This window comes from Oncorhynchus mykiss, chromosome 2 (genome assembly GCF_057628025.1).
Source record: "Oncorhynchus mykiss isolate SJ-2025 chromosome 2, ASM5762802v1, whole genome shotgun sequence".
In the NCBI taxonomy this organism is placed as follows: domain Eukaryota; kingdom Metazoa; phylum Chordata; class Actinopteri; order Salmoniformes; family Salmonidae; genus Oncorhynchus; species Oncorhynchus mykiss.
Window position 1 is genome coordinate 5,041,341 of NC_143023.1, and position 72,089 is coordinate 5,113,429.

The window sequence follows — 72,089 nt, forward strand, 5'->3', positions numbered from 1 at the left end:
TTTACATTACCTGCTATAGGAATAAAGGGGTAAGTGGAAGTGGAGTGGAGGGTTGGCCTAGAGATGATGATGATGATGAGGAAGAGGAGGAGGAGGAATTTGATGATTGTGAAGATGATGGAGATGAATGTGATGAAGTTGATGGGGAGGAAAAAATAATGATGATGTTGATGGGGAAAGTAATGTTGATGACGAAGGTAATGAAGAGGAGGATATTGAGGAAGAAACGGAGGAGGAGGATCATGAAGAGAATGATTATGAAGCTGATTGGGATGAAGAGGAGGAGGAAGATGATTGTGGTGGTGGAGGAGGGGGGAGAAAGAGGAGGAGGAAGATGATTGTGGTGGTGGAGGAGGGGGGAGAAAGAGGAGGAGGAAGATGATTGTGGTGGTGGAGGAGGAGGGGAAGAAGAGGAAGAGGATGGTGGTGGTGGATGAGGAGGGAGGAAGAGGAGGAGGAAGAGGATTGTGATGGAGAGGGGGAGGAAGAGGATGGTGGTGGTGGAGGAGGGGGGAGGAAGAGGAGGAGGAAGAAGATTGTGATGGAGGAGGAGAGGGGGAGGAAGAGGATGGTGGTGGTGGAGGAGGGGGGAGGAAGAGGAGGAGGAAGAAGATGGTGGTGGTTGATGAGGAAGAGGATGGGGTGGTGGAGGAGGAAGAGGATGGTGGTGGTGGATGAGGAGGAGGAAGAGGATGGGTGGTGGTGGAGGAGGAGGAAGACGATGTTGGTGGTGGATGAGGAAGAGGATGGTGGTGGTGGAGATGGGGGGAGGAAGATGAGGAGGAAGAGGATGGTGGTGGTTGATGTGGAAGAGGAGGAGGAAGAGGATGGTGGTGGTGGATGAGGAGGAGGAATATGATGGTGGTGGTGGAGGAGGAGGAAGACGATGTTGGTGGTGGAGGAGGAAGAGGATAGTGGTGGTGGATGAGGAAGAGAGGGAGGAGGATGATGGTGATGGTGGAGGAGGAGGAAGAGGAGGAGGAAGACGATGTTGGTGGTGGAGGAGGAAGAGGAGGAGGAAGAGGAGGAAGAGGATGGTGGTGGTGGAGGAGGGGGGAGGAAGAGGAGGAGGAAGAAGATGGTGGTGGTTGATGAGGAAGAGGATGGGGTGGTGGAGGAGGAAGAGGATGGTGGTGGTGGATGAGGAGGAGGAAGAGGATGGGTGGTGGTGGAGGAGGAGGAAGACGATGTTGGTGGTGGATGAGGAAGAGGATGGTGGTGGTGGAGATGGGGGGAGGAAGATGAGGAGGAAGAGGATGGTGGTGGTTGATGTGGAAGAGGAGGAGGAAGAGGATGGTGGTGGTGGATGAGGAGGAGGAATATGATGGTGGTGGTGGAGGAGGAGGAAGACGATGTTGGTGGTGGAGGAGGAAGAGGATAGTGGTGGTGGATGAGGAAGAGAGGGAGGAGGATGATGGTGATGGTGGAGGAGGAGGAAGAGGAGGAGGAAGACGATGTTGGTGGTGGAGGAGGAAGAGGAGGAAGACGATGTTGGTGGTGGAGGAGGAGGAAGAGGATAGTGGTGGTGGAGATGGGGGGAGGAGGGGATGAGGAGGCAGAGGTGATATTGAGGATCAATGTTTCTATGTGTCACCTCAGTTGAATCGGTCCTGAGCCATTGAAACCTCACATAAAGGGGCGAGGCAGTTTGCACAGAGACCATGAACACATGCTTTCACCACTGACAGTCTGGGCTGCATTTCTCCATGAGGACTTTGTGATGCAATGAGCAGGATGGAGCATAAAGTTCATCACAACCCATCACCTTGACTTCAATCTTAAATCGCTGAGTCATTACCACAGGACGGGAGTCCAGTCAGCACGTCCTGTTTACGTTGTTTTTAATATGGATTCACCCTGATCTCGTTTACCAGACACTTCTTCCTCCTATTGCTATCCGCAATTAGTCTTGGGATGAGGTTAGATTTACCCTAAAGTGTTGACCCTGTCTGGTCAAGAAAATAAATGGGAAATTATAACAAATGATGACTTAATCCTGCCAATAGATGGCGGTAAAGGGACAGGTTTTGATCAGGAGTCCAACATCAGAATCTTTGTACTGAGCAGATTTTTTACAATAGGCAAGTCAGTTAAAGAACAAATTCATATTTACAATGACGGCCTACCCCCCGGGCCAAACCCCGGACGACGCTGGGCCAATTGTGCCCAGCATCATCCGGGATGAGGAACGGTTCCTTATTCTTGAGCGGTGAGATTCTCTTGTTCATTTGAAATTAGTGAGAAGGGAGCTATATTTGGTGTCTTTCTCCAAGACGTTCCATTTCGGTTACAGTACATTAGTTGTGTTGACAGCAGGGTTCAACTTACAGGTGGGTTGGGGGGAGAGGGGGGGGGGGGGGTACTGGGAACACCCATAACAAATCAGGGCACCCCAACAAGTGTCAAAGATATCTATGTTGGGCACCCAACACAGATAACAACCTCACTCGGAACATAAGGTTGAGAATCATTGTTTTGGCTTTGTTGACATCAACACGGACCCCTTAGGAGCAGAAGATGGTAACACTATCTGCCTTGCTGTGTGCTCACAGGGTTCCCTGTCTTTCTCAGAACACCACAGGCTGTAATCATGCAGGTGCTATTTATCTACTACTCTGTCATTGGATCTGCTCACAGCAGAAGACATGACGTGTATTATCCCTTAAAGCTAAAGGGCTGGAACTGAGCTTATTGTGTCTAGTTTAACCAAGTGTGCTGTGTTTGTGTATCCCAAATCACACCCTATTTCCTATATAGTGCACTACTTTTAATGAGAGTCTTTATGGGGCTTGGTCAACATATGTGCACTTATATAGGAAATAGAGTGTCATTTAGGATGTAATCTGTGTGTTTATTCCAGAAGGAAAAATATTTGTTTTTCAGGCATTGTGGTCAGGCAGAAACACAGTCACACTTTCACAAAACTAAAATGCAGGGGGAAAAAAAAACGTGGAAATTTTGGGTGACTGTGTTTGGGACCGATCTGGAACATTCAGAGTGTTCCAGCCTCCAGCTTCTGAGAAAGACAGAAAGAAAGAAAGAGAGAGAGAGAGCACAAAAGAGAGAGCACAAGAGAGAGAGCAAGAGAGAGCACAAGAGAGAGAGCACAAGTGAGAGAGAGAGAGCACAAGTGAGAGAGAGAGAGCACAAGAGAGAGATGGGGGGGGTGAGAAAGAGAGAGAGAGGGGGGGGTGAGAAAGAGAGAGAGAGAGGGGGGTGAGAAAGAGAGAGAGAGAGAGAGAGAGAGAGAGCGAGGGGGGAGAAAGAGAGAGAGAGAGGGGGGGTGAGAAAGAGAGAGAGAGGGGGGGAGAAAGAGAGAGAGAGGGGGGGTGAGAAAGAGAGAGAGAGGGGGGGTGAGAAAGAGAGAGAGAGAGAGAGAGAGAGAGAGAGAGAGCGAGGCGGGAGAAAGAGAGAGAGAGAGAGAGCGAGGGGGGAGAAAGAGAGAGAGAGCGAGGGGGGAGAAAGAGAGAGAGAGAGAGAGAGAGAGAGAGAGAGAGAGAGAGAGAGAAAGAGAGGGAAAGGATACCTATTGTGTGTCATGGTGGAATGAGGCAGAAATAGCCAGAGAAAGAACAAATGTGGGCTGTTCAAAACAACCATGTCAGAATGCTCCTTAACATGTAGAGGTTTGGCCTACATCTCCAATGGAACCCTATTCCCTATATAGTGCACTACTTTGCCTCAGGGCCCTATAGGACTCTGGTCAAAAGTAGTGCACTATATATGGAATGGGGTTCCATTTGGGAGACATCCCTGGACAACATCACCCGGGGGGTTTTCTGATCGGTTCGTTTCCTGGGGAAAGTCCTGAAGTTAAAATAATTGTTTCAGTTCTGTTCTCGTTCTCTCTCCCTGAAATTGTAATCGTACAGACAGTGGTCAATGACAGCCAGGGGTTGTTTGGACCATTTCAGAGAAGACTATTTCAGAGAAGTCTATTTCAGACACTCATCAATAGATTTAAAAAGCAATTTGTGACAATTTAAGTTGTTTTTATTTTTACATTGATTACTGACTATATATTTTTTTCCATTGATTACTGACTATAAATGGTGACGTGTCGGGCTAAAGATGTATGACAAACAGGATGGAAATCACTTAAGACTGCGGGTCTGGGACACAGACAAACACAATTATCTAAAAGACCTAAATCTAGATTTTTAAAGAGACAGATGACTGGACCTTCATTTTTCTGTCTCTCCACCATTTCCAGTTAAAGCACTTAACTTTTTTTACATTGTGGTTTGTCCCCTTCTGTCCCTAACGTGTTCTGCTGCTTGGTGAAGAAGGAAAGCACCGTTTAGTGGCTTCTCTGTGTCAGGTTTGAGGTTTCAAACGTTTGGTTGAGTGGTCACCTCACCTCCATCAGCGGACCCTATTAGTTAATTAACGCACGCACGCACGCATGCACACAGACACACACGCACGCACACGCACGCACGCACGCACACACACACACACGCACGCACACACACACGCACGCACACACACTATTGGTTCAAAGGATCTAATTTGAGGAACATTTGAGACCCAGGAACCAGACGTGACGGTGGCCTGACCTGGTTGCCTTCAGCAGTCAGACACGGGGACCTCACCATCTCCCCTCTATAGAAATAAATAGTCTGCCATATTGAGTGACCCCATGAGGTAAAATACACGTCTATGTCACCTTTACCCTGGTTATAGTATGTTGGACATAAACGCACACCAACACACTAACTTTACCACGGTGTGTCACCACAATTGTAGAGGAGCCTTGTGAAGACATGAATCACGCTAGCTAGCCTGTTGTTGACATATTGCATGGTGAAGGTTTGGGTGTTGGATGGAGTGAAATGTTTAGGGTGGGGGGGGGGGTCACCTCTTTATGAGTGTGGGGGGGGTCACTTCTTTATGAGTGTGGGGGGGGGTCACCTCTTTATGAGTGTGGGGGGGGTCACCTCTTTATGAGTGTGGGGGGGTCACCTCTTTATGAGTGTGGGGGGGTCACCTCTTTATGGGTGTGGGGGGGGTCACCTCTTTATGAGTGTGGGGGGGTCACCTCTTTATGAGTGTGGGGGGGTCACCTCTTTATGAGTGTGGGGGGGGGTCACCTCTTTATGTGTGTGTGGGGGGCACCTCTTTATGAGTGTGGGGGGGTAACCTCTTTATGAGTGTGGGGGGGGTCACCTCTTTATGAGTGTGGGGGGGGGGGGGGTCACCTCTTTATGAGTGTGGAAAGACTTGACTACATGTTGACAAATCATATTTTACAATATATCTGTTGACAGGAGGCTTGAGGAGGTTTGGGGGAACAGAGAGATAAGAGGTGATTCCTTGTTGATTTACATCTGTTTCCTAAAGTGTGTGGTATTAGATAAGAAGACAACGACAGTATGAAGGTAGAACCACTGTGTGAGGTATTAGATAAGAAGACAATGACAGTATGAAGGTAGAACCACTGTGTGTGGTATTAGATAAGAAGACAACGACAGTATGAAGGTAGAACCACTGTGTGAGGTATTAGATAAGAAGACAACGACAGTATGAAGGTAGAACCACTGTGTGAGGTATTAGATAAGAAGACAACGACAGTATGAAGGTAGAACCACTGTGTGAGGTATTAGATAAGAAGACAACGACAGTATGAAGGTAGAACCACTGTGTGTGGTATTAGATAAGAAGACAATGACAGTATGAAGGTAGAACCACTGTGTGAGGTATTAGATAAGAAGACAACGACAGTATGAAGGTAGAACCACTGCGTGTGGTATTAGATGACAGTGTGAAGGTGGTGTCATGGCTTTAGTAGGAAAAAGGACCATCTCGTTCCCTGAGGACTGACATTAATGTTTCATTATTTGACCAGGACAAAGCAGACACATTGTACAACCATAACGGATCAGTATTTTGGAAGTCAGCTGATAACCAGTGAACACACAAGCATACAGCATACAGCACAGTGGTTTACAGTAGTATATTCATGATCACTGTAGGCTATATGGTACTGTATCCAATCAGTGAGTTATTCAGATTGTGAAACCTCTTCTACATCACAGTGAGGTGATGAGGTCACCCCGTTTCTAACCGAGTTACAATCAGAGGCTTCCTGTAACTCCCTCATCTTCCCCTCTAGTCTCTCTGCCATCACACTCTGATGGGTCTTCCTCAGTATTTCAGGGAGTCTCCTCAGGTCTTCCTCTGAGGCATGCCTGATCCAGTCCTTCACCTGGCCCTGCAAGAGGCCTCTCTGGCCGGACTGGGAGAGGCTGCTGGCCGGGTGCTGCTGCTGCTCCTGCTCAAATCAAATCAAATTCAACTTTATTTAAATTGCATTTAAAATTGAGGCACATTTTCAAATAATAAAATGAAGGAGAAATAGAACAAGAGAAGGCAAATACAAGAGAATAATGAAGTGAAATCATTGATTAAAGGCCAGGTTAAATGTAAACCTCTAACTGTGTGTGTTGGTCATTTGGTATTTAATTAGGATCCCCGTTAGTTGTTGCCAGAGCAGCAACTACTCTTCCTGGGTCCCACACGCAACATAACCCAGGACATAATACACAACATGAATAGACAACAACAGCTTAACGACACAACTACATCACTGTACAGTGGGGCAAAAAAAGTATTTAGTCAGCCACCAATTGTGCAAGTTCTCCCACTTAAAAAGATGAGAGAGGCCTGTAATTTGCATCATAGGTACACTTCAACTATGACAGACAAAATGAGGAAAAAAAATGAATTTTAATGAATTTATTTGCAAATTATGGTGGAAAATAAGTATTTGGTCACCTACAAAAAAGCAAGATTTTTGGCTCTCACAGACCTGTAACTTCTTCTTTAAGAGGCTCCTCTGTCCTCCACTCGTTACCTGTATTAATGGCACCTGTTTGAACTTGTTATCAGTATAAAAGACACCTGTCCACAAGTATTGAGATAAACTTTTGTTATTGACCAAATACTTATTTTCCACCATCATTTGCAAATAAATTCATTAAAAATCCTACAATGTGGTTTTCTGCAATTTTTTTTCTCATTTTGTCTGTCATAGTTGAAGTGTACCTATGATGAAAATTACAGGCCTCTCTCATCTTTTTAAGTGGAAGAACTTGCACAATTGGTGGCTGACTAAATACTTTTTTGCCCCACTGTAAAACAAGAGAAATATAACTACGGTTCTGTACTGACTCAAAACGGAGGAAGACAGAGACCTGCTATTCTAGGTCTCCATTTATCATTTATGTGTTCATATATGACATTACATTCAGTAGCATCGATCAGTACATACACACACAATTACTTAGGGTCTGTCTCTCTAACCTGGTGCTCCTGCTCCTCTTCAGTGGCCATCAACCTCCAGACCAGCTTCCTCAGCTTCACCACTCTCATCTTGTGATGAGCGAAGAAGTCAGGAAGGAAGGTTCTGAGTAGTTTAAACTCACCTGCCAACGAGGAAAACATTTGGATTTGTCTGTATAATACCAAAGTAATGCCAAAATACACGAATATTACTTTCATTACATTTCATAAAAGTCTGCAATAAATAAAATATAGACCACCAATTCTGTTTCAGTATTTTGGGTTTGAAATACACCACAACTAAAAACACAAGTCCATATCAAGATCGTGTCGATAATGTGATACCCACCTCCATCTTTCAGTTCTTCACAGGAAAGGGCGCAGAGGTTATCGTGCCAACACGTACCCCTGAGGACCGTCTTCCGCCCCAGTGACGCGCAATCGGTGTGATTTACGCACAGCGCGCGCGAAGAAGTGCTGTAGGAGAAGGAACCGTGAGGGCATTTTTCACACTCTGTGTCCGTCTCCGTCGTACCTGTGGGGGCATTTGAAATTTTTAAACAAATGTATATTACTATTTGTCCGTTATAAACCGTTATATACCGTTATTCGATCTATCTGCAAAATAACGCTATTGCGCAAAGACGGAAATGGTGATATATCTGTCCATTCTGTTTCTTACCTCTCCGTTTCACCCCGTAGCCAGAAGGACACTCCGTGTGTCTGATACAGAAATCGGCGTCCCAGAAATATCCTCCTTTGCACTCACACACCCTGTCATTGAGAACCGAGCACTCCTCCTTGACCACCTGGTGCTCCCCACAGAACGTGCCGCAGTACAGACACTTGTGCAGGTAGTTCCAGTACTGAGTGTAGTGGCCTGATGGACATGGTGTACACACGGTCTGCGTGGTGGCGGTGCAGTGCGCAGACATGTGATGGCCAGGTGGACAGCGATGACAGGTGAGTAACTGGCCGGTGGAGGAGTCCAGGTGGTGATACGTGGCGGGGGTCTGACTTTGAAGAACCTCTTTCATTGCGCTACAGCTGAGATCAACCGACGCCAGCACTACGAGGATTGTGAACAACTGTAAATATAAGAAAATAATGCACTTTGTTTAGAGCACGTAGAGCAATGTAAAAATGGCTTTATTAAATACATTTGATTGATATAAAGCTTTCAACTGTAGGCTAAGGGGCTACCAATTTATTACACAACATTATTGTAAAATTGACTAATAATTACAAACAGCTTTTTGTCATGGCAACACATTCACATTGTACAATATACCGAAATATGTAACTTTAAAATGTTGCAATATATAAATAATGTGTTAAAAAGGAACATCCTTGTATGTGTCATTATCCCATCATCAGAAGAGTGACTCACCATGTTGATGTTGTCGCTTGTCCAGCTGTAAAAGGACTTGATCGTGGATCCTTCTCTCTGCCCTTTATCGTCAACCTGACTAGAAAGAGGAAGGGGAGGAGTCCTATCCTCTATTGTGGGCTGATTCAGACCTTATCGCCCTTTATCGTCAACCGGACTAGAAAGAGGAAGGGGAGGAGTCCTATCCTCTATTGTGGGCTGATTCAGACCTTATCGCCCTTTATCGTCAACCGGACTAGAAAGAGGAAGGGGAGGAGTCCTATCCTCTATTGTGGGCTGATTCAGACCTTATCGCCCTTTATTGTCAACCGGACTAGAAAGAGGAAGGGGAGGAGTCCTATCCTCTATTGTGGGCTGATTCAGACCTTATCGCCCTTTATCGTCAACCGGACTAGAAAAAGGAAGGGGAGGAGTCCTATCCTCTATTGTGGGCTGATTCAGACCTTATCGCCCTTTATCGTCAACCGTGGACTAGAAAGAGGAAGGGGAGGAGTCAGTCAGGGATGGAGACATGCCCTCTATTAGATCATATTATAACACCTTCACAACATGCCTGGTGTCCCCAGTTAGTCACAACACGCATGGTGTCCCCAGTTAGTCACAACACGCCTGGTGTCCCCAGTTAGTCATAACACACCTGGTGTCCCCAGTTAGTCACAACACACCTGGTGTCCCAGTCAGTCACAACACGCCTGGTGTCCCCAGTTAGTCATAACACACCTGGTGTCCCAGTCAGTCACAACACGCCTGGTGTCCCCAGTTAGTCACAACACACCTGGTGTCCCCAGTTAGTCATAACACACCTGGTGTCCCCAATTAGTCATAACACACCTGGTGTCCCCAATTAGTTATAACACGCGTGGTGTCCCCAATTAGTCATAACACACCTGGTGTCCCCAGTTAGTCACAACACACCTGGTGTCCTCAGTTAGTCATAACACGCCTGGTGTCCCCAGTTAGTCATAACAGGTGAAGAGGGCAAGACAGCGCCTATTCCCCCTCAGGAGACTGAAAAGAGTTGGCATGGGTCCCCAGATCCTCAAAAAGTTATACAGCTGCACCATTGAGAGCATCCTGACTGGCTGCATCACCGCCTGGCATGGCAACTGCTCGGCCTCCTACCTCAAGGCAATACAGAGGGTAATGCGTATGGCCCAAGCTTGCTGCCATCCAGGACCTCTATACCAGGCGGTGTCAGAGGAAGGCCCTAAAAATTGTCAAAGACTCCCCTAGTCATAGACTGTTCTCTCTGCTAACGCACAGCAAGAGATACCGGAGCGCCAAGTACAGGTCCAAAAAGCTTCTTAACAGCTTCTATCCCCAATCCATAAGACTCCTGAACAGCTAATCAAATGGCTAACCAGACTATTTGCATTGCCCCCCCCCCCCTCCCTCTTTTACACTGCTACTACTCTCTATTTATGGTTTATGCATAGTCACTTTAACTCTACCTACATGTACATATTACCTCGACTAACCTGTGCCCCTCCACATTGACTCTGTACCGGTACCCCCTGTATATAACCTCCACATTGACTCTGTACAGGTACCCACTGTACATAGCCTCCACATTGACTCTGTACCGTAATACTGTATATAATGTATATAGCCTCCACATTGACTCTGTACCGGTACCCCCTGTATATAGCCTCCACATTGACTCTGTACTGGTACCCCCTGTATATAGCCTCCACATTGACTCTGTACCGGTACCCCCTGTATATAGCCTCCACATTGACTCTGTACTGGTACCCCCTGTATATAGCCTCCACATTGACTCTGTACCGGTACCCCCTGTATATAGCCTCCACATTGACTCTGTACCGGTACCCCCTGTATATAGCCTCCACATTGACTCTGTACCGGTACCCCCTGTATATAGCCTCCACATTGACTCTGTACCGTGTATATAATGTATATAGCCTCCACATTGACTCTGTACCGTGTATATAATGTATATAGCCTCCACATTGACTCTGTACCGTAATACTGTATATAATGTATATAGCCTCCACATTGACTCTGTACCGTAATACTGTATATAATGTATATAGCCTCCACATTGACTCTGTACTGGTACCCTCTGTATATAGCCTCCACATTGACTCTGTACCGGTACCCCCTGTATATAGCCTCCACATTGACTCTGTACCGTAATACTGTATATAATGTATATAGCCTCCACATTGACTCTGTACTGGTACCCTCTGTATATAGCCTCCACATTGACTCTGTACCGGTACCCCCTGTATATAGCCTCCACATTGACTCTGTACCGTAATACTGTATATAATGTATATAGCCTCCACATTGACTCTGTACTGGTACCCTCTGTATATAGCCTCCACATTGACTCTGTACCGGTACCCCCTGTATATAGCCTCCACATTGACTCTGTACTGGTACCCTCTGTATATAGCCTCCACATTGACTCTGTACTGGTACCCCCTGTATATAGCCTCCACATTGACTCTGTACAGGTACCCCCTGTATATAGTCTCCACATTGACTCTGTACCGTAATACTGTATATAATGTATATAGCCTCCCCATTGACTCTGTACCGGTACCCTCTGTATATAGCCTCCACATTGACTCTGTACCGGTACCCCCTGTATATAGCCTCCACATTGACTCTGTACTGGTACCCTCTGTATATAGCCTCCACATTGACTCTGTACTGGTACCCCCTGTATATAGCCTCCACATTGACTCTGTACTGGTACCCTCTGTATATAGCCTCCACATTGACTCTGTACTGGTACCCTCTGTATATAGCCTCCACATTGACTCTGTACCGGTACCCCCTGTATATAGCCTCCACATTGACTCTGTACCGGTACCCCCTGTATATAGCCTCCACATTGACTCTGTACCGGTACCCCCTGTATATAGCCTCCACATTGACTCTGTACTGGTACCCTCTGTATATAGCCTCCACATTGACTCTGTACCGGTACCCCCTGTATATAGCCTCCCCATTGACTCTGTACCGGTACCCCGTGTATATAGCCTCCACATTGACTCTGTACCGGTACCCCCTGAATATAGCCTCCACATTGACTCTGTACAGGTACCCCCTGTATATAGCCTCCACATTGACTCTGTACCGTAATACTGTATATAATGTATATAGCCTCCACATTGACTCTGTACCGTAATACTGTATATAATGTATATAGCCTCCACATTGACTCTGTACCGTAATACTGTATATAATGTATATAGCCTCCACATTGACTCTGTACCGTAATACTGTATATAATGTATATAGCCTCCACATTGACTCTGTACCGTAATACTGTATATAATGTATATAGCCTCCACATTGACTCTGTACCGTAATACTGTATATAATGTATATAGCCTCCACATTGACTCTGTACCGTAATACTGTATATAATGTATATAGCCTCCACATTGACTCTGTACCGTAATACTGTATATAATGTATATAGCCTCCACATTGACTCTGTACCGTAATACTGTATATAATGTATATAGCCTCCACATTGACTCTGTACCGTAATACTGTATATAATGTATATAGCCTCCACATTGACTCTGTACCGTAATACTGTATATAATGTATATAGCCTCCACATTGACTCTGTACCGTAATACTGTATATAATGTATATAGCCTCCACATTGACTCTGTACCGTAATACTGTATATAATGTATATAGCCTCCACATTGACTCTGTACCGTAATACTGTATATAATTTATATAGCCTCCACATTGACTCTGTACCGTAATACTGTATATAATGTATATAGCCTCCACATTGACTCTGTACCGTAATACTGTATATAATGTATATAGCCTCCACATTGACTCTGTACCATAATACTGTAGATAATGTATATAGCCTCCACATTGACTCTGTACCGTAATACTGTATATAATGTATATAGCCTCCACATTGACTCTGTACCGTAATACTGTATATAATGTATATAGCCTCCACATTGACTCTGTACCGTAATACTGTATATAATGTATATAGCCTCCACATTGACTCTGTACCGTAATACTGTATATAATGTATATAGCCTCCACATTGACTCTGTACCGTAATACTGTATATAATGTATATAGCCTCCACATTGACTCTGTACCGTAATACTGTATATAATGTATATAGCCTCCACATTGACTCTGTACCGTAATACTGTATATAATGTATATAGCCTCCACATTGACTCTGTACCGTAATACTGTATATAATGTATATAGCCTCCACATTGACTCTGTACCGTAATACTGTATATAATGTATATAGCCTCCACATTGACTCTGTACCGTAATACTGTATATAATGTATATAGCCTCCACATTGACTCTGTACCGTAATACTGTATATAATGTATATAGCCTCCACATTGACTCTGTACCGTAATACTGTATATAATGTATATAGCCTCCACATTGACTCTGTACCGTAATACTGTATATAATGTATATAGCCTCCACATTGACTCTGTACCGTGTATATAATGTATATAGCCTCCACATTGACTCTGTACCGTAATACTGTATATAATGTATATAGCCTCCACATTGACTCTGTACCGTGTATATAATGTATATAGCCTCCACATTGACTCTGTACCGTAATACTGTATATAATGTATATAGCCTCCACATTGACTCTGTACCGTAATACCCTGTATATAGCCTCCATATTGACTCTGTACCGTAATACTGTATATAATGTATATAGCCTCGCTACTGTTATTTTACTTCTGACTTTTAATTCATTTTAGTTAATATAATTTTTGTAAGTCCTTACAGCTGCTGTATTCAGTGCATGTGACTAATACAATTTGATTTGAGATGTGTTAACCTTGGCAGTCATGCATTTGTTCCTTTGGCAATAGAAGAAGAGGTGGTGATTCACATTAATGCTGATATCATTTGTATCCCACTAGGCCATTATTAAAGATATTTAATTAACAAGAAATTGGGATACTTTAGATCCATCTGCCTGGCTCTCAGTCATACACACACACACACACATTCTCACTCTTACTTCCCATGACAACCAAACACGTCTATAAAAAGGTCTGTAAAGGTCACCACTACTTCCTAAAGGTAAAATGAGGAAGGTCTGCTGGGTCCTCATGTAGACCACAGCAGAACAGTCTGTAAAGGTCAGCTGACCAGAGTCTAGCCTGATCCCAGATCTAGTTTGTACTGTCTTACCAACTCCTATGGTCGTTGTTGCTGCCAACGACAATAGGACTTGGCAAGACAGCACTAACATGTCTGGGAATCAGGCTAGACTCTGGTCAGCTGACCTTTAAAGATATCACAATAACATGTATGACAACATTATGATCCTCCGTAGGAAGTTACCCTGACTACACACTCCTGACAACCAAACAATGAGCTCTGGTTCCTTTCTGAGGAGCAAGGTGAGATGGCGTGACAACGGCAGTAGGTACAAAGCAACGTCAAACCAACAGGGATCAGACTAGTTGTAACCAGATCAGACTAGTTGTAACCAGATGAGACTAGTATAGTCGTAACTAGTTTGATCTGGTTACAACTAGTCTCATCTGGTACAGAGGAGACAATGACCCTAGAAGACATCACAAACAGATCTGGGACCACACTAGTGGAGGTGAGACAGTGAACCACCTTCCAGGAGACAGAATGACACAGTGAATAACCTTCCAGGAGACAGAATGACACAGTGAATAACCTTCCAGGAGACAGAATGACACAGTGAAGAACCTTCCAGGAGACAGAATGACACAGTGAATAACCTTCCAGGAGACAGAATGACACAGTGAAGAACCTTCCAGGAGACAGAATGACACAGTGAATAACCTTCCAGGAGACAGAATGACACAGTGAATAACCTTCCAGGAGACAGAATGACACAGTGAATAACCTTCCAGGAGACAGAATGACACAGTGAATAACCTTCCAGGAGACAGAATGACACAGTGAATAACCTTCCAGGAGACAGAATGACACAGTGAATAACCTTCCAGGAGACAGAATGACACAGTGAATAACCTTCCAGGAGACAGAATGACACAGTGAGGAACCTTCCAGGAGACAGAATGACACAGTGAATAACCTTCCAGGAGACAGAATGACACAGTGAACCACCTTCCAGGAGACAGAATGACACAGTGAATAACCTTCCAGGAGACAGAATGACACAGTGAAGAACCTTCCAGGAGACAGAATGACACAGTGAACCACCTTCCAGGAGACAGAATGACACAGTGAGGAACCTTCCAGGAGACAGAATGACACAGTGAAGAACCTTCCAGGAGACAGAATGACACAGTGAATAACCTTCCAGGAGACAGAATGACACAGTGAATAACCTTCCAGGAGACAGAATGACACAGTGAACCACCTTCCAGGAGACAGAATGACACAGTGAGGAACCTTCCAGGAGACAGAATGACACAGTGAAGAACCTTCCAGGAGACAGAATGACACAGTGAACCACCTTCCAGGAGACAGAATGACACAGTGAATAACCTTCCAGGAGACAGAATGACACAGTGAATAACCTTCCAGGAGACAGAATGACACCGTGAATAACCTTCCAGGAGACAGAATGACACAGTGAATAACCTTCCAGGAGACAGAATGACACAGTGAAGAACCTTCCAGGAGACAGAATGACACAGTGAATAACCTTCCAGGAGACAGAATGACACAGTGAAGAACCTTCCAGGAGACAGAATGACACAGTGAATAACCTTCCAGGAGACAGAATGACACAGTGAATAACCTTCCAGGAGACCGAATGACACAGTGAATAACCTTCCAGGAGACAGAATGACACAGTGAATAACATTCCAGGAGACAGAATGACACAGTGAATAACCTTCCAGGAGACAGAATGACACAGTGAATAACCTTCCAGGAGACAGAATGACACAGTGAATAACATTCCAGGAGACAGAATGACACAGTGAATAACATTCCAGGAGACAGAATGACACAGTGAATAACATTCCAGGAGACAGAATGACACAGTGAATAACCTTCCAGGAGACAGAATGACACAGTGAATAACCTTCCAGGAGACAGAATGACACAGTGAATAACATTCCAGGAGACAGAATGACACAGTGAATAACATTCCAGGAGACAGAATGACACAGTGAATAACATTCCAGGAGACAGAATGACACAGTGAATAACCTTCCAGGAGACAGAATGACACAGTGAATAACCTTCCAGGAGACAGAATGACACAGTGAATAACCTTCCAGGAGACAGAATGACACAGTGAATAACCTTCCAGGAGACAGAATGACACAGTGAAGAACCTTCCAGGAGACAGAATGACACAGTGAATAACCTTCCAGGAGACAGAATGACACAGTGAATAACCTTCCAGGAGACAGAATGACACAGTGAAGAACCTTCCAGGAGACAGAATGACACAGTGAATAACCTTCCAGGAGACAGAATGACACAGTGAATAACCTTCCAGGAGACAGAATGACACAGTGAAGAACCTTCCAGGAGACAGAATGACACAGTGAATAACCTTCCAGGAGACAGAATGACACAGTGAATAACCTTCCAGGAGACAGAATGACACAGTGAATAACCTTCCAGGAGACAGAATGACACAGTGAAGAACCTTCCAGGAGACAGAATGACACAGTGAAGAACCTTCCAGGAGACAGAATGACACAGTGAATAACCTTCACATACTAATTTTGCAGGAGAGTAAAGATGAGTCAAGTCATTTCATAGAACAGGACAGTGTGGACATGTCAGCCGTACACTGAAGTTTCACATAAACACTATATTACCAAGGAAGGAATACCACGTCCTTATTGAGTAAGTGTAATGAGGAAGCTATTTCCTGTTTCTTAATAAGCAAATTGTTAGGAGATTGAAACGCCCGTAACAAGACTGAGTCAATAGGAGGAGTGGTGTGTATCAGAAACCATTCCGTCAGGCACAGGTTACTGCCAAGGAGAGTAACGACACCAGGGTTCAACATTCACACTAATGTGAGGGGAAATCAAAACAATACATAACACTTGTCATTTAAAAAAATAAAAAAACATACAACAATTTTATCAAATGGATTTTAATCAGATAATTCGACATAATGTTTACAAATGTGAAGGACTTGAAAAGGGCTGGTCCAAACCAAAAACATCCCAAATAAAGTATTATTTAAATACTTAAAATATTTTATACAAAAATGATTTCCAAAACAAATCCCTTCAGCTACAAACAAACAACATTCAAACCTGCAGCATTCAGAATACAATTTTATTTTAATAGAGAAATAAAAATAAGCTTTTACAAACAAATTCGGTAAGAAAAATGACATTTTAATAAAACAAATTGCACTCCTTTGTACATTCATAAAAGCTGACCATGTTTGAAATGTTTTGACAGTGTCAATAGAGCTTTGGATGTCAGCAGTCCACACAGAACAGCGCGGGGGGGGGGAATGGCACCCTATTCCCTATATAGTGCACTACTTTTGACCAGGGCCCATTGGGTAGTAGTGCACTATATAGGGAATAGGGTTCCATTTGGAACGCACACAGGAGGAAACATTTCATTATGAAATAAATCTCCTCCTTTTAAAACAGTGAAAAAGCAAGACGACCCCCCCTTCCCTATCACCCCCCCCTTCCCTATCACCACCCCCTTCCCTATCACCACCCCCTTCCCTATCACCACCCTCTTCCCTATCACCACCCCCTTCCCTATCACCCCTCTACCTCACCTTAAAAACACCAGACTATATACACATTTTAAATAGTTTTCTCTTTTCGCTAAGGTTGGAATCAATTCCATTTTTAATTCAGTCAATTCAGCAAGTGAATTCAAATTCAAATTCACAAACAGAAATAAAAAATCCTCATGAATTGAATTTCCACTAAATTGACCCCAACCCTGGTTTTCACACAGTTAATGACTAATCCTAATTTACATTTAAATTGAATTTTTTGACTTAGTCATGCATTGATATCAATGGGAGACCAAGTGAAAATTTGACGTAAGTGGACGTTAGGATCCACCCCCATCAGACCTGGGTGGCAAATACTTTAAACATGAATTTACAACCTTTATCTGACCCTGATTGAGCTTGTCTGGAGCAATAAACCAATAGAAACACCACAAAACGCCAAACCCCATCCATCTGACACTCTAGGCAGACTAACAAATTCTAAATGTTTAAAGTATTTGAAACCCAGTTCTGCCCCTCCCCCTCCCCCCACCTTAGACCCGCCCCATTTCTCCTATTGGTTGTAGGGTTTGGTGTTGAAGCAGGTCCCGTCCTCGATCATGTTGAGGAACATCTTCTCGTACATCTTGTGTATGGAGGAGGTGGAGATGATCCGGTTGATCTTCTTGATGCTCCTGAGGAGCGGGCGTGGTGCCCCCTGCTGCCGGAGCCGGCTCAGGCTGTGAGTCAGACCCTTTCATTGATGGATTCATAGATTAGTTTTTATTTTGACCATTTAAACAAATAAATACACATACTTTATTGTTTTAACGATCAAGGAGAACACAAAGTGATCAAGACAGTTACTCCGTCTTCTCCGTTGCGGTGCTCTCATCAAAGGAAACCCAACACACTTCTAATGGGATAATCTCATCTTGTTGTTGTTGGTACGTAGAAAAGGAACAAAGAGGAATGTCCACACAGTGATAATTGGTCTAGATTAAGGCAGGCGTGTTAATGTGCACGGTGGTGGCGGACCACTACCTTATTGATGTCCAGGTCCTTGTTCTGGTTCTTCCAAAGGTGAAGGAGCTGCAGGAGGTACTGCTGGGAGCGGCATGAGGAGACCACGGCCCTGATGTCTTCCTCGTGGGCCCGGACCCCTGGGAGACTCTTCATCACCATCATCAGGTCACCCAGGGTCAGGTTCTTCAAACCCGCACACCTGGACACCTTACGCTCACAGTGGTTCACACCTGAGACAACAGGGTAGAGGGAGGAACTCAGGTTAAACTGATACTACTGTAAGACACCTGGACACCTTACGCTCACAGTGGTTCACACCTGAGATAACAGGGTAGAGGAGGGAACTCAGGTTAAACTGATACTACTGTAAGACACCTGGACACCTTACGCTCACAGTGGTTCACACCTGAGATAACAGGGTAGAGGAGGGAACTCAGGTTAAACTGATACTACTGTAAGACACCTGGACACCTTACGCTCACAGTGGTTCACACCTGAGATAACAGGGTAGAGGAGGAACTCAGGTTAAACTGATACTACTGTAAGACACCTGTACACCTTCTGCTCACAGTGGTTCACACCTGAGATAACAGGGTAGAGGAGGAACTCAGGTTAAACTGATACTACTGTAAGACACCTGGACTCCTTACGCTCACAGTGGTTCACACCTGAGATAACAGGGTAGAGGAGGAACTCAGGTTAAACTGATACTACTGTAAGACACCTGGACACCTTACGCTCACAGTGGTTCACACCTGAGATAACAGGGTAGAGGAGGAACTCAGGTTAAACTGATACTACTGTAAGACACCTGGACTCCTTACGCTCACAGTGGTTCACACCTGAGATAACAGGGTAGAGGAGGAACTCAGGTTAAACTGATACTACTGTAAGACACCTGGACACCTTCTGCTCACAGTGGTTCACACCTGAGATAACAGGGTAGAGGAGGGAACTCAGGTTAAACTGATACTACTGTAAGACACCTGGACACCTTACGCGCACAGTGGTTCACACCTGAGACAACAGGGTAGAGGGAGGAACTCAGGTTAAACTGATACTACTGTAAGACACCTGGACACCTTACGCTCACAGTGGTTCACACCTGAGACAACAGGGTAGAGGAGGGAACTCAGGTTAAACTGATACTACTGTAAGACACCTGGACACCTTCTGCTCACAGTGGTTCACACCTGAGATAACAGGGTAGAGGAGGAACTCAGGTTAAACTGATACTACTGTAAGACACCTGGACACCTTCTGCTCACAGTGGTTCACACCTGAGATAACAGGGTAGAGGAGGAACTCAGGTTAAACTGATACTACTGTAAGACACCTGGACACCTTCTGCTCACAGTGGTTCACACCTGAGATAACAGGGTAGAGGAGGAACTCAGGTTAAACTGATACTACTGTAAGACACCTGGACACCTTCTGCTCACAGTGGTTCACACCTGAGATAACAGGGTAGAGGAGGAACTCAGGTTAAATTGATACTACTGTAAGACACCTGGACACCTTCTGCTCACAGTGGTTCACACCTGAGATAACAGGGTAGAGGAGGAACTCAGGTTAAACTGATACTACTGTAAGACACCTGGACACCTTACGCTCACAGTGGAGGGAAAGGATAATGGAGAAAGGTTAGTCATGATACTACTCTTAGACACCTGGACACCTTCCACTCACAGTGGAGGGAAAGGATAATGGAGAAAGGTTAGTCATGATACTACTCTTAAGACAGCTGGATTAGGGCTGCCACAATTATCGTATAACCACGTAACCAACGGTTATGGATGAAGAACATCAGGGAAATTTAAAAACTAATTTGTAGAACAAACAGCTGACTGAAGACGGGATGGCTGGGAACTCGTGTGGTTGAGTCAGTCTCTGCTATAACCCCTAACCTGTACACCAGCTGACTGAAGACGGGATGGCTGGGAACTCGTGTGGTTGAGTCAGTCTCTGCTATAACCTGGACTCTACAGTGTGATGAAACGTTGTTGCTCCAGGCTGAAAGAAGCAAGGTGCTGTAGCAGACAAGTCGTTGGTTGCCTAGGCAACGCCCCCCCCCCCCCCATTTGTATTGTCTTTGTTGTTGTTGCTATTCCAACGGTTATTACGGTGACTGCGGTCATTTGGCTGACCAATAACCATCATCTAAAATACCAGCCTTAACCTGGACAGCCCTAACCTGGACACCCCTAACCTGGACAGCCCTAACCTGGACACCCTTAACCTGGACACCCTTAACCTGGACACCCCTAACCTGTACACCCCTAACCTGGACACCCCTAACCTGGACACCCTTAACCTGGACAGCCCTAACCTGGACACCCCTAACCTGGACACCCCTAACCTGGACAGCCCTAACCTGGACACCCCTAACCTGGACAGCCCTAACCTGGACACCCCTAACCTGGACACCCCTAACCTGGACACCCCTAACCTGGACACCCTTAACCTGGACACCCCTAACCTGGACACCCTTAACCTGGACACCCCTAACCTGGACACCCCTAACCTGGACACCCCTAACCTGGACACCCTTAACCTGGACAGCCCTAACCTGGACACCCCTAACCTGGACACCCCTAACCTGGACAGCCCTAACCTGGACACCCCTAACCTGGACAGCCCTAACCTGGACACCCCTAACCTGGACACCCCTAACCTGGACACCCCTAACCTGGACACCCTTAACCTGGACACCCCTAACCTGGACACCCTTAACCTGGACACCCCTAACCTGGACACCCCTAACCTGGACACCCCTAACCTGGACACCCCTAACCTGGACACCCTTAACCTGGACACCCCTAACCTGGACACCCCTAACCTGGACAGCCCTAACCTGGACACCCCTAACCTGGACACCCCTAACCTGGACACCCCTAACCTGGACACCCCTAACCTGGACACCTTCCACTCACAGTGGTTCACTGGATAATAGATATGATGAGCCCAGGACATAACAGGACCCTCTCATTGGATAATAGATATGATGAGCCCAGGACATAACAGGACCCTCTCACTAGATAATAGATATGATGAGCCCAGGACATAACAGGACATAACAGGACCCTCTCATTGGATAATAGATATGATGAGCCCAGGACATAACAGGACCCTCTCATTGGATAATAGATATGATGAGCCCAGGACATAACAGGACCCTCTCATTGGATAATAGATATGATGAGTCCAGGACATAACAGGACCCTCTCATTGGATAATAGATATGATGAGCCCAGGACATAACAGGACCCTCTCACTAGATAATAGATATGATGAGCCCAGGACATAACACGGCCCTCTCACTAGATAATAGATATGATGAGCCCAGGACATAACAGGACCCTGTCATTGGATAATAGATATGATGAGCCCAGGACATAACAGGACCCTCTCATTGGATAACAGTCTTTAGAACTCATATGCAGCAGCCAATAGCAGCGCTCTACTAAACGGATCCTACTGACCTTGAATGATTCCGTAGAGTTTAACCTGGTCTTTGTTCTGTTCTCTCCAGAGTCTCAACAGGAGTAGTATCTGCTGCTGGGGGGAGCAGGCCTTCTTAAGCTTCTCCAGACTCTTCCTGTCCACCCTCTTCCCAGGCAGGCTCTCCAGGAGACTCTCCAGGGGGACGGAGGACAGACGGAGAGACGCCAGAGACTGGAAGATGGCCTCCTCACACAGCGACACGTCTGAGACAGAGAGGGAGAGAGAGAGAGGACACTGACGTTACATCATGTTTTCTTTCCGATACATTGAGATGTTGATTGATTCTGTGTGAAGAGACAGATGTGTTAGATTTACTCTATTGGGACCATAACTGTTTCCTATTCCAGAAACAGCCTTTCTGTTTCAGGTTCTATCAAATAAACATTCATTTATTCTATTGAACAGATATCAAATCACTAGATGATGAGCACCAGTTCACATGAAGACCTCAACCTCCCCCCTAATACGGCTCACTGTGATACGTCACACAGCAGACCTGCTGTGATGGAACAAAGGTGTTCTGTGTGTGTGTGTGCATCGTTCTGGTTCTAGAACTCAATACTGTGTTTGGGTCTCCTGGGAGACTCATCAGGCTCACTCTGATGTGGTGTGTGTGTGTGTGTGTGTGTGTGTGTGTGTGTGTGTGTGTAATGGAGGGTATCCAGTCATTACCAGACCAGATAATGAAAACATCACTTCCTCTCACTTCTTTGTTCCATCCCAGCGGCGACACACTCATTTCCCTCACAGCCTCTCCTCCTTCCTCCTTATGTACTTCTGGCTTCGTTCCTAAGTCTGTAGTTGACTTCTAAAGTGCATCGCATTTCCTTTATAGTGCACTACTTTTGACCAGGGCCACTAGGGCTCTGTTAGGGGTGTCCAGGGCCAATAGGGCTCTGGTCAAAAGTAGTGCACTATATAGGTAATAGGGTGCCATTTTGGGATGCAGGTCTGACCTACAGCAGGGCTGACTTGGTTGGGGGTTACCCTGGTGGTCGGGTGTGGGGCTACACTGACGCCATGATTACTGTATTTATGTCATAACCTTTGTATACCTGCAATGTGCAATGATGGAAAAGTACTGGGTAAATGGAGATGTACTGCTTCAAGTTCTCAGGATGAGAATCGTCTGCACCTGCTGATAGTCACACAGCCTCAAGGACGAGATAGTAGAGAGAAACCACAGTCTAGACCGGTTTTTCTCATCTTAGATACTTTGTTTCTAATCCAATGCAACAATGTTATGATATGATACGACGGTAGATTGTATAAAGAGCGTTGTCTCCTGTTTCTCCACACAGATCGTTACGATGGACTACTGAGGTACTCTGTATGTGAATCTCTGTCTGCAATTACATTTTATTACTAAAGAGTTTAATACCAAGGTTCCTGTGTCATCTATCTGGAAGACTGATTGTTGAAGGAAACTTACATCACCCCATGCAAAGGACCACCCAACTTACAGCAGGTCTGATTTACAGCAGGTCTGACTTACAGCAGGTCTGACTTACAGCAGGTCTGACTTACAGCAGGTCTGACTTACAGCAGGTGTGATTTACAGGTCTGACTTACAGCAGGTGTGATTTACAGCAGATCTGACTTACAGCAGGTCTGATTTACAGCAGGTCTGACTTACAGCAGGTCTGATTTACAGTAGGTCTGATTTACAGCAGGTCTGACTTAGAGCAGGTCTGATTTACAGCAGGTCTGATTTACAGTAGGTCTGATTTACAGCAGGTCTGACTTACAGCAGGTCTGACTTACAGCAGGTCTGACTTACAGCAGGTCTGATTTACAGCAGGTCTGATTTACAGCAGGTCTGACTTACAGCAGGTCTGACTTACAGCAGGTCTGACTTACAGCAGGTCTGACTTACAGCAGGTCTGACTTAGAGCAGGTCTGATTTACAGCAGGTCTGATTTACAGCAGGTCTGACTTAGAGCAGGTCTGACTTACAGCAGGTCTGACTTACAGCAGGTCTGACGTATTTCCTCTCAATTTGACATTTTTACTTTTTACTATTTTCTAATTCTTTGCAAACGATCTGTGGTGTCACCATAGAAATATAAGGAATGAATCATTGTAATTGTATGTGTGTCGTATCCTACGAAAACAAATCCTGAATGAATTGTTAAGGAGAGCGTCAGTCCCCAGGGAAAGTAACAGTTCTGGGTGTTCTACTCTGAGAGTTGTTAGTCATCCTATAGGAACTCAGTTTCATGTGAAGAGTTGATTCTCATGGAAGTCAACCTCCCCCTGACACGGCTCATTGTGTTACATCACACAGCAGAGATGGTGTGATGGAAGACAGGTGTTCTGTGTGCATCGTTCAGGTTCTAGAATGAGAACTCAGTACTGTGTTCGGTCTCCTGGGAGACTCATCAGGCTCAGTCTAATGTGTTGTGGTTCTGTGGTGTGTGTGTGTGTGTGTGTGTGTGTGTGTGTGTGTGTGTGTGTGTGTGTGTGTGTGTGTGTGTGTGTTCTCAGCAGCATTCTTCATGGTTTCAGCCTGAGCAAGACCCAAACTGGCGGCCTGTGAGCAAAAAAACAAACATGTTTTTCATGGTTGGGCATAAAAGACTGTAAAACACCACAAATCAGCTCCAATTGATTTTAATTTAGGAAATCTGTTCCCAAGTATTCCCACGTATACTAGAAAGACAAGTGATCGTAAACTTCTTATTTTATTTAACCTTTATTTAACTTGGCAAGTCAGAAAATAACAAATTCCTATTTACAATGACGGCCTACACCGGGCAAACCCTAACCGGGACGACGATGGGCCATTTGTGAGCCGCCCTATGGGATGTGAAGTGCCCTATGGGATGTGAGCCGCCCTATGGGATGTGAGGCGCCCTATGGGATGTGAGGCGCCCTATGGGATGTGAGCCGCCCTATGGGTTGTGAGCCGCCCTATGGGTTGTGAGGCGCCCTATGGGTTGTAGGCCGCCCTTTGTGTTGTGAGCCGCCCTATGGGATGTGAGCCGCCCTATGGGATGTGAGCCGCCCTATGGGATGTGAGCCGCCCTATGGGATGTGAGCCGCCCTATGGGTTGTGAGCCACCCTATACAAATGTATGCAAGGTTTGAAATTATTATGTATTAGTCAAATATTATATATGTTTGGGCTTCTTGCGGTCAATTTGCAGTCTACAAATTATCTGTAATTGTGTTCCGGCCCCCAGACCATCTGATCAAGAAGAAACTGTCTGGAATTACTGGAGTTAGTGGGATGACGTCTGGAGTTACTGGAGTTAGTGGGATGACGTCTGGAGTTAGTGGGATGACGTCTGGAGTTACTGGAGTTAGTGGGATGACGTCTGGAGTTACTGGAGTTAGTGGGATGACGTCTGGAGTTAGTGGGATGACGTCTGGAGTTACTGCAGTTAGTGGGATGACGTCTGGAGTTACTGGAGTTAGTGGGATGATGTCTGGAGTTACTGGAGTTAGTGGGATGACGTCTGGAGTTACTGCAGTTAGTGGGATGACGTCTGGAGTTACTGCAGTTAGTGGGATGACGTCTGGAGTTACTGGAGTTAGTGGGATGACGTCTGGAGTTACTGGAGTTAGTGGGATGACGTCTGGAGTTACTGCAGTTAGTGGGATGACGTCTGGAGTTACTGGAGTTAGTGGGATGACGTCTGGAGTTACTGGAGTTAGTGGGATGACGTCTGGAGTTACTGGAGTTAGTGGGATGCTGTGATATCTGGAGTTAGTGGGATGACGTCTGGAGTTACGGAAGTTAGTGGGATGACGTCTGGAGTTAGTGGGATGACGTCTGGAGTTACTGGAGTTAGTGGGATGATGTCTGGAGTTAGTGGGATGACGTCTGGAGTTCCTGGAGTTAGTGGGATGATGTCTGGAGTTACTGGAGTTAGTGGGATGATGTCTGGAGTTAGTGGGATGATGTCTGGAGTTAGTGGGATGACGTCTGGAGTTAGTGGGATGACGTCTGGAGTTACTGGAGTTAGTGGGATGACGTCTGGAGTTACTGGAGTTAGTGGGATGACGTCTGGAGTTACTGGAGTTAGAGGGATGACGTCTGGAGTTACTGGAGTTAGTGGGATGACGTCTGGAGTTACTGGAGTTAGTGGGATGACGTCTGGAGTTACTAGAGTTAGTGGGATGACGTCTGGAGTTACTGGAGTTAGTGGGATGACGTCTGGAGTTACTGGAGTTAGTGGGATGACGTCTGGAGTTAGTGGGATGACGTCTGGAGTTAGTGGGATGACGTCTGGAGTTAGTGGGATGACGTCTGGAGTTAGTGGGATGACGTCTGGAGTTAGTGGGATGACGTCTGGAGTTAGTGGGATGACGTCTGGAGTTAGTGGGATGACGTCTGGAGTTAGTGGGATGACGTCTGGAGTTACTGCAGTTAGTGGGATGACGTCTGGAGTTAGTGGGATGACGTCTGGAGTTACTGCAGTTAGTGGGATGACGTCTGGAGTTACTGGAGTTAGTGGGATGACGTCTGGAGTTACTGGAGTTAGTGGGATGACGTCTGGAGTTACTGCAGTTAGTGGGATGACGTCTGGAGTTACTGCAGTTAGTGGGATGACGTCTGGAGTTACTGGAGTTAGTGGGATGACGTCTGGAGTTACTGCAGTTAGTGGGATGACGTCTGGAGTTACTGGAGTTAGTGGGATGACGTCTGGAGTTACTGCAGTTAGTGGGATGACGTCTGGAGTTACTGGAGTTAGTGGGATGACGTCTGGAGTTACTGGAGTTAGTGGGATGACGTCTGGAGTTACTGGAGTTAGTGGGATGCTGTGATATCTGGAGTTAGTGGGATGACGTCTGGAGTTACGGAAGTTAGTGGGATGACGTCTGGAGTTAGTGGGATGACGTCTGGAGTTACTGGAGTTAGTGGGATGATGTCTGGAGTTAGTGGGATGACGTCTGGAGTTACTGGAGTTAGTGGGATGATGTCTGGAGTTACTGGAGTTAGTGGGATGATGTCTGGAGTTAGTGGGATGACGTCTGGAGTTAGTGGGATGACGTCTGGAGTTAGTGGGATGACGTCTGGAGTTACTGGAGTTAGTGGGATGACGTCTGGAGTTACTGGAGTTGGTGGGATGACGTCTGGAGTTACTGGAGTTAGTGGGATGACGTCTGGAGTTACTGGAGTTAGTGGGATGACGTCTGGAGTTACTGGAGTTAGTGGGATGACGTCTGGAGTTACTGGAGTTAGTGGGATGACGTCTGGAGTTAGTGGGATGACGTCTGGAGTTAGTGGGATGACGTCTGGAGTTACGGAAGTTAGTGGGATGACGTCTGGAGTTAGTGGGATGACGTCTGGAGTTACTGGAGTTAGTGGGATGATGTCTGGAGTTACTGGAGTTAGTGGGATGACGTCTGGAGTTAGTGGGATGACATCTGGAGTTAGTGGGATGACATCTGGAGTTACTGGAGTTAGTGGGATGACGTCTGGAGTTAGTGGGATGACGTCTGGAGTTACTGGAGTTAGTGGGATGACGTCTGGAGTTACTGGAGTTAGTGGGATGACGTCTGAAGTTACTGGAGTTGGTGGGATGATGTTGACCTGCTGTTCAAGTGAAACGCTGTAGGCAGCTGTGATTAACTGGGTTTCAACCAGTGTTTACCTGCTGAGATCAAGCCTAGGTATTTTCTTGGGGAGTGAAAACAAGTCTTTCAGTTTCAGGTAGAGTTAACCTCATTAACCTCTGTTGCACATCTGTCCCATTCATACTCACATACTTAGTAGAAGTACATGACTCAGACACTGTGGTCATTTAGTCAGTGTGAAGCTGAGCGGGTCGTCGTGCAGAGCTGTGGATTAGGGATGCTCATTCCTTTTTTAATAGACATTACGTGGTGCGTGTGCTGTGGTCATGTGTGGCTCAGGAGGTAGAGCATGGCGTTGGCAGCGCCAAAGGCAGTGGGTTTGATTCCCGCTGGGGCCACCCATACAAAAAAACAAACAACGTATGACTTTAAATCACTTTGGATAAGAGAGTCTGGCATATATCACCATTATCCTGTATATTCTCACCAGTGGGACACTGTGTGTGGTGATGGGAGCACTCCAGGACAGATCCTTCAGCCTCGTTCTCACACAGTGTGTTCTGGGTCGGGGTCCCCGGTCGGAGGGTCTTCAAGCCCAGCTCAGAGCAGTTCCTGTGAGGCACACACGGCTCGCTGGCAGACAACCGGCTGGAGAACAGGCCCTGTGGACACGCCTCACACGCTGTGTCTATCTCTGGTGTACCTAGGAGAGAAGAACACAAAACAAACTTCCAATATATGACACCTGACCAAGATCATTTTTACAGGTGGGGATCATGTTTTTATCACAATCTGAGAGAAATGGCTCTTTTCACATCAAGCCTCTTCAGGTTATACATTTCCAATATGTCAAGTTACAAGTTGTGGTACGTCGTTGTCATCATAAAGCAGCAGTGGAAGTGTGGAGTTTCTGTGGCATTGTTTAGAGAGGAGTAAACTACTAACGGTGCTATAACGCTATCTACCACATCCTGTTTTAGATCAGAGAAGAAGTGAGAATCGGAGACTGTATAAGGTCCTTCATGCATCCAGTATGAGGATATTTGACAGAGATGACGAGGCTTATTTGCGTGAAAACAGATGACATGATGACAAAGCGTGTGACAAAGTATATTTGTGTGAAAACAGATGACAGGATGACAAAGCATGTGACAAGGCATATTTGTGTAAGTACATTACCTCATAGGTCTATATGAAATGACTAGTTATTACTACAAGTGACCAGCAGAGCATCTTCACTAGGTCATAGATCCTCAGGTTGACAAGCCATACAGTGAGTGGTCATAGATCCTCAGGTTGACAAGCCATACAGTGAGTGGTCATAGATCCTCAGGTTGACAAGCCATACTGTGGTCATAGATCCTCAGGTTGACAAGCCATACAGTGGTCATAGATCCTCAGGTTGACAAGCCATACAGTGGTCATAGATCCTCAGGTTGACAAGCCATACAGTGGTCATAGATCCTCAGCTTGACAATCCATACAGTGGTCATAGATCCTCAGGTTGACAAGCCATACAGTGGTCATAGATCCTCAGGTTGACAAGCCATACAGTGGTCATAGATCCTCAGGTTGACAAGCCATACAGTGGTCATAGATCCTCAGGTTGACAAGCCATACAGTGGTCATAGATCCTCAGGTTGACAAGCCATACAGTGGTCATAGATCATCAGGTTGACAAGCCATACAGTGGTCATAGATCCTCAGGTTGACAAGCCATACAGAGGTCATGGATCCTCAGGTTGACAAGCCATACAGTGGTCATAGATCCTCAGGTTGACAAGCCATACAGAGGTCATGGATCCTCAGGTTGACAAGCCATACAGTGGTCATAGATCCTCAGGTTGACAAGCCATACAGTGGTCATAGATCCTCAGGTTGACAAGCCATACAGAGGTCATGGATCCTCAGGTTGACAAGCCATACAGTGGTCATAGATCCTCAGGTTGACAAGCCATACAGTGGTCATAGATCCTCAGGTTGACAAGCCATACAGTGGTCATAGATCCTCAGGTTGACAAGCCATACAGTGGTCATAGATCCTCAGGTTGATAAGCCATACAGTGGTCATAGATCCTCAGGTTGACAAGCCATACAGTGGTCATAGATCCTCAGGTTGATAAGCCATACAGTGGTCATAGATCCTCAGGTTGACAAGCCATACAGTGGTCATAGATCCTCAGGTTGACAAGCCATACAGTGGTCATAGATCCCCAGGTTGACAAGCCATATAGTGGTCATGGATCCTCAGGTTGACAAGCCATACAGTGGTCATAGATCCTCAGGTTGACAAGCCATACAGTGGTCATAGATCCTCAGCTTGACAATCCATACAGTGGTCATAGATCCTCAGGTTGACAAGCCATACAGTGGTCATAGATCCTCAGGTTGACAAGCCATACAGTGGTCATAGATCCTCAGGTTGACAAGCCATACAGTGGTCATAGATCCTCAGGTTGATAAGCCATACAGTGGTCATAGATCCTCAAGTTGACAAGCCATACAGTGGTCATAGATCCTCAGGTTGACAAGCCATACAGTGGTCATGGATCCTCAGGTTGACAAGCCATACAGTGGTCATAGATCCTCAGGTTGACAAGCCATACAGTGGTCATAGATCCTCAGGTTGACAAGCCATACAGTGGTCATGGATCCTCAGGTTGACAAGCCATACAGTGGTCATAGATCCTCAGGTTGACAAGCCATACAGTGGTCATAGATCCTCAGGTTGACAAGCCATACAGTGGTCATAGATCCTCAGGTTGACAAGCCATACAGTGGTCATAGATCCTCAGGTTGATAAGCCATACAGTGGTCATAGATCCTCAAGTTGACAAGCCATACAGTGGTCATAGATCCTCAGGTTGACAAGCCATACAGTGGTCATAGATCCTCAGGTTGATAAGCCATACAGTGGTCATAGATCCTCAAGTTGACAAGCCATACAGTGGTCATAGATCCTCAGGTTGACAAGCCATACAGTGGTCATGGATCCTCAGGTTGACAAGCCATACAGTGGTCATAGATCCTCAAGTTGACAAGCCATACAGTGGTCATAGATCCTCAGGTTGACAAGCCATACAGTGGTCATAGATCCTCAGGTTGATAAGCCATACAGTGGTCATAGATCCTCAAGTTGACAAGCCATACAGTGGTCATAGATCCTCAGGTTGACAAGCCATACAGTGGTCATGGATCCTCAGGTTGACAAGCCATACAGTGGTCATAGATCCTCAGGTTGACAAGCCATACAGTGGTCATAGATCCTCAGGTTGACAAGCCATACAGTGGTCATGGATCCTCAGGTTGACAAGCCATACAGTGGTCATAGATCCTCAGGTTGACAAGCCATACAGTGGTCATAGATCCTCAGGTTGACAAGCCATACAGTGGTCATAGATCCTCAGGTTGACAAGCCATACAGTGGTCATAGATCCTCAGGTTGATAAGCCATACAGTGGTCATAGATCCTCAAGTTGACAAGCCATACAGTGGTCATAGATCCTCAGGTTGACAAGCCATACAGTGGTCATAGATCCTCAGGTTGATAAGCCATACAGTGGTCATAGATCCTCAGGTTGACAAGCCATACAGTGGTCATAGATCCTCAGGTTGACAAGCCATACAGTGGTCATAGATCCCCAGGTTGACAAGCCATATAGTGGTCATGGATCCTCAGGTTGACAAGCCATACAGTGGTCATAGATCCTCAGGTTGACAAGCCATACAGTGGTCATAGATCCTCAGCTTGACAATCCATACAGTGGTCATAGATCCTCAGGTTGACAAGCCATACAGTGGTCATAGATCCTCAGGTTGACAAGCCATACAGTGGTCATAGATCCTCAGGTTGACAAGCCATACAGTGGTCATAGATCCTCAGGTTGATAAGCCATACAGTGGTCATAGATCCTCAAGTTGACAAGCCATACAGTGGTCATAGATCCTCAGGTTGACAAGCCATACAGTGGTCATGGATCCTCAGGTTGACAAGCCATACAGTGGTCATAGATCCTCAGGTTGACAAGCCATACAGTGGTCATAGATCCTCAGGTTGACAAGCCATACAGTGGTCATGGATCCTCAGGTTGACAAGCCATACAGTGGTCATAGATCCTCAGGTTGACAAGCCATACAGTGGTCATAGATCCTCAGGTTGACAAGCCATACAGTGGTCATAGATCCTCAGGTTGACAAGCCATACAGTGGTCATAGATCCTCAGGTTGATAAGCCATACAGTGGTCATAGATCCTCAAGTTGACAAGCCATACAGTGGTCATAGATCCTCAGGTTGACAAGCCATACAGTGGTCATAGATCCTCAGGTTGATAAGCCATACAGTGGTCATAGATCCTCAAGTTGACAAGCCATACAGTGGTCATAGATCCTCAGGTTGACAAGCCATACAGTGGTCATGGATCCTCAGGTTGACAAGCCATACAGTGGTCATAGATCCTCAAGTTGACAAGCCATACAGTGGTCATAGATCCTCAGGTTGACAAGCCATACAGTGGTCATAGATCCTCAGGTTGATAAGCCATACAGTGGTCATAGATCCTCAAGTTGACAAGCCATACAGTGGTCATAGATCCTCAGGTTGACAAGCCATACAGTGGTCATGGATCCTCAGGTTGACAAGCCATACAGTGGTCATAGATCCTCAGGTTGATAAGCCATACAGTGGTCATAGATCCTCAAGTTGACAAGCCATACAGTGGTCATAGATCCTCAGGTTGACAAGCCATACAGTGGTCATGGATCCTCAGGTTGACAAGCCATACAGTGGTCATAGATCCTCAGGTTGATAAGCCATACAGTGGTCATAGATCCTCAAGTTGACAAGCCATACAGTGGTCATAGATCCTCAGGTTGACAAGCCATACAGTGGTCATGGATCCTCAGGTTGACAAGCCATACAGTGGTCATAGATCCTCAGGTTGACAAGCCATACAGTGGTCATAGATCCTCAGGTTGACAAGCCATACAGTGGTCATGGATCCTCAGGTTGACAAGCCATACAGTGGTCATAGATCCTCAGGTTGACAAGCCATACAGTGGTCATAGATCCTCAGGTTGACAAGCCATACAGTGGTCATAGATCCTCAGGTTGACAAGCCATACAGTGGTCATAGATCCTCAGGTTGACAAGCCATACAGTGGTCATAGATCCTCAGGTTGATAAGCCATACAGTGGTCATAGATCCTCAAGTTGACAAGCCATACAGTGGTCATAGATCCTCAGGTTGACAAGCCATACAGTGGTCATGGATCCTCAGGTTGACAAGCCATACAGTGGTCATAGATCCTCAAGTTGACAAGCCATACAGTGGTCATAGATCCTCAGGTTGACAAGCCATACAGTGGTCATAGATCCTCAGGTTGATAAGCCATACAGTGGTCATAGATCCTCAAGTTGACAAGCCATACAGTGGTCATAGATCCTCAGGTTGACAAGCCATACAGTGGTCATGGATCCTCAGGTTGACAAGCCATACAGTGGTCATAGATCCTCAGGTTGACAAGCCATACAGTGGTCATAGATCCTCAGCTTGACAATCCATACAGTGGTCATAGATCCTCAGGTTGACAAGCCATACAGTGGTCATAGATCCTCAGGTTGACAAGCCATACAGTGGTCATAGATCCTCAGGTTGACAAGCCATACAGTGGTCATAGATCCTCAGGTTGATAAGCCATACAGTGGTCATAGATCCTCAAGTTGACAAGCCATACAGTGGTCATAGATCCTCAGGTTGACAAGCCATACAGTGGTCATGGATCCTCAGGTTGACAAGCCATACAGTGGTCATAGATCCTCAGGTTGACAAGCCATACAGTGGTCATAGATCCTCAGGTTGACAAGCCATACAGTGGTCATGGATCCTCAGGTTGACAAGCCATACAGTGGTCATAGATCCTCAGGTTGACAAGCCATACAGTGGTCATAGATCCTCAGGTTGACAAGCCATACAGTGGTCATAGATCCTCAGGTTGACAAGCCATACAGTGGTCATAGATCCTCAGGTTGATAAGCCATACAGTGGTCATAGATCCTCAAGTTGACAAGCCATACAGTGGTCATAGATCCTCAGGTTGACAAGCCATACAGTGGTCATAGATCCTCAGGTTGACAAGCCATACTGTGGTCATAGATCCTCAGGTTGACAAGCCATACAGTGGTCATAGATCCTCAGGTTGATAAGCCATACAGTGGTCATAGATCCTCAAGTTGACAAGCCATACAGTGGTCATAGATCCTCAGGTTGACAAGCCATACAGTGGTCATAGATCCTCAGGTTGACAAGCCATACAGGCTATTTGGAAAGTATTCAGACCACTTAACTTCTTCTACATTTTGTTACGTTACAGACGTATTATTTTCTCATCAATCTACACACAATACCCCATAATGACAAATGTTTTTTAGAAATGTTTGCAAATGTATAAAACTACAAAAAAACTGAAATATGACATTTACATAAGTACTCAGACCCTTTACTCTGTACTTTGTTGAAGCACCTTGGGCAGTGATTACGGCCTGGAGTCTTCTTGGGTATGACGCTACAATCTTGGCACACCTGTATTTGGGGAGTTTCTCCCAGTCTTCTCTGCAGATCTTCTCAAGATCTGTTAGGTTGGATGGGGAATGACGCTGCACAGCTATTTTCATTGTCTCTCCAGAGATGCCCGGGTTTTGGCTGGGACCCTCAAGGACATTGTCCTGTTGGAAGGTGAACCTTCACCCCAGTCTGAGGTCCTGAGCGCTCTGGAGCAGGTTTTCATCAAGGATCTCTCTGTACTTTGCTCCGTTCATCTTTCCCTCGATTCTGACTAGTCTCCCAGTCCCTGCCGCTGAAATACATCCCCACAGCATGATGCTGCCACCACCATGCTTCACCGTAGGGATGGTGCCAGTTTTCCTCCAGACGTGACGCTTGGCATTCAGCCCAAAGAGTTCAATCTTGGTTTCATCAGACCAGAGAATCTTGTTTCTCATGGTCTGAGAGTCTTTAGGTGCCTTTTGGCTAACTCCAAGCGGGCTGTCATGTGCCTTTTACTGAGGAGTGGCTTCCGCCTGGCCACTCTACCATAAAGGCCTGATTGGTGGAGCGCTGCAGAGATGGTTGTCCTTCTGAAAGGTTCTCCCATCTCCACAGAGGAACTCTGGAGCTCTGTCAGATTGACCATCAGGTTCTTAGTCAGCTCCCTGATCAAGGCCCTTCTCCCCTGATTGCTCAGTTTGCCCGGGTGGCCAGCTCTTGGAAGAACCTTGGTAGTTCCAAACGTTTTACATTTAAGAATGATGGAGGCCACTTTGTTCTCGGGGACCTTCAATGCGTCAGAAATGTTTTGGTAGTGTTCAGAATTTTAAAAATGATGACTACCCCATCTCTGTACTCCATACATTCAATTATCTGTAAGGTCTCTCAGTCAAGCAGTGAATTTCAAGCACAGATTCAACCACAAAGACCAGGGAGGTTTTCCAATGTTTTCGTAAAAAGAAGGGAACCTATTGGTAGACGGGTAAAAATATCCCTTTGAGCATGGTGCAGTTATTCATTACGCTTTGGATGGTGTATCAATACACCCAGTCACTACAAAAATACAGGAACCCTTTCCAACTCAGTTGCCAGAGAGGAAGGAAACTGCTCAGGGATTTCACCAATGGTGATTTTTAAAACAGTTACAGAGTTTAATGGCTGAGATAGGAGATAACTGAGGATGGATCAACAACACTGTAGTTACTCCAGAAATAATAACATAAAGGACGGAATGAAAATAAAGAAACATTTCCAGAATAAAAAATATTACAACAATTAGGCACAAAAAAAATACTGAAAAGAATGTGGCAAAGCAATTCACTTTTTGTCCTGAATAAAAAGCGTTATTCAAACTTCATGTTTTCAAGGAAGATGGTGGCTGCATTATGTTATGGGTATGCTTGTCATCGGCAAGGACAAGGGAGGTGGTGGCTGCATTATGTTATGGGTATGCTTGTCATCGGCAAGGACAAGGGAGGTGGTGGCTGCATTATGTTATGGGTATGCTTGTCATCGGCAAGGACAAGGGAGGTGGTGGCTGCATTATGTTATGGGTATGCTTGTCATCTGCAAGGACAAGGGAGTTTTTTTTAAGGAAAAATAAACAGAATAAAGCTAAGCAAAACGTGGTTCAGTCTGCTTTCCATCAGACACTAGGAGACAAATTCACTGTTCAGCAGGACAAGGCCAAATATACAATCCAGGTGTGCAAAGCTCTTGGAGATGTCACGATCGTCGTATGAAGCGGACCAAAATGCAGCGTGGTATGTGTCCATGATGATTTTTAAAATAAAAGAAAGCTCTGAACACTGAATACAAACTATACAAAACAATAAACGAATAACGACCGTGACGCTATAATGAGAACTGTGCTGAACACAAGCAACTAACATAGACAATCACCCAACAAACAAACAGTGAAACCCAGGCTACCTAAGTATGATTCTCAATCAGAGACAACTAATGACACCTGCCTCTGATTGAGAACCATACTAGGCCCGAAACATAGAAATCCCCAAAATCATAGAAAAACAAACATAGACTTCCCACCCCAACTCACGCCCTGACCATCCTACATAATGACAAAACAAAGGAAATAAAGGTCAGAACGTGACAGGAGAGATGTCCAGAAAAGACACAGCTGTAATCGCTGCCAGAAGGTTATTCTGACATGTATTGACTCAGCGGGTTGAATACTTCATTAATCAAGATATATTAGTGTTTTATTTTACATTAATAAAATAAAATATATATTTGAATTGTTCTTCCACTTTGACATTACAGAGTATTTTGTGAGGTTCATTGACTAAAAAATGTACAATTAAATCAATGTTAATCCCAATTTGAAACAAATTAGGTAGGTAGGAAACATCTTCCAGCCCCAGTCTAACTGTCTGATACAGACTCAGGTAGGAAACACCTTCCAGCCCCAGTCTGTCTGATACAGACTCAGGTACGAAACATCTTCCAGCCCCAATCTGTCTGATACAGACTCAGGTAGGAAACATCTTCCAGCCCCAGTCTAACTGTCTGATACAGACTCAGGTAGGAAACATCTTCCAGCCCCAGTCTAACTGTCTGATACAGACTCAGGTAGGAAACACCTTCCAGCCCCAGTCTGTCTGATACAGACTCAGGTACGAAACATCTTCCAGCCCCAATCTGTCTGATACAGACTCAGGTACGAAACATCTTCCAGCCCCAGTCTAACTGTCTGATACAGACTCAGGTAGGAAACATCTTCTAGCCCCAGTCTAACTGTCTGATACAGAGACAGAGAGGAAATATGGAGCTGATCCTGTCTATCTGTCTCCAATAGAATCTGACATGTCTCTATTCATCATCTCTAACTGAGACGTTCAACAGACTATTGAAACTAAAACTCTGTCCAGAAACAAAACCCTCCACTCCTCTCCACCCTTCTCCTCTCTTCTCCCCTCCTCTCCTCTCTTATCCTCTCTCCTCCCCTTCTCCCATCCTCTCCTTTCCTCTCTCCTCTCTCCTCCCGTCTTCTCCCATCCTCTCCTCTCTTCTCCTCTCTCCTCCCCTCTCTCCTCTCCTCTCCTCTTCTTTCCTCTGACTCTCTTCTTTACTTCCCCTCTCCTCACCCCTCTTCTCTCCCCTCTCTCCCAGCCTCTCCTCTCCCCTCCCCTCCTCTCCTCATCTCCCCTCTCCCCTCTCCTCATCTGGCCTGGAATACGTCTGAATCACAAACCAGGACTGAAGGCTGAGGAACGTTATAATTAAAAGGAGGGGAAGGAGGCCAACGAGAACAAAGTACAAATGACAAAGGCGTAGTTTAGTGTCTGGCGTGATCTTGATCCTGCGTAGCTTTGGCTGTGTCCCAAATGGCAACCTGTTCCCTACATAGTGCACTATTTTAGGCGAGGGCACATAGGGCTCTGGTCAAAAGTAGTGCACTATATAGGGACATGTGGGACATAACCTATCTGAGTGAGCTGACAGGAGAGGAGAGATCCTGGTGATGATAACAGCCAGACAGCAGAGTTATTATGTCTGATGAAAAGGCCTGTCACTCACAGCTCTGCCTCTGTCTGGTCCTCTGCCAACACACTCAGTACTATCAGTGGGCTCTCATAGAGAACAGAACAGGTCAGAACCATACAGCAGTGGATTCTGGGTAATGGAGAGTACAGTACTATTATATTGTAGACTGATTAGACCTACCACAGGCTGAGTAAACACTTCCCCCTCTGAGGACATGGGCTGACCAGGAATAACATTTGCAAACCATTATGTATGAGTATATAACTGGAAGTACCAATCAAAAGAGAGGGAGGATCTTCAGCCAAGTTAAATAAACCAACAGCAGTTAAAGAATGAACAAGAACCTCCAGCACCACAGCTTCATTTGCATCATAAAACAAAAAAAACAACATTTCAGTCAATCAATTCATTCAGTCATTGGTTGATTGTAATAACAACATAGATGACCTACCTAGAGCAGTCACGCCGAAGCCAGGTGGACAGGACGTGTGTTTGATGCAGAACTCCACCACCAGGTGGTAGCCTGGGATACACTCACACAGCTGGTCGTGGGTTCTGTTACACTCCTGACTGACCAGCTGTCTCTCCTTGCAGACGGTCGTGCAGTACTGGCAGCTGTCGCCCCAGTGCCAGTGTTCTGAGAAGGACCGGTCGGGGCACGGCGAGCAGGCGGTGGGGGTTTCGGCGGTACAGTGGGTCAGGACGGCCGTGCCGGGCGGACACTGGTCACACAGGAGGAATTCAGAGGTCAAGGGGTCGTAGTGCTGGTACTTAGGGGGTGGGACCTCGTGGAACGCCCAGGAGAAGGAAATGGCGAAGAGCTGTGGAGAAATAGAGAGAGAGGGGGGGGAAGAGAGAGGGGGGGGGGGGTAGAGAGAAGGGAGAAGAGAGATAGTGGGGAAATAAAAGAGAACAGAGAGAGAAGAGGGAGAGAGAAGGGAGAGAGAGATATAGAAAGATAAAGAGAGAGTCAGAGAACAGAGAGAGGAAGGAGAAGAGTTGAGAACAGAGAAAGAGAGAAGAGGGAGAGAGAGAGGTGAAAAAGAGAGACAGAAAGGGAGAGAGAACAGAGAGGAGAACCACCAGATTAGACAGAGCGAATGTTTACAGCCTATCTGATGCCAGAGAAACTAAGCGTTCAGGCTTGTTGTGATTGACCGGGTGTAACCCAAGCCTGGGGTGATTGACTGAGTGACTAAGTGTTATATGAAGCCAGAAACCAGGCAGGACTAAATAGAAGCGTGTCTGTGATTGACAGTGTAAAGCAGCAGTAAGCAAGGCAGCAGCCTTTCACCGCTGTGGCCCAGATGTCAATTCTCCCTCCGGGGACTTCCCCTACCTCCCCTACGCCACTGTCATGAAAAACACTGTATCCAGTCAGCAATGTCCCTCAGAATCTCCTGCAGCACTGTATAGGCCTTGGCCTGGGGTGACCTATACTGACCTGGGGTGACCTATACTGGCCTGGGGTGACCTAAACTGGCCTGGCGCGACCTATCAACTGGGGTGACTTAAACTGGCCTGGCCTGGGGTGCCCTATAATGTTCTGGGGTGACCTATACTGGCCTGGGGTGACCTATACTGGCCTGGGGTGACCTATACTGGCCTGGGGTGACATATACTGGCCTGGCCTGGGGGGACCTATACTGGCCTGGGGTGACCTATACTGGCCTGCCCTGGGGTGACCTATACTGGCCTGCCCTGGGGTGACCTATACTGGCCTGGGGTGACATATACTGGCCTGGGGTGACATATACTGGTCTGGCCTGGGGGGACCTATACTGGCCTGGCCTGGGGGGACCTATACTGTCCTGGCCTGGGGTGACCTATACTGTCCTGGCCTGGGGTGACCTATACTGGCCTGGGGTGACCTATACTGGCCAGGCCTGGGGTTACCTATACTGTCCTGGCCTGGGGTGACATATACTGGCCTGGGGTGACATATACTGGTCTGGCCTGGGGGGACATATACTGGTCTGGCCTGGGGGGACCTATACTGGCCTGGCCTGGGGGGACCTATACTGTCCTGGCCTGGGGGGACTTATACTGTCCTGGCCTGGGGTGAACTATACTGTCCTGGGGTGACCTATACTGGCAAGGCCTGGGGTGACCTATACTGTCCTGGCCTGGGGGACCTATACTGGCCCGGCCTGGGGTGACCTATACTGGCCCGGCCTGGGGTGACCTATACTGGCCCGGCCTGGGGTGACCTATACTGGCCCGGCCTGGGGTGACCTATACTGGCCCGGCCTGGGGTGACCTATACTGTCCTGGCCTGGGGTGACCTATACTGTCCTGGCCTGGGGTGACCTATATTGGCCTGGGGTGACCTATACTGGCTTGGGGTCACCTATATTGGCCTGGGGTGACCTATATTGGCCTGGGGTGACCTATACTGGCTTGGGGTGACCTATACTGGCTTGGGGTGACCTATACTGGCTTGGGGTGACCTATACTGGCTTGGGGTGACCTATACTGGCTGCAGGCCAAATAAACATGGAGCATGGAGACTGAAAACATAGGAAGTAGACTGATTTCCCAAGCCCCTCTTCCCTTCTGTCTTTCTGTCCCTTCTCCTACCTTCTCTTCCTTCCCTTCCCTTCAGTCTCCAGACCAAATCCATCAAAATCCTTACTGTAAACTGTTAGCTAAATCCTTACTGTAAACTGTTAGCTAAATTCTTACTGTAAACTGTTATCTAAATCCTTACTGTAAATTGTTAGCTAAATCCTTACTGTAAACTGTCAGCTAAATAACTTCCTGTAAACTGTTAAACCCATGCAAGTTGCTTGTTTTACTCCCGGGAAATGCCCCTGTGCATTCTGTATATGGAAGTTCTGGAATAAAGAGATTGTTGAACTTTTGACCTTTCACCGTTCAGTTGGAAGTCACCATTCAATGACATTCTGCTACAGAACTCTAGACCCAAATTACACGCTGCTCTGTCGCCCATAATTACAATGTTCTGATCATCTGAAGGGAAGTCACATTGGATGACTCCTGTGGCCGTTCGGCAGCTCAGAGGGAATACAGCTGGAGTGTGTACATCCCCTCAATCAGACAGAGGCTTAGTGGCTCAGCGGTCTTAAGGCGCTGCATCTCAGTGCTAGAGGCGTCACTACAGACCCTGGTTCGATTCCAGGCTGTATCACAACCGACCGTGCTTAGGAGTCCCGTAGGGCGACGCACAATTGGCCCAGCGTCGTTAGGGTTTGGCCGGGGTAGGCCGTCATTGTAAATAAGAATTTGTTCTTAACTGACTTGCCTAGTTAAAATATGGCTCCCTATGTAGTGCACTACTTTTGACCAGAACCCATAGGGCTATATAGGGAATAGGGTGCAATTTGGGACGCATTAAGAGTTTACTAGTGTATTACACAGTAATCAGTCAAGGAGATGTTATTCTGCTCGTCAGTGTCCAAACCGCTGAAATCAGGGCAGGAGCGTGATTTAAAAAACCAATATACTACTTCCTCTGACTAACTCAGGCTATGGAGCGTGATTTAAAAAAACAAAATACTACTTCCTCTGACTAACTCAGGCTATGGAGCGTGATTTAAAACCCAATATACTACTTCCTCTGACTAACTCAGGCTATGGAGCGTGATTTAAAACCCAATATACTACTTCCTCTGACTAACTCAGGCTATGGAGCGTGATTTAAAAAACAAAATACTACTTCCTCTGACTAACTCAGGCTATGGAGCGTGATTTCAAGTCAAAATATGACTTCCTCTAACTAAAGTGCTGTAGCCTAAATGGCTTTCCATATTCAACCTAAATCACCATCTACCCCCGGAGGTATGACAGACAGTCATTTCCATGTGTATAATTTCCCTGCATTAAGCACTGAGGAGGAACACACCCAGCAGCTGACTGAGAGGAACGCATTGGAGGACCTAGGCTACGTCCCAAATTGCCCCCATATTCCCTATGTAGTGCACTATATAGGGAATAGGGTCCCCATAGGGCTCTGGTCAACAGTAATGTTCTGGTCAACAGTAGTGCACTATATAGGGAATAGGGTCCCATAGGGCTCTGGTCAACAGTAGTGCACTATATAGGGAATAGGGTCCCATAGGGCTCTGGTCAACAGTAGTGCACTATATAGGGAATAGGGTCCCATAGGGCTCTGGTCAACAGTAGTGCACTATATAGGGAATAGGGTCCCATAGGCTAGCCACTATTGGCTTAAAAAGCCAAACCTAACACAATATCTGCCAATTAATTTCCAGCAATATCGCCCCTGTCTGTCGGTGTGGTGCGAGCGTCTGTCTATCACTCCGTGTGTATCAAGTTGATGTGATAACCATCTTGTTGGTTGACAGAAATACTTTCCCCAAAAAAACACTCTCATATAAATGTTAACTGCAAAGTAGGCTTACCTGGCACAAGTATTTAATGATTAGATATCATTTGTATGTATAATTTGTTATTTGCTAACGTTGCCATAGAATGAGCAGCAGCAGTATAAAACCATCACCAGACCGGCTTGTTAGACGGCACATTGCTCACGCGCTACATATTAAAGGGACAGACGCCCAATTAAAGAGGAATTACACAAAACCCCCAGACAATGGTCTTCTGATGTGATGTCATCATTAACATGGACTCAGAACATCTATTGGAGTTGTTTATTAACCCTTATTTTACCAGGCATGTTGTCAGAAAACATAGTGCACTACTTTCTGTTGTACACTAAATACCAGGGGAGGAGTTGATAACATAGTACACTACTTTCTGTTGTACACTGAGGATCAGGGGAAGAGTTGCAGGAGAAGAAGAGAAGGATGTACCTATTTGAAAGTTTGAAAAAAATGAGTAGCTTGTGACATGTGTTTATTTTTTAAAGTAGCTCTCATGCTAGAAAAGGTTGGAGAACCCTGCTGTAGAGCCTACCCCGTTAACCCCTTTCAAATAGAACTGCTCATTGGTCAGAATAATCTAATCGTATTGTGATGTCACGCTGTGGCCAAAAACTCCATCCCACCTGAACAGGCTTTTTCTTTTTTTTAAAAAAAGCTCTTATACTAAAAAGGACATTATCATCATTTTCACAATTTGAGAGTGTTATTTGGACCTCGAAGTGCCGAAATGACAGGAATGAAACTGTAAAATCACTGCACTGCCCTTTTAACTCATTTGAAAGGAGACGACTGGTATTAGAAATATGGTGTAAATTCCCACGAGCCCATCCCTGCACCAATCCAATGCTTTGTGGGAAGTAGTGAACGAACGCACACATCAGTAGAAAGTAGAACTCGCCTCCAGACGTTCTAAGTTCGGTAAAAAACAAACGTCAAGCAACAAGACTACGGAGGACCAGATGTATTGTACACACACAGCCAGCCGTAAGTCTCTTTGGATAACAGAGTCGGCTATATGGTATACATCATTAGGTCTATTACAATGGAGGAGCAGAAGGCTGGAGAGCTGAGGGATGGATGGATGGAGTCAGTACTGCTGTTCAGGTGGTCTGCCTGGGGATTTCAGCTCTTCAGAGACATCAAACACACACACAGACTGACCCAGCCCTCTGCCTCTAACTAGACTGACTGCTGTAAAATCCCCCCCCCCCCCCCCCCCCCCCCATTAAAAGGCCTCAGAGGCTACATCCCCCTACATAGTGCACTACTTTAGACCAGAGCCATATGGCACCCTATTCCCTACATAGTGCACTACTTTAGACCAGAGCCCTATGGCACCCTATTCCCTACACATAGTGCACTACTTTAGACCAGAGCCCTATGGCACCCTATTCCCTACATAGTGCACTACTTTAGACCAAAGTCCTATGGGTCCTGGTCAAAAGAGTACACTAAATAGGGATTAGGGTGCTATTTGGGACACATTAGTGGGAGGCCTGGCATCAAATAGCTGTCTTGATGAAATCCTAAAACCATCAACGACCCCAGCAGCTATGAGCAGATGAGATGGGTCGGTACCCATAATACCCATATCAAATCAAATGTTATTATACAGATGATATAACATACACATACCGTGAGACATTACAACTTAATAAACCTAGGAGAATGACTAATCTGGCACGTTCAACTCTTACAATCAAATCAAATGTTATTTGTCACATGCGCCCGAATACAACAGGTGTAGTAGACCTTACAGTGAAATGCTGAATACAACAGGTGTAGTAGACCTTACAGTGAAATGCTGAATACAACAGGTGTAGTAGACCTTACAGTGAAATGCTGAATACAACAGATGTAGTAGACCTTACAGTGAAATGCTGAATACAACAGATGTAGTAGACCTTACAGTGAAATGCTGAATACAACAGGTGTAGTAGACCTTACAGTGAAATGCTGAATACAACAGGTGTAGTAGACCTTACAGTGAAATGCTGAATACAACAGGTGTAGTAGACCTTACAGTGAAATGCCGATTACAACAGATGTAGGTAGACCTTACAGTGAAATGCTGAATACAACAGGTGTAGTAGACCTTACAGTGAAATGCTGAATACAACAGATGTAGGTAGACCTTACAGTGAAATGCTGAATACAACAGGTGTAGTAGACCTTACAGTGAAATGCCGATTACAACAGGTGTAGTAGACCTTACAGTGAAATGCCGATTACAACAGATGTAGGTAGACCTTACAGTGAAATGCTGAATACAACAGATGTAGGTAGACCTTACAGTGAAATGCTGAATACAACAGGTGTAGTAGACCTTACAGTGAAATGCCGATTACAACAGGTGTAGTAGACCTTACAGTGAAATGCCGATTACAACAGGTGTAGTAGACCTTACAGTGAAATGCTGAATACAACAGGTGTAGGTAGACCTTACAGTGAAATGCTGAATACAACAGGTGTAGTAGACCTTACAGTGAAATGTTGAATACAACAGGTGTAGGTAGACCCCACAGTGAAATGCTGAATACAACAGGTGTAGTAGACCTTACAGTGAAATGCTGAATACAACAGTTGTAGTAGACCTTACAGTGAAATGCTGAATACAACAGGTGTAGTAGACCTTACAGTGAAATGCTGACTACAACAGGTGTAGTAGACCTTACAGTGAAATGCTGAATACAACAGGTGTAGTAGACCTTACAGTGAAATGCTGAATACAACAGGTGTAGTAGACCTTACAGTGAAATGCTGAATACAACAGGTGTAGGTAGACCTTACAGTGAAATGCTGAATACAACAGGTGTAGTAGACCTTACAGTGAAATGCTGAATAGAACAGGTGTAGTAGACCTTACAGTGAAATGCTGAATACAACAGGTGTAGTAGATCTTACAGTGAAATGCTGAATACAACAGGTGTAGTAGACCTTACAGTGAAATGCTGAATACAACAGGTGTAGTAGACCTTACAGTGAAATGCTGAATACAACAGGTGTAGTAGACCTTACAGTGAAATGCTGAATACAACAGGTGTAGTAGACCTTACAGTGAAATGCAGAATACAACAGGTGTAGTAGACCTTACAGTGAAATGCTGAATACAACAGGTGTAGTAGACCTTACAGTGAAATGCTGAATACAACAGGTGTAGTAGACCTTACAGTGAAATGCTGAATACAACAGGTGTTGTAGACCTTACCGTGAAATGCTGAATACAACAGGTGTTGTAGACCTCACAGTGAAATGCTGAATACAACAGGTGTAGTAGACCTTACAGTGAAATGCTGAATACAACAGGTGTAGTAGACCTTACAGTGAAATGCTGAATACAACAGATGTAGTAGACCTTACAGTGAAATACTGAATACAACAGGTGTAGTAGACCTTACAGTGAAATGCTGAATACAACAGGTGTTGTAGACCTTACAGTGAAATGCTGAATACAACAGGTGTTGTAGACCTCACAGTGAAATGCTGAATACAACAGGTGTAGTAGACCTTACAGTGAAATGCTGAATACAACAGGTGTAGTAGACCTTACAGTGAAATGCTGAATACAACAGATGTAGTAGACCTTACAGTGAAATACTGAATACAACAGGTGTTGTAGACCTTACAGTGAAATGCTGAATACAACAGGTGTAGGTAGACCTTACAGTGAAATGCTGACTGACAAGCCCTTAACCAACAATGCAGTTTAAAAAATAAATAAATAAATAAAAATAAGAATAAGTAATAAAAGTCACAAATCAACATTTGGGTCAATAAAGTCCACCAACTAACTTTTAGAAACCTGTAACAGTACACGCAAGTAGCCAAGTATTAAAGCAAAACAGTAGCAGCGATAACAGAGATTCATACAGTATGTGTAACCATGGCAGAGTATGTCATTGATCTCCATATCATTTAGTCCCAGGCTGTGTTCCACTGTCTCTGATTTATGCAGCGTTACAACTAACAGATTATAATTTATGAGCGGGAGGCCGTAGCAAGAGTTTGGCACGGTCAAGTGGCTATTTGTTAATGATTAACTAAAGATAATATAAACATTTCTGATGAATCAGAAATGATTGAAACTGAGTCTTTCTTCATCAGAAATGTTTATATTATCTTTAGTTAATCATTAACAAATAGCCACTTGACCGTGCCAAACTCTTGCTACGGCCTCCCGCTCATAAATTATAATCTGTTAGTTGTAACGCTGCATAAATCAGAGACAGTGGAACACAGCCTGGGACTAAATGTACAGTGCCTTGCGAAAGTATTCGGCCCCCTTGAACTTTGCGACCTTTTGCCACATTTCAGGCTTCAAACATAAAGATATAAAACTGTATTTTTTTGTGAACAATCAACAACAAGTGGGACACAATCATGAAGTGGAACGACATTTATTGGATATTTCAAACTTTTTTAACAAATCAAAAACTGAAAAATTGGGCGTGCAAAATTATTCAGCCCCGATAAGTTAATACTTTGTAGCGACACCTTTTGCTGCGATTACAGCTGTAAGTCGCTTGGGGTATGTCTCTATCAGTTTTGCACATCGAGAGACTGACATTTTTTCCCATTCCTCCTTGCAAAACAGCTCGAGCTCAGTGAGGTTGGATGGAGAGCATTTGTGAACAGCAGTTTTCAGTTCTTTCCACAGATTCTCGATTGGATTCAGGTCTGGACTTTGACTTGGCCATTCTAACACCTGGATATGTTTATTTTTGAACCATTCCATTGTAGATTTTGCTTTATGTTTTGGATCATTGTCTTGTTGGAAGACAACTCTCCGTCCCAGTCTCAGGTCTTTTGCAGACTCCATCAGGTTTTCTTCCAGAATGGTCCTGTATTTGGCTCCATCCATCTTCCCATCAATTTTAACCATCTTCCCTGTCCCTGCTGAAGAAAAGCAGGCCCAAACCATGATGCTGCCACCACCATGTTTGACAGTGGGGATGGTGTGTTCAGCTGTGTTGCTTTTACGCCAAACATAACGTTTTGCATTGTTGCCAAAAAGTTCAATTTTGGTTTCATCTGGCCAGAGCACCTTCTTCCACATGTTTGGTGTGTCTCCCAGGTGGCTTGTGGCAAACTTTAAACAACACTTTTTATGGATATCTTTAAGAAATGGCTTTCTTCTTGACACTCTTCCATAAAGGCCAGATTTGTGCAATATACAACTGATTGTTGTCCTATGGACAGAGTCTCCCACCTCAGTTGTAGATCTCTGCAGTTCATCCAGAGTGATCATGGGCCTCTTGGCTGCATCTCTGATCAGTCTTCTCCTTGTATGAGCTGAAAGTTTAGAGGGACGGCCAGGTCTTGGTAGATTTGCAGTGGTCTGATACTCCTTCCATTTCAATATTATCGCTTGCACAGTGCTCCTTGGGATGTTTAAAGCTTGGGAAATCTTTTTGTATCCAAATCCGGCTTTAAACTTCTTCACAACAGTATCTCGGACCTGCCTGGTGTGTTCCTTGTTCTTCATGATGCTCTCTGCGCTTTTAACGGTCCTCTGAGACTATCACAGTGCAGGTGCATTTATACGGAGACTTGATTACACACAGGTGGATTGTATTTATCATCATTAGTCATTTAGGTCAACATTGGATCATTCAGAGATACTCACTGAACTTCTGGAGAGAGTTTGCTGCACTGAAAGTAAAGGGGCTGAATAATTTTGCACGCCCAATTTTTCAGTTTTTGATTTGTTAAAAAAGTTTGAAATATCTAATAAATGTCGTTCCACTTCATGATTGTGTCCCACTTGTTGTTGATTCTTCACAAAAAAATACAGTTTTATATCTTTATGTTTGAAGCCTGAAATGTGGCAAAAGGTCGCAAAGTTCAAGGGGGCCGAATACTTTCGCAAGGCACTGTATATTCTGTTTGTTTTTAAGGATTCTTTCAATAGACATTTCCACCAACTTCCGAGTCATTTTGGAGGATGTTTAGACATACCACCTAACTCACCTGAGAACCAGGGTGAATCCCTAAACGGAAACGTGTTCCTGTAGTAATTTAGATGGCATCAGTCATGCTGTTTCCACACTACGTGACAACAACTTAAAGAGTAGAGAAAAGGATAGAGACACTGTCTCTCAGTGATTCCATGTTATTAGAGTAGAGAAAAGGATAGAGACACTGTCTCTCAGTGATTCCATGTTATTAGAGTAGAGAAAAGGATAGAGACACTGTCTCTCAGTGATTCCATGTTATTAGAGTAGAGAAAAGGATAGAGACACTGTCTCTCAGTGTTTCAATGTTATCAGAGTAGAGAAAAGGATAGAGACACTGTCTCTCAGTGATTCCATGTTAGTAGAGTAGAGAAAAGGATAGAGACACTGTCTCTCAGTGATTCCATGTTATTAGAGTAGAGAAAAGGATAGAGACACTGTCTCTCAGTGTTTCAATGTTATTAGAGTAGAGAAAAGGATAGAGACACTGTCTCTCAGTGATTCCATGTTATTAGAGTAGAGAAAAGGATAGAGACACTGTCTCTCAGTGTTTCAATGTTATTAGAGTAGAGAAAAGGATAGAGACACTGTCTCTCAGTGTTTCCATGTTATTAGAGTAGAGAAAAGGATAGAGACACTGTCTCTCAGTGTTTCCATGTTATTAGAGTAGAGAAAAGGATAGAGACACTGTCTCTCAGTGTTTCAATGTTATTAGAGTAGAGAAAAGGATAGAGACACTGTCTCTCAGTGATTCCATGTTATTAGAGTAGAGAAAAGGATAGAGACACTGTCTCTCAGTGATTCCATGTTAGTAGAGTAGAGAAAAGGATAGAGACACTGTCTCTCAGTGATTCCATGTTATTAGAGTAGAGAAAAGGATAGAGACACTGTCTCTCAGTGTTTCAATGTTATTAGAGTAGAGAAAAGGATAGAGACACTGTCTCTCAGTGATTCCATGTTATTAGAGTAGAGAAAAGGATAGAGACACTGTCTCTCAGTGTTTCAATGTTATTAGAGTAGAGAAAAGGATAGAGACACTGTCTCTCAGTGTTTCCATGTTATTAGAGTAGAGAAAAGGATAGAGACACTGTCTCTCAGTGTTTCCATGTTATTAGAGTAGAGAAAAGGATAGAGACACTGTCTCTCAGTGTTTCAATGTTATTAGAGTAGAGAAAAGGATAGAGACACTGTCTCTCAGTGATTCCATGTTATTAGAGTAGAGAAAAGGATAGAGACACTGTCTCTCAGTGATTCCATGTTATTAGAGTAGAGAAAAGGATAGAGACACTGTCTCTCAGTGATTCCATGTTATTAGAGTAGAGAAAAGGATAGAGACACTGTCTCTCAGTGATTCCATGTTATTAGAGTAGAGAAAAGGATAGAGACACTGTCTCTCAGTGTTTCAATGTTATTAGAGTAGAGAAAGGGATAGAGACACTGTCTCTCAGTGTTTCAATGTTATTAGAGTAGAGAAAAGGATAGAGACACTGTCTCTCAGTGTTTCCATGTTATTAGAGTAGAGAAAATGATAGAGACACTGTCTCTCAGTGTTTCCATGTTATTAGAGTAGAGAAAAGGATAGAGACACTGTCTCTCAGTGATTCCATGTTATTAGAGTAGAGAAAAGGATAGAGACACTGTCTCTCAGTGTTACAATGTTATTAGAGTAGAGAAAGGGATAGAGACACTGTCTCTCAGTGTTTCAATGTTATTAGAGTAGAGAAAAGGATAGAGACACTGTCTCTCAGTGTTTCAATGTTATTAGAGTAGAGAAAAGGATAGAGACACTGTCTCTCAGTGATTCCATGTTATTAGAGTAGAGAAAAGGATAGAGACACTGTCTCTCAGTGTTTCAATGTTATTAGAGTAGAGAAAAGGATAGAGACACTGTCTCTCAGTGTTTCAATGTTATTAGAGTAGAGAAAAGGATAGAGACACTGTCTCTCAGTGTTTCAATGTTATTAGAGTAGAGAAAATGATAGAGACACTGTCTCTCAGTGATTCCATGTTATTAGAGTAGAGAAAAGGATAGAGACACTGTCTCTCAGTGATTCCATGTTATTAGAGTAGAGAAAAGGATAGAGACACTGTCTCTCAGTGATTCCATGTTTAGTAGAGTAGAGAAAAGGATAGAGACACTGTCTCTCAGTGATTCCATGTTATTAGAGTAGAGAAAAGGATAGAGACACTGTCTCTCAGTGTTTCAATGTTATTAGAGTAGAGAAAAGGATAGAGACACTGTCTCTCAGTGATTCCATGTTATTAGAGTAGAGAAAAGGATAGAGACACTGTCTCTCAGTGTTTCAATGTTATTAGAGTAGAGAAAAGGATAGAGACACTGTCTCTCAGTGTTTCCATGTTATTAGAGTAGAGAAAAGGATAGAGACACTGTCTCTCAGTGTTTCCATGTTATTAGAGTAGAGAAAAGGATAGAGACACTGTCTCTCAGTGTTTCAATGTTATTAGAGTAGAGAAAAGGATAGAGACACTGTCTCTCAGTGATTCCATGTTATTAGAGTAGAGAAAAGGATAGAGACACTGTCTCTCAGTGATTCCATGTTAGTAGAGTAGAGAAAAGGATAGAGACACTGTCTCTCAGTGATTCCATGTTATTAGAGTAGAGAAAAGGATAGAGACACTGTCTCTCAGTGTTTCAATGTTATTAGAGTAGAGAAAAGGATAGAGACACTGTCTCTCAGTGATTCCATGTTATTAGAGTAGAGAAAAGGATAGAGACACTGTCTCTCAGTGTTTCAATGTTATTAGAGTAGAGAAAAGGATAGAGACACTGTCTCTCAGTGTTTCCATGTTATTAGAGTAGAGAAAAGGATAGAGACACTGTCTCTCAGTGTTTCCATGTTATTAGAGTAGAGAAAAGGATAGAGACACTGTCTCTCAGTGTTTCAATGTTATTAGAGTAGAGAAAAGGATAGAGACACTGTCTCTCAGTGATTCCATGTTATTAGAGTAGAGAAAAGGATAGAGACACTGTCTCTCAGTGATTCCATGTTATTAGAGTAGAGAAAAGGATAGAGACACTGTCTCTCAGTGATTCCATGTTATTAGAGTAGAGAAAAGGATAGAGACACTGTCTCTCAGTGATTCCATGTTATTAGAGTAGAGAAAAGGATAGAGACACTGTCTCTCAGTGTTTCAATGTTATTAGAGTAGAGAAAGGGATAGAGACACTGTCTCTCAGTGTTTCAATGTTATTAGAGTAGAGAAAAGGATAGAGACACTGTCTCTCAGTGTTTCCATGTTATTAGAGTAGAGAAAATGATAGAGACACTGTCTCTCAGTGTTTCCATGTTATTAGAGTAGAGAAAAGGATAGAGACACTGTCTCTCAGTGATTCCATGTTATTAGAGTAGAGAAAAGGATAGAGACACTGTCTCTCAGTGTTACAATGTTATTAGAGTAGAGAAAGGGATAGAGACACTGTCTCTCAGTGTTTCAATGTTATTAGAGTAGAGAAAAGGATAGAGACACTGTCTCTCAGTGTTTCAATGTTATTAGAGTAGAGAAAAGGATAGAGACACTGTCTCTCAGTGATTCCATGTTATTAGAGTAGAGAAAAGGATAGAGACACTGTCTCTCAGTGTTTCAATGTTATTAGAGTAGAGAAAAGGATAGAGACACTGTCTCTCAGTGTTTCAATGTTATTAGAGTAGAGAAAAGGATAGAGACACTGTCTCTCAGTGTTTCAATGTTATTAGAGTAGAGAAAATGATAGAGACACTGTCTCTCAGTGATTCCATGTTATTAGAGTAGAGAAAAGGATAGAGACACTGTCTCTCAGTGATTCCATGTTATTAGAGTAGAGAAAAGGATAGAGACACTGTCTCTCAGTGTTCCCATGTTAGTAGAGTAGAGAAAAGGATAGAGACACTGTCTCTCAGTGATTCCATGTTATTAGAGTAGAGAAAAGGATAGAGACACTGTCTCTCAGTGATTCCATGTTAGTAGAGTAGAGAAAAGGATAGAGACACTGTCTCTCAGTGTTTCAATGTTATTAGAGTAGAGAAAAGGATAGAGACACTGTCTCTCAGTGTTTCAATGTTATTAGAGTAGAGAAAAGGATAGAGACACTGTCTCTCAGTGATTCCATGTTATTAGAGTAGAGAAAAGGATAGAGACACTGTCTCTCAGTGATTCCATGTTATTAGAGTAGAGAAAAGGATAGAGACACTGTCTCTCAGTGATTCCATGTTTAGTAGAGTAGAGAAAAGGATAGAGACACTGTCTCTCAGTGTTTCAATGTTATTAGAGTAGAGAAAAGGATAGAGACACTGTCTCTCAGTGATTCCATGTTATTAGAGTAGAGAAAAGGATAGAGACACTGTCTCTCAGTGTTTCCATGTTAGTAGAGTAGAGAAAAGGATAGAGACACTGTCTCTCAGTGTTTCCATGTTATTAGAGTAGAGAAAGGGATAGAGACACTGTCTCTCAGTGATTCCATGTTAGTAGAGTAGAGAAAAGGATAGAGACACTGTCTCTCAGTGTTTCAATGTTATCAGAGTAGAGAAAAGGATAGAGACACTGTCGCTCAGTGTTTCCATGTTATTAGAGTAGAGAAAAGGATAGAGACACTGTCTCTCAGTGATTCCATGTTAGTAGAGTAGATAAAAGGATAGAGACACTGTCTCTCAGTGATTCCATGTTAGTAGAGTAGAGAAAAGGATAGAGACACTGTCTCTCAGTGTTTCCATGTTAGTAGAGTAGAGAAAAGGATAGAGACACTGTCTCTCAGTGATTCCATGTTAGTAGAGTAGAGAAAAGGATAGAGACACTGTCTCTCAGTGATTCCATGTTATTAGAGTAGAGAAAAGGATAGAGACACTGTCTCTCAGTGTTCCCATGTTAGTAGAGTAGAGAAAAGGATAGAGACACTGTCTCTCAGTGTTTCCATGTTAGTAGAGTAGAGAAAAGGATAGAGACACTGTCTCTCAGTGTTCCCATGTTAGTAGAGTAGACCGGTATGACAGAAACACTACTGACTGCATCACTACTACTGTTGATGTAAAAGAGGAAGTTACTGTAGTCTCTGTAAAGAAGCTTCCCTTCAGGATTATGTGTTCCTTTCTTAATAAACATTAGGTGGTGTGTGTGTGTGTGTGTGTGTGTGTCTGTGTGTAAAGCCTCAGTATTTGACAACAAAAAAAAAGATTTGTGTTTATTCTGCAGGGCGTTATAGGGTGACCTTTTGACACATTTCTCTCTGTCTCTCTGTCACCTCGTGAACGGCTCATTTTGGGGAAGTTGTCTGTAACAGACGCCACCGAGTGCAGACGCCACCGAGTGCAGACACCACCGGGGGCAGAGCATAAAGATAAAGAGTTAAAAGATAACAAGCCACATGTAGAACAATCCACATAGAAGAATAGCTCCCTGGCTCTGCTTTCAAATTAATATCACCTGCATTCATTTACACAGAAGGCAATTGTAGCCTATCATATCAGACACAATGTGTATCTGTGTTTCAATCATTTAACACACACACACACACACACACACGACATAAAGAGTTCAATGAAAATAGAATAAGTTTATTTTCATACAAGTTCTCTACTGGTTTTTTATCTGATACAGATCTCAACATGGACATATGCAAACCCCTTTATGAGGCCCAGATAGGAAGGACACCATGCAAAACACATCAAAGGAAACAACTGTGCTTTCTGTACCAAAACAGAGAGGTGAGAACTAACACTACCACCAGTGTAATATCCTATAGCATTATTATGGCACATCATCGCCTGACTACTAACACACCGGTGGGTCAGAAGCAGGCACTGTTAGGACAAATTCTCACAGCAGTCACTCACTATCTATGGAATCTTGATTCACTTCACATTGGTCCTACAGGAAATAAAAACATAACCTACATCTCAATTCCATTAGCCTAGTGGGGCGGCAGGTAACCTAGCGGTTAGAGTGTAGGGACGGCAGGGAACCTAGTGGTTAGAGTGGAGGGACGGCAGGTAACCTAGTGGTTAGAGTGTAGGGACAGGCAGGTAGCCTAGTGGTTAGAGTGTAGGGATGGCAGGTAGCCTTGTGGTTAGAGTGTAGGGACAGGCAGGTAGCCTAGTGGTTAGAGTGTAGGGACGGCAGGTAGCCTAGTGGTTAGAGTGTAGGGACGGCAGGTAGCCTAGTGGTTAGAGTGGAGGGACGGCAGGTAGCCTAGTGGTTAGAGTGTAGGGACGGCAGGTAGCCTAGTGGTTAGAGTGGAGGGGCGGCAGGTAGCCTAGTGGTTAGAGTGGAGGGATGGCAGGTAGCCTAGTGGTTAGAGTGTAGGGACGGCAGGTAGCCTAGTGGTTAGAGTGTAGGGACGGCAGGTAGCCTAGTGGTTAGAGTGGAGGGGCGGCAGGTAGCCTAGTGGTTAGAGTGTAGGGGCGGCAGGTAGCCTAGTGGTTAGAGTGTAGGGACGGCAGGTAGCCTAGTGGTTAGAGTGTAGGGACGGCAGGTAGCCTAGTGGTTAGAGTGTAGGGGCGGCAGGTAGCCTAGTGGTTAGAGTGTAGGGACGGCAGGTAGCCTAGTGGTTAGAGTGGAGGGGCGGCAGGTAGCCTAGTGGTTAGAGTGTAGGGGCGGCAGGTAGCCTAGTGGTTAGAGTGTAGGGACGGCAGGTAGCCTAGTGGTTAGAGTGGAGGGACGGCAGGTAGACTAGTGGTTAGAGTGGAGGGATGGCAGGTAGCCTAGTGGTTAGAGTGTAGGGACGGCAGGTAGCCTAGTGGTTAGAGCGTTGGGCCAGGAACCGAAAGGTTGCAATATTGAATCCCCGAGCTGAGAAGGTAAAAGTCGTTCTGCCCCCAAAAACAAGGCAGTTTACTCACAGTTCCTAGGCCGTCATTGAAAATAAGAATTTGTTCTTAACTGACTTGCCTAGTTAAAAAAAAAAAAAAAAATGTAAATAGAAAATGGACTTATTGTCACGTTTCATGCATGTCGCACAAATAAAAATGAATACTGATGCAGTTCATGGTTCCTTTTTAGGATTGGTTTAGGAAAATTACACATGGAATGTGTAGGGGTGGGAACCATCTCTAACCAACAAGTTATGCAAATTCAGCCTGAAACAAATTGAGTCATGACGGAGAGAGTTGAAAATACAATACACACCTATGTCAGGAGAGTCATGTGGTCGAGAAATATTGCAGCATGTTGGTGTTTAGGCTCTATGAAGCCGGTACTATTTATAACAGTCATTGACGCATAAACATTATCGACTTAGTTTACATTAAAATATGAAATATGTAAAATACCTTTGATCAAAACTTTCGTCCATACAACGAGGTTTCAAAACAATCACAGTTAGAAACGTCTAATTTCTACTAATATTAGACTCCCCTTCACCAAAGACAAAGAGCTACAATTTCTATAATCAAAGATGATTTAAACACAGAATAGACCTACCTCTACCTGTGCTGCGTTTTGATGAAGGAGCGCGTCGCATCGAATATAACCGGGATGTATCGTTCATCTGCACACTGTTCTAATCTCACAATTCACTCGTTGGAATAATCTATTCAATCGTTAGAATGAGCCCCTTCGCCAAACATAGTCCACGGAGAATATAAACAACGTGAAGGTAAAATACTCACCACGTGTAATTTCATTGCTGGCTGTGGTCTCATAATGTTAGCGCTCATCTCCGTCTCCTCTGTAGTAGAAATCCGTTAGGACGAGACGAGGCTGTTTCCATACTTATACTTAGGAAGTGTGCCCACCCACTTTGGTGGCATTACGACTAGCGGGCTTCTTCGCTTTGCCTTCTTACAGCATTTCTCCTTAAAATAAATGCATACTTGCTATGATTGCGTCATCACTTACGTAGACTATAGAGGCAGTTTGTTTTACTCCACCTATGGTTTAGCACTGGAAATAAAATGAATATTTACAATTTGATGTATAATGCCGTTAACTCATATGAACAATAGCCTTTTAAGTTATTTAAAAAAATAGTTATTAAAATAATGAAATGAACAAAGGAGGGCATTGATCATTCTTGCCTAATGCCTATACTGCCAAATGTTTAGGTTGTTATTGTCTCCTTCCTGGATGGGGACGACGAGGTATTGGTTCAAAGAGAGGTTGGGTGATGAGGTATTGGTCCAGAGAGAGGTTAGGTGACCAGGTATTGGTTCAGAGAGAGGTTGGGTGATGAGGTATTGATCCAGAGAGAGATTGGGTGATCTGGTATTGGTCCAGAGAGAGGTTGGGTGATGAGGTATTGATCCAGAGAGAGGTTGGGTGATGAGGTATTGATCCAGAGAGAGGTTGGGTGACGAGGTATTGGTTCAGAGAGAGGTTGGGTGATGAGGTATTGGTCCAGAGAGAGGTTGGGTGACCAGGTATTGGTTCAGAGAGAGGTTGGGTGACCAGGTATTGGTTCAGAGAGAGGTTGGGTGATGAGGTATTGGTCCAGAGAGAGGTTGGGTGATCAGGTATTGGTTCAGAGAGAGGTTGGGTGATCAGGTATTGGTTCAGAGAGAGGTTAGGTGATGAGGTATTGGTTCAGAGAGAGGTTGGGTGACCAGGTATTGGTTCAGAGAGAGGTTGGGTGACCAGGTATTGGTTCAGAGAGAGGTTGGGTGACCAGGTATTGGTTCAGAGAGAGGTTGGGTGATCAGGTATTGGTTCAGAGAGAGGTTGGGTGATGAGGTATTGGTTCAGAGAGAGGTTGGGTGACCAGGTATTGGTTCAGAGAGAGGTTAGGTGACCAGGTATTGGTTCAGAGAGAGGTTGGGTGATGAGGTATTGGTCCAGAGAGAGGTTGGGTGACCAGGTATTAGTTCAGAGAGAGGTTGGGTGACCAGGTATTGATCCAGAGAGAGGTTGGGTGATGAGGTATTGGTCCAGAGAGAGGTTGGGTGATGAGGTATTGGTCCAGAGAGAGGTTGGGTGATGAGGTATTGGTCCAGAGAGAGGTTGGGTGACTTGTGTCGAGCACATTTTGTGAAGACAACAACCTCACAGAAGATGAACCATATCCATCAAACCTACCATATTTCCTGGTTTATTACAGACAGAACTGTCATATACCTTACAGTGAGTGCCTTCAGAAAGTATTCATACCCCTTCACTTGTTCCACATTTTGTTGTGTTACAGCCTGAATTCAAAATGGATTTACGTATAATAATATCTCATATTGACAAAGTGAAAAGATGGGGTTTTAGATTTTTTTTCTTCTCCAAATGTATTGAAGAGGAAATACTGAAAAATCTCATTTACATATTCTACCATTCAAAAGTTTGGGGTCACTTAGAAATGTCATTATTTTTAAAAGATAAGCCCATTTTTTTGTCCATTAAAATAACATCGAATTAATCAGAAATACAGTGTAGACATTGTTAATGTTATAAATTACTTTTGCAGCTGGAAACAGCTGATTTTAATGGACCTGATTTTTTTCTTTTTAACGGCTGATTTGAATGGGCCTCTGTGCATAGGCATACAGAGACCCATTATCAGCAACCATCACTCCTGTGTTTCAATGGCCCGTTGTGTTAGCTAATCCAAGTTTATCATTTTAAAAGGCTAATTGATCATTAGAAAACCCATTTGCGATTATGTTAGCACAGCTGAAAACTGTTGTTTGTGATTTAAGAAGCAATAAAACTGTCCTTCTTTAGACTAATTGAGTATCTGGAGCATCAGCATTTGTGGGTTCGATAACAGGCTCAAAATGGCCAGAAACAAATACCTTTCTGCTGAAACTCGTCAGTCTATTCTTGTTCTGAGAAATGAAGGCTATTCCATGCGAGAAATTGCCAAGAAACTGAAGATCTCATACAACGCTGTGTGCTACTCCCGTCACAGAACAGCGCAAACTGGCCCTAACCAGAATAGAAAGAGGAGTGGGAGGCCCCGGTGCACAACTGAGTAAGAGGACAAGTACATTAGAGTGTCTAGTTTGAGAAACAGACGCCTCACAAGTCCTCAATTGGCAGCTTCATTTAATAGTACCCACAAAACACCAGTCTCAACGTCAACAGTGAAGAGGCGACTCCGGGATGCTGGCCTTCTAGGCAGAGTTGCAAAGAAAAAGCCATATCTCAGACTGGCCAATAAAAAGAAAAGATTAAGATGGGCAAAAGAACAGAGACACTGGACAGAGGAACTCTGCCTAGAAGGCCAGCATCCCGGAGTCGCCTCTTCACTGTTGACTTTGAGAGTGGTGTTTTGTGGGTACTATTTAATGAAGCTGCCAGTCTCCCAGTGTCTATTGGAAAGCAGACTGAATCAGGTTTTCCTCTAAGATTTTGCCTGTGCTTAGCTCTATTCCGTTTCTTTTTAAAACTCCCTAGTCCCTCCCAGGTGGCGCCGTGGTTAAGGGCGCTGTACTGCAGCGCCAGCTGCACCACCAGAGACTCTGGGTTCGTGCCCAGGCTCTTTCGTAACTGGCCGTGACTGGGAGGTCCGTGGGGCGACGCACAATTGGCCTAGCGTCGTCCGGGTTAGGGAGGGTTTGGCCGGTAGGGAAATCCTTGTCTCATCGCGCACCAGCGACTCCTGTGGCGGGCCGGGCGCAGTGCGCGCTAACCAAGGTTGCCAGGTGCACGGTGTTTCCTCCGACACATTGGTGCGGCTGGCTTCCAGGTTGGATGGCGCTGTGTAAAGAAGCTGTGCGGCTTGGTTTGGTTGTGTATCGGAGGACGCATGACTTTCAACCTTCGTCTCTCCTGAGCCCGTACAGGAGTTGTAGCGATGAGACAAGATAGTAGCTACTAAACAATTGGATACCACGAAATTGGGGAGAAAAAGGGGTAAAATTCAACAACAAAAAACTCCCTAGTCCTTGCCCATGACAAGCATACCCATAACATGATCCAGCCACCAGCATGCTTGAAAATATGAAGAGTTGTATTGGATTTGCCCCAAACATAATGATTTGTATTCAGGATATACAGTATATTTTTTTGCCACATTTTTAGCATTTTTACTTTAGTGCCTTACTGCAAACAGGATGCATGTTTTGGAATATGTTTTATTCTGTACAGGCTTCCTTCTTTTCACTCTGTCATGTAGGTTAGTATTGTGGAGTAACGACAATGTTGTTGATCCATCCTCAGTTTTCTCCTGTCACAGCCATTAAACTCTGTAACTGTTTTAAAGTGACCACCAACCTCATGGTGAAATACCTGAGCGGTTTCCTTCCTCTCCGGCAACTGAGTTAGACAGGACACCTGTATCTTTGTAGTGACTGGGTGTTTTGATACACCATCCAAAGTGTAATTAATAACTTCACCATGCTCAAAGGGACATTCAATGTCTGCTTTTTTACCCATCTACCAATAGGTGCCCTTCTTTGCGAGGCATCGAAAAACCTCCCTGGTCTTTGTGGTTGAATCTATTTTTAAATTCACTGCTCGATTGAAGGACCTTATAGATAGTTGTATGCGTGGTGTCCAGAGATGAGGTAGTCATTCAAAAATCACGTTAAACACTATTATTGCACACAGAGTGAGTCCATGCAACTTATTATGTGACTTGTTAAGCACATTTTTTATCCTGAACTTTTTTAGGCTTGCCATGACAAAGGAGTTAAATACGTATTGATTCAAGACATTTCAGCTTTTCATTTATTTATTATAAAAATGTTAAAAAAAAGTATAAAAACATGATTCCACTTTGACATTATGGTGTATGGTGTGTCGGTCGGTAAAACAACATCTCACTTCAATACATTTTAAATTCAGGCTGTAACACAACAAAATATGTAACAAGTCAAGGGGTTGTGAGTCCTTTAAGGTACTGTACTGTTTGCCTGGAATTTGTAATCAAATTCAAATTAATTATGACTAAATTATGGCTAAATTATGGCTAAACTCCTCCCACCCTAGAACTATTGACTATGCAAATACTGTGTACAGGTATTAGGAAAAGTAGGACTGGGATTTCTGAGATGTAAAGTATAGTTTGTCAATGTGGTTGTTTATTATTCATTGCAGTCCTGAGTGTCCACTTCCGCCTAAAGATATTAACATATTCCTACAGATATTAACATATTCCTAAAGATATTAACATATTCCTAAAGATATTAACATATTCCTACAGATATTAACATATTCCTACCGATATTAACATATTCCTACAGATATTAACATATTCCTAAAGATATTAACATATTCCTACAGATATTAACATATTCCTAAATATATTAACATATTCCTACAGATATTAACATATTCCTACAGATATTAACATATTCCTAAATATATTAACATATTCCTGCAGATATTAACATATTCCTACAGATATTAACATATTCCTAAAGATATTAACATATTCCTGCACCCCAATAGTTCCTCCCTATTTCCAAACTACACCTTTATCTGATTGACATTTAGTGTGCTGTGGAGTCCAAATATTTATTGACCTACTCTTATAAGTCAACCAATTTAGATTAAAAGTTATTTTTTTAACTAGGCAAGTCCGTTAAGAACAAAAGTTTATTTACAATGACGGCCTACCAGGGAACAGTGGGTTAACTGCCTTGTTCAGGGGAACAGTGGGTTAACTGCCTTGTTCAGGGGAACAGTGGGTTAACTGCCTTGTTCAGGGGTAGAACGACATATTTTTACCTTGTCAGCTTGGGGATTTGATCCGGCAACCTTTCGGTTACAAGGACCCCAGGACCAGCAGAAGCCAAATAGCCCCATAACATCACAGATCCACCACTATATTTTACAGGTATGACCTTAACAAGGACCCCAGGAGCAGTGGAAGCTGAATAGCCCCATAACATCACAGATCCACCACTATATTTTACAGGTATGACCTTAACAAGGACCCCAGGGCCAGTGGAAGCTAAATAACCCCATAACACCACAGATCCACCACTATATTTTACAGGTATGACCTTAACAAGGACCCCAGGAGCAGTGGAAGCTGAATAGCCCCATAACATCACAGATCCACCACTATATTTTACAGGTATGACCTTAACAAGGACCCCAGGGCCAGTGGAAGCTAAATAACCCCAAAACATCACAGATCCACCACTATATTTTACAGGTTTGACCTTAACAAGGACCCCAGGACCAGTGGAAGCTGAATAGCCCCATAACATCACAGATCCACCACTATATTTTACAGGTATGACCTTAACAAGGACCCCAGGACCAGTGGAAGCTGAATAGCCCCATAACATCACAGATCCACCACTATATTTTACAGGTATGACCTTAACAAGGACCCCAGGGCCAGTGGAAGCTAAATAACCCAATAACATCACAGATCCACCACCATATTTTACAGGTATGTTGTTATTTTCTGCTTATGAATCTTTCTTTAGACAAAGGTTCCAACAAATGTAAACGCCTGGAGTTTGACAAACGGCACTGGCTCTTGGATCGGGAACCTTTGTTCAAATGACATGAAAATTGAATTCTGAAAATGGCGCAGGCGAAGGATATCAAAGATCTGGAAAGATGCTGAATGGAGGAATGATACCTCCCAATGTCTTCTCCAATCTCATCCAACATTTTAGTAAAGGTTGTGTTATCTTGGCAAGATGAGGCAATGAAAGGTATTAAAAACAGGACTTATTTTACTAAACAAAATCTCTTTCTCTTTACAGTTGTATTATCATAAAATAATGTAACTTTACCACATTAGTGGAGCAGACAATATAGCTTGGTACTATTTATTTTATTTATTACTATTTTCTTTTAGTTATTATTGGCAATCTGTATCAAGGGTGTCATTAAATATGGACTGTACATGGCTCCAGGGGCGCTGTGTGTGTGTGTGTGTTGTGAGATCAGCACAGAAGACAACTGCCAGTCTCTCCAGAACTGCACTAAGTTCTATTCTAAAGTTCCATTCTAAAGTTCTATTCTAAAAGTTATATTCTAAAGTTCTATTCTAAAGTTCTATTCAAAAGTTATATTCTAAAGTTCTATTCTAAAGTTCTATTCTAAAGTTCTATTCTAAAAGTTCTATTCAAAAGTTATATTCTAAAGTTCTATTCAAAAGTTATATTCTAAAGTTCTATTCAAAAGTTATATTCTAAAGTTATATTCTAAAGTTCTATTCTAAAGTTCTATTCTAAAACAGGGATCAGCAGACGATCGTGACTCACCCACTGGGTGACGTACCAGACAGATGACGTAGAAAACCTAGAACAATACGTACCAGACCTACAGTCTACGTAGTTAGACACGAGCCTCATCCTCGTAGTTAGACACGAGCCTCATCCTCGTAGGCAGGAGGGAAACCTCGGCTGTGAAGTCACAACACCACAACGACAACACAACGATAGCTGGAGACATCCTACACACACACACACGACAGTCACACCACAACCCAGCGTAACGGTAGCTGGACATCCTACACACACACGGCATCAGTGACGCGTGGAGGAGGCGTGGACGAGGCGTGGACGCCTGGTCAGCTGTCCTGCGGTGAGGTCTCTCTCCTGACACCAACGGACTCACAAAGGAGACGTGGTGAGAGGAGGTAAACCATCTACTACACAGCTTAGCCCTGTCCCTCTGACCAAGTCAAAACCCTTACCCACACACCAATTACATATCACAATGCTGCACCCTTTGGTGGCTAGCCTAGCAGTACTGTTTTCACAGACTAGACTGCTGGCTTTGGCCCATAAATAACGTGCCAAATGGCACCATATTCCCTATATAGTGCACTACATTTCACCAGGTTCCATAGGGCTCTTGTGAAAAGTAGTGCACTATAGAGGGAATATGATGCCATTTGGGACACATACCAATAACTACTATTGTGATTTATCTTTGCTACTTTTGGAAGCGGCCGATGGCAGACCTTTAAATCTGAGATTTTAGTCATGTTTGCTGTCATTTACAACTGGTCTTACGCAAAATGTTCACGTCAAATGCGTTGGTTGGTTAAATCTTTGTTTAGATTCTGCAGCGACGCAGCAATCTCTGATTTAAATACAAAACAAGCAGAAAGATGAAAAGATTATGTTTCCTTGCATAATGTAGCATAGAGGGTTAAGAGGCCAAATGGAACCCTCTTCCCTGTTTAGTGCACTATTTTTCACCAAGGCCAATAGGGCTCCGGTCAAATGTAGTGCACTATATAGGGAATAGGGTGCCATTTGGGGGACACCACAAGGAATCTCATGCCATCTCATTTGCATCCTCTGCAGTTTGATATGAGAGGTTTCACTCTTTTCCCTTTGTTTGACCATTCGTTCCCATGTGTTCCTGTCAGCCTGCAAAGATAACCAAACACAATTCATTTCCATAACAGATCTCACAAATGAATGGAAAAAGGGAACCTTAACTGATAGCTGGCCTCTAGCCCTGAGCAACAGTTTGTTATGAGAGAGAGAGAGCCTGGTACAACCTGAACAACAGTCTGTTATGAGAGAGAGAGAGTCTGGTACAACCTGAACAACAGTCTGTTAAGAGAGGCTGAGCCTGGAACAACCTGAACAACAGTCTGCTATGAGAGAGAGAGTCTGGTACAACCTGAACAACAATCTGTTAAGAGAGGCTGAGCCTGGGACAACCTGAACAACAGTCTGTTATGAGAGAGAGAGTCTGGTACAACCTGAACAACAGTCTGTTAAGAGAGGCTGAGCCTGGGACAACCTGAACAACAGTCTGTTATGAGAGAGAGAGTCTGGTACAACCTGAACAACAGTATGTTATGAGAGAGAGAGCCTGGTACAACCTGAACAACAGTCTGCTATGAGAGAGAGAGTCTGGTACAACCTGAACAACAGTATGTTATGAGAGAGAGAGAGCCTGGTACAACCTGAACAACAGTCTGTTATGAGAGAGAGAGTCTGGTACAACCTGAACAACAGTCTGCTATGAGAGAGAGAGAGAGCCTGGTACAACCTGAACAACAGTCTGTTATGAGAGAGAGAGAGCCTGGTACAACCTGAACAACAGTCTGTTATGAGAGAGAGAGTCTGGTACAACCTGAACAACAGTCTGCTATGAGAGAGAGAGCCTGGTACAACCTGAACAACAGTCTGTTATGAGAGAGAGAGCCTGGTACAACCTGAACAACAGTCTGTTAAGAGAGAGAGAGAGAGAGAGAGAGAGAGAAAGAGAGGGAGCCTGGTACAACCTGAACAACAGTCTGTTATGAGAGAGAGTCTGGTACAACCTGAACCACAGTCTGTTATGAGAGAGAGCCTGGTACAACCTGAACAACAGTCTGATATGAGAGAGAGAGCCTGGTACAACCTGAACAACAGTCTGTTAAGAGAGTGAGAGTCTGGTACAACCTGAACAACAGTCTGATATGAGAGAGAGAGAGAGAGAGAGAGAGAGAGAGAGTCTGGTACAACCTGAACAACAGTCTGTTAAGAGAGGCTGAGCCTGGGACAAGCTGAACAACAGTCTGTTATGAGAGAGAGAGAGAGCCTGGTACAACCTGAACAACAGTCTGTTAAGAGAGGCTGAGCCTGGGACAACCTGAACAACAGTCTGTTATGAGAGAGAGAGAGAGCCTGGTACAACCTGAACAACAGTCTGTTATGAGAGAGAGCCTGGTACAACCTGAACAACAGTCTGTTATGAGAGAGAGAGTCTGGTACAACCTGAACAACAGTCTGTTAAGAGAGAGAGAGTCTGGTACAACCTGAACAACAGTCTGTTATGAGAGAGAGAGAGTCTGGTACAACCTGAACAACAGTCTGTTATGAGAGAGAGAGAGAGAGAGAGAGAAAGAGAGGGAGCCTGGTACAACCTGAACAACATTCTGTTATGAGAGAGAGAGTCTGGTACAACCTGAACCACAGTCTGTTATGAGAGAGAGCCTGGTACAACCTGAACAACAGTCTGATATGAGAGAGAGAGCCTGGTACAACCTGAACAACAGTCTGTTAAGAGAGTGAGAGTCTGGTACAACCTGAACAACAGTCTGATATGAGAGAGAGAGAGAGAGAGAGAGAGAGAGAGTCTGGTACAACCTGAACAACAGTCTGTTAAGAGAGGCTGAGCCTGGGACAAGCTGAACAACAGTCTGTTATGAGAGAGAGAGAGAGCCTGGTACAACCTGAACAACAGTCTGTTAAGAGAGGCTGAGCCTGGGACAACCTGAACAACAGTCTGTTATGAGAGAGAGCCTGGTACAACCTGAACAACAGTCTGTTATGAGAGAGAGCCTGGTACAACCTGAACAACAGTCTGTTATGAGAGAGAGAGTCTGGTACAACCTGAACAACAGTCTGTTAAGAGAGAGAGAGTCTGGTACAACCTGAACACTATAAGCAGCATGCCTCACTGAGCAGTACGAGACGTATTAAATCAAACTCGAAAACACTGGATAAATATAATTTATCCCACAATCTAATAATAGAAATACACAACAACTTACACTACCTTCAACGATCATAAGGTCATATTACACACAGATCATAATGACACATTACATACAGATCATAATGACACATTACATACAGATCATAATGACACATTACATACAGATCATAATGACATATTACACACAGATCATAATGACATATTACACACAGATCATAATGACATATTACACACAGATCATAGTGACATATTACACACAGATCATAGTGACATATTACACACAGATCATAATGACATATTACACACAGATCATAATGACATATTACACACAGATCATAATGACATATTACACACAGATCATAATGACATATTACACACAGATCATAATGACATATTACACACAGATCATAGTACCAAGTTACACACAGATCATAATGACATATTACACACAGATCATAATGACATATTACACACAGATGATAATGACATATTACACACAGATCATAGTACCAAGTTACACACAGATCATAGTACCAAGTTACACACAGATCATAATGACATATTACACACAGATGATAATGACATATTACACACAGATCATAGTACCAAGTTACACAAAGATCATATTGACATATTACACACAGATCATAATGACATATTACACACAGATCATAATGACATATTACACACAGATCATAGTGACATATTACACACAGATCATAATGACATATCACACACAGATCATAATGACATATTACACACAGATCATAATGACATATTACACACAGATCATAGTGACATATTACACACAGATCATAGTGACATATTACACACAGATCATAATGACATATTACACACAGATCATAATGACATATTACACACAGATCATAATGACATATTACACACAGATCATAATGACATATTACACACAGATCATAATGACATATTACACACAGATCATAGTACCAAGTTACACACAGATCATAATGACATATTACACACAGATCATAGTACCAAGTTACACAAAGATCATATTGACATATTACACACAGATCATAATGACATATTACACACAGATCATAATGACATATTACACACAGATCATAGTGACATATTACACACAGATCATAATGACATATTACACACAGATCATAGTGACATATTACACACAGATCATAGTGACATATTACACACAGATCATAATGACATATTACACACAGATCATAGTGACATATTACACACAGATCATAGTGACATATTACACACAGATCATAATGACATATTACACACAGATCATAATGACATATCACACACAGATCATAATGACATATTACACACAGTTCTATTTGTAAATGTGTTCATCTTTTCTTGTTCGTACATGAGAGAGAAATCTGTTTTCAGACAGTGAGTGGATGGAGAGTCTGACAGTCATGTGCCAGTCTCTCTGGCCAGTCAGTTGCATGCGTGGCAGACTCAGGCGGGGATGATATTGACCAGGCCCAAGATTACAGTAGGTTTGCTGGAGGACTGGAGGTATTACCAACCAACCCCTGCCCTGCGGCGGGGTGACCAGACCAGACCTCGGGCCGGCTGGACACACAGCGTAGAGGATCCATGTGAGCTCTGTGACCTTCTCGTGTTCTCTTTCGCCGGAGCCTTGCGGTCTTCCTCAGAGTTCTCATTTCGCCATGTTTTTCATCTCTCAGTTTCCATGCCTCTCCAACATAACTCAACTGGACAATACTTTATGTCTGCATCCCAAATGGCACCCTATTCCCTATATAGTCCCCTACTTTTGATCATGAGCCCCGGTCAAAACTAGTGTACTATATAGGGAATAGGGTGCAATTTGGGACCTCACCTATTTGTGCTTGACACAACTTTTACATTTAACTAAGCAAGTCAGTTAAGAACAAATTCTTATTTACAATGACTGCCTAACCCGGCCAAACCTGAACGACGCTGGGCCAATTGTGCGCCACCCTTTGGGACTCCCAATCACAGCCGGATGTGATACAGCCTGGATTTGAACCAGGGACTGTAGTGATGCCTCTAGCACTCAGGAGCTGTGCCTTAGACCTCTTCGCCACTCGGGAGCGTAACGTCCCAAAGGCAATTGAAATGAGGGACGGATATCTGGGACATGTCTTCTGACGAGGCTTCCAGACGTCAACCTGCTGTGGAGTCTGTGTCAGTGAAAGCAGGGAGTCACATGACATCTTGGGAAGCAGGGAGTCACATGACATCTTGGGAAGAGAATAACACTGGAACTCCATCCAACAAGTTAAACTGCAGCTGATGTGGTGGTTGGCTTTTCTCCTGCTGTGGTGTTTTTTTTATAACTGAGAAGAAACCGTAGACTTAGCAGTGATGCGCAAATTGAGGAGGAATGGAAGTATCTGTTTATGTTGCTGTTGGGTTGCTTTTGTTAGTTCAAATTGTTTTTTGTTTGGTTGTCAATGACTTTGTCAATGATTACATTTCAAATGGGATAAAATGTTTGGGAATGAGTTTAAATGTGATTTATAAGCGTGATTAATACCCAAACGTCTGGTCCAAGAGGGTTAATGAGGTAACCCGAACACGCCCAGGTGGAACCAGGCTAGGCGAGGTCAGGAGGTCATAGTTATCCGTCAGCCAATGGAACAACCTGGAGATTCCCAGACATAACTATACTTTCCTGTATTAACTCTCTAAACACGAAATGCTTTCAATTCTTTATTATGTCCTCCAGCCATATCAATACCAGCTAACACCCTGCTATGTCCTCCAGCCATATCAATACCAGCTAACACCCTGCTATGTCCTCCAGCCATATCAATACCAGCTAACACCCTGCTATGTCCTCCAGCCATAACAATACCAGCTAACACCCTGCTATGTCCTCCAGCCATATCAATACCAGCTAACACCCTGCTATGTCCTCCAGCCATATCAATACCAGCTAACACCCTGCTATGTCCAGCCATATCAATACCAGCTAACACCCTGCTATGTCCTCCATCCATATCAATACCAGCTAACACCCTGCTATGTCCTCTAGCCATAACAATACCAGCTAACACCCTGCTATGTCCTCCATCCATATCAATACCAGCTAACACCCTGCTATGTCCTCCAGCCATAACAATACCAGCTAACACCCTGCTATGTCCTCCATCCATATCAATACCAGCTAACACCCTGCTATGTCCTCCAGCCATAACAATACCAGCTAACACCCTGCTATGTCCTCCAGCCATATCAATACCAGCTAACACCCTGCTATGTCCTCCATCCATATCAATACCAGCTAACACCCTGCTATGTCCTCCATCCATATCAATACCAGCTAACACCCTGCTATGTCCTCCAGCCATATTAATACCAGCTAACACCCTGCTATGTCCTCCATCCATATCAATACCAGCTAACACCCTGCTATGTCCTCCATCCATATCAATACCAGCTAACACCCTGCTATGTCCCCCAGCCATATCAATACCAGCTAACACCCTGCTATGTCCTCCAGCCATATCAATACCAGCTAACACCCTGCTATGTCCTCCAGCCATATCAATACCAGCTAACACCCTGCTATGTCCTCCAGCCATATCAATACCAGCTAACACCCTGCTATGTCCTCCAGCCATATCAATACCAGCTAACACCCTGCTATGTCCTCCAGCCATATCAATACCAGCTAACACCATGCTATGTCCTCCATCCATATCAATACCAGCTAACACCCTGCTATGTCCTCCATCCATATCAATACCAGCTAACACCCTACTATGTCCTCCAGCCATATCAATACCAGCTAACACCCTACTATGTCCTCCAGCCATATCAATACCAGCTAACACCCTGCTATGTCCTCCATCCATATCAATACCAGCTAACACCCTGCTATGTCCTCCAGCCATATCAATACCAGCTAACACCCTGATATGTCCTCCATCCATATTAATACCAGCTAACACCCTGCTATGTCCTCCAGCCATATCAATACCAGCTAACACCCTGCTATGTCCTCCAGCCATATCAATACCAGCTAACACCCTGCTATGTCCTCCATCCATATCAATACCAGCTAACACCCTGCTATGTCCTCCATCCATATTAATACCAGCTAACACCCTGCTATGTCCTCCAGTCATATCAATACCAGCTAACACCCTGCTATGTCCTCCAGCCATATCAATACCAGCTAACACCCTGCTATGTCCTCCATCCATATCAATACCAGCTAACACCCTGCTATGTCCTCCATCCATATTAATACCAGCTAACACCCTGCTATGTCCTCCAGCCATATCAATACCAGCTAACACCCTGCTATGTCCTCCAGCCATATCAATACCAGCTAACACCCTGCTATGTCCTCCATCCATATCAATACCAGCTAACACCCTGCTATGTCCTCCAGCCATATCAATACCAGCTAACACCCTACTATGTCCTCCAGCCATATCAATACCAGCTAACACCCTGCTATGTCCTCCATCCATATCAATACCAGCTAACACCCTGCTATGTCCTCCATCCATATTAATACCAGCTAACACCCTGCTATGTCCTCCAGCCATATCAATACCAGCTAACACCCTGCTATGTCCTCCAGCCATATCAATACCAGCTAACACCCTGCTATGTCCTCCATCCATATCAATACCAGCTAACACCCTGCTATGTCCTCCAGCCATATCAATACCAGCTAACACCCTGCTATGTCCTCCAGCCATATCAATACCAGCTAACACCCTGCTATGTCCTCCATCCATATCAATACCAGCTAACACCCTGCTATGTCCTCCAGCCATATCAATACCAGCTAACACCCTGCTATGTCCTCCAGCCATATCAATACCAGCTAACACCCTGCTATGTCCTCCATCCATATTAATACCAGCTAACACCCTGCTATGTCCTCCAGCCATATCAATACCAGCTAACACCCTGCTATGTCCTCCAGCCATATCAATACCAGCTAACACCCTGCTATGTCCTCCATCCATATTAATACCAGCTAACACCCTGCTATGTCCTCCAGCCATATCAATACCAGCTAACACCCTGCTATGTCCTCCAGCCATATCAATACCAGCTAACACCCTGCTATGTCCTCCATCCATATCAATACCAGCTAACACCCTGCTATGTCCTCCAGCCATATCAATACCAGCTAACACCCTGCTATGTCCTCCAGCCATATCAATACCAGCTAACACCATGCTATGTCCTCCATCCATATCAATACCAGCTAACACCCTGCTATGTCCTCCATCCATATCAATACCAGCTAACACCCTACTATGTCCTCCAGCCATATCAATACCAGCTAACACCCTACTATGTCCTCCAGCCATATCAATACCAGCTAACACCCTGCTATGTCCTCCATCCATATCAATACCAGCTAACACCCTGCTATGTCCTCCAGCCATATCAATACCAGCTAACACCCTGCTATGTCCTCCATCCATATTAATACCAGCTAACACCCTGCTATGTCCTCCAGCCATATCAATACCAGCTAACACCCTGCTATGTCCTCCAGCCATATCAATACCAGCTAACACCCTGCTATGTCCTCCATCCATATCAATACCAGCTAACACCCTGCTATGTCCTCCATCCATATTAATACCAGCTAATACCCTGCTATGTCCTCCAGCCATATCAATACCAGCTAACACCCTGCTATGTCCTCCAGCCATATCAATACCAGCTAACACCCTGCTATGTCCTCCATCCATATCAATACCAGCTAACACCCTGCTATGTCCTCCATCCATATTAATACCAGCTAACACCCTGCTATGTCCTCCAGCCATATCAATACCAGCTAACACCCTGCTATGTCCTCCAGCCATATCAATACCAGCTAACACCCTGCTATGTCCTCCATCCATATCAATACCAGCTAACACCCTGCTATGTCCTCCAGCCATATCAATACCAGCTAACACCCTACTATGTCCTCCAGCCATATCAATACCAGCTAACACCCTGCTATGTCCTCCATCCATATCAATACCAGCTAACACCCTGCTATGTCCTCCATCCATATTAATACCAGCTAACACCCTGCTATGTCCTCCAGCCATATCAATACCAGCTAACACCCTGCTATGTCCTCCAGCCATATCAATACCAGCTAACACCCTGCTATGTCCTCCAGCCATATCAATACCAGCTAACACCCTGCTATGTCCTCCATCCATATCAATACCAGCTAACACCCTGCTATGTCCTCCAGCCATATCAATACCAGCTAACACCCTGCTATGTCCTCCAGCCATATCAATACCAGCTAACACCCTGCTATGTCCTCCAGCCATATCAATACCAGCTAACACCCTGCTATGTCCTCCAGCCATATCAATACCAGCTAACACCCTGCTATGTCCAGCCATATCAATACCAGCTAACACCCTGCTATGTCCTCCAGCCATATCAATACCAGCTAACACCCTGCTATGTCCTCCATCCATAACACCTGCTATGTCCAGCCATATCAAAACCAGCACACATCCTGCTTCATATCTAATAGGCAGTGCTAGTTCTATAAAATCAGTTTGTCAGATGAAGTAACGCGTGTGCTTCAAGGACCCAGCTTGTGGTTAAGTAAGACTGACTGAATGTGTTGCCGTAGAGACAATCCGTTTATTGTTTTGCATAAGAAATGATCCTGCTGAGCTGAGTCATCAGCCATGATAAACACAGTGATATGCACTAGACCTTGGATTATATGTCTAACGCAGCAGCAACGGCTCGTTCAGGACTGAATGAGCCTTTTAACACACAATTCTTGCCCGGGAATTCGCCAATATGTCTGTCAAACCAATTTGAAACGGAGGTAAGTGAGCTTCTCTCCAGGAGTGAAACTGATGACTGAGGAAAGTAAACAAAAGAAGGCTTGTTGTTTGTTGGTTTAATTGGTTTCATGGGAAGCAAAAAAATGAATGTATGTTTTGTGCATAATGTTTGCAATCCAAAACTAGAGTCTGGTTGAGCAGTTCCCTCACTGGGGGCCACAATCTCCCGTG

General features: G+C 44.3%; 2 protein-coding genes across 2 annotated transcripts; both read right to left on the reverse strand.

Annotated features, from left to right (window-relative positions):
* Positions 1 to 5,808: 5,808 nt before the first annotated feature.
* Positions 5,809 to 9,020, reverse strand: LOC110506163 (tumor necrosis factor receptor superfamily member 11B). The gene is made up of 5 exons (XM_021585577.3): positions 8,675 to 9,020; positions 7,967 to 8,372; positions 7,634 to 7,819; positions 7,306 to 7,427; positions 5,809 to 6,274 (listed from the first exon to the last, which is right to left on the reverse strand). Exons 1-5 carry the CDS (start codon positions 8,675 to 8,677, stop codon positions 6,005 to 6,007), a joined length of 987 nt encoding a protein of 328 aa, XP_021441252.3. The 5' UTR covers positions 8,678 to 9,020; the 3' UTR covers positions 5,809 to 6,004.
* Positions 9,021 to 16,994: 7,974 nt separating this feature from the next.
* LOC149984765 (tumor necrosis factor receptor superfamily member 11B-like) lies at positions 16,995 to 55,611 on the reverse strand. Its single transcript, XM_090186097.1, has 6 exons — positions 55,386 to 55,611; positions 37,918 to 38,287; positions 27,904 to 28,119; positions 21,869 to 22,093; positions 18,405 to 18,616; positions 16,995 to 18,114 (listed from the first exon to the last, which is right to left on the reverse strand). The coding sequence occupies exons 1-6, from the start codon at positions 55,431 to 55,433 to the stop codon at positions 17,935 to 17,937; spliced, it is 1,251 nt and encodes a 416-aa protein (XP_090042223.1). The 5' UTR covers positions 55,434 to 55,611; the 3' UTR covers positions 16,995 to 17,934.
* Between the last annotated feature and the right edge of the window lie 16,478 nt (positions 55,612 to 72,089).

Coding starts and splice junctions, on each gene's coding strand:
- LOC110506163 (XM_021585577.3), bottom strand. Junction 7,820..7,966: donor CTACGGGGTGAAACGGAGAG/GTAAGAAACAGA, acceptor ATGCCCCCACAG/GTACGACGGAGACGGACACA. Junction 7,428..7,633: donor TGAAGAACTGAAAGATGGAG/GTGGGTATCACA, acceptor CCTCGTTGGCAG/GTGAGTTTAAACTACTCAGA.
- LOC149984765 (XM_090186097.1), bottom strand. CDS start 55,433: ATGAGCGCTAACATTATGAGACCACAGCCAGCAATGAAATTACACGTG. Junction 38,288..55,385: donor CAGCAATGAAATTACACGTG/GTGAGTATTTTA, acceptor ATTTCTCCACAG/CTCTTCGCCATTTCCTTCTC. Junction 28,120..37,917: donor CTTCGGCGTGACTGCTCTAG/GTAGGTCATCTA, acceptor CTTCTCTCCTAG/GTACACCAGAGATAGACACA.